Consider the following 71,921-nt stretch of genomic DNA (forward strand, 5'->3'; position numbering starts at 1 on the left):
GGAAATCTCTCATCTTGCACCCTTCGGATCCAATATGTTTCTTCTTGAGAAATGTCATCAGCTGTTAGTGGTCCGGCCTAAGAACTTTGATGCAATGATGCATCTGTTAGAAACCGTTGAATCCATGCGGTTATTCAAATAAAACTGTTGATATTGCTGTAGTTGTCCAAGTTCATCAACGATGCGTTCGTCGTTGTGCCTGTGGTGTGTGGTGCTGCCACGGGATTGGCTAGGATGGACTTATTTCGTTCAGCCATGTCTTCGTGTGCAACATTGGCACCTGAGAGTCGCGTTGGCCCGTTTCCATTAGATTGTGCCAGCCATTTTGGACCGGTCCACCACGTGCTCTTGTGCAATAGAGGAGGGGCCGATAGTCCTCTTGTCAATAAATCTGCAGGATTGTCTTCGCTTCTGGAGTAATCCCATGCACATTCCTTTGCGCGTTGCTGAATATCGGAAACTCTGTTTCTAACGAAGGGTTGCCATCTAGTTGCGCCACTACAAATTCAACTCAATGGAACCTTGGAATCTGTCCAGAAATATGAATGTAGATTATCGAAACCTGGAATGTCTTGAATAAAACTGAGATGTCTTACACCGATCAGATATGCGAGTGATTCTAGTCCTGGTAAGGTTACCGGTTTTACCGGTGCCACTCTATTCTTGGCGATTAGAAGGCGCGTTACGAATAAATCCAGTGACGAAGAGACTCTAATGTATACTGCTGCTCCATATGCTCGGGGACTTGCATTGGTGAATGCGTGTAGCTCCTCGCTGTAACTGCCCTGGGATTGCGCGGGTCGCACGCATCGAGAAGTTCGTAGTGATTAGAGATGGGTTAGACCTGTGCACCAGGAATTCCATTCAGTTTTCTCGTTTCTATTGTGGTCTTCATTCCAGAGTCGTTGTTGTATTCGCAAAGTTTGAAAACACAATCTTGCGCGAATTGAGAACGGTGCCAAGTACCCGGGGAGATCATACAACCACGATAATGCATGACGTACCGAGCGCTTCGTCGTTAGTGTTGTTGTCAGAAAAATATAAACGTTTTGCGTACTCATAATTACATCATCTGTTGCCGTGTACCATGAGACATCTACTTTTACTGTGCTGCTTTTTGGTTCAATGCTTTCGTAAGAGACTTCGTTTTGCCGGAATTGATCCGTGAGAGATTCTGAGTTAATATTTCATTTTCGGAGCTCCATGCTGCCATTGACAGGATTGTCTTTGCTTCGTGATACGCAATTAACGCATCGAATTCAGTCGGGTTCTCAAGAATGAGATCGTTGACGTTGAATGAATCTTGGAGATGAAAAGATGCTCTGAAAGGTACTCCAGTCATTCGCCAATCAACAAAGGCTGGAATTGGTTGATTCTCTGTTGGAAGGTGATCTAGCCACAGGAAACGAGGCGCGTCCCGGTCTTGTTGGCGAATGCTGATTTAAAGGTACGCCTTCTGCATGTACTGCTGTGGTGATGCCCGGAGGACTTCGAAACGCTAGAAGCATACGAAGTATATCTGTATCGATTTTGGAGCCCTTGTCGAGAATACTATTTAACAAGAACTTCCCAGTGGCAATCGAAGATGCATCGAACACGACGCGGACCTTTGCGCCAGCTGCTTCTCGTCGAACTATGGCATGATGTGGTAGATAATATAGGTTTTCTGACATCGAGTGTAATGGGCAAACACGTTCTGCGTGACCGTCCTGAATATACTGCCTGATTGCGTTGTCGTACTCTAGAAGTGTTTCTGGGTGTTGACTAAATCGGCGTAATTGTGCTCGAAGGCGTGATTCTACCATAGTGCAGTTATTGATTCTACCATGGTGCAGTAACCAATCCAGGTGACTTTATCATGAGGGAAACTCCGTAACGGTTGTTCCCCTTAACGATGTTACTCTCAAATTCAAAAAGCGTCGAACACTCTTCAGCATGTACCGTTGGTGAGTCGGGGATTACAATGGAATCGAGGCGCCACATTTCGGACGGATCAAAATGGTTCTGGCAGTTTTCAAGTGGTCCACATGCCAGAAAGAAGGTCACTATCGTCCTTGACGATTCAAAAATTGACGATGTGTTTGTGCCTTACAGCATCCATCCAAAGATGGTGTTCACGCCTGTATGTTCCTCGTCGGCGCGGAGAATTTCACCTTTTACAATCTTTCAATAATTATCCGAACCAACGAGAACGCCGATTTCGCTTCGCTCATTGGCCTTTGCAGGGACGTCGGCAGCTTCAAGCCCGAGAATCCGCAGCTTGTTTAGAAGCTCACTGCTGATGAGAGGGGAACTCATGATGCATAGCTCCGGAATATCCTAAGCTTCCAGTGTGATCCGTGTGTCGTTATCCTGGCATAACATGGTTACCAGGACTCGTCGGCAATAGTGCCGCTTTGGAATGCGAGTGTTCCCAAATTTGAATATGGTGATGTCCTCGTTGCCGAGTACTGAGCATCCTAAATATTCCGACACGTCACGTCGTATGAATGTTCTTTGGCTGCCATTGCCCTTAGAATCCTGACCAGGAATTTGTTCGAGTGCCCAATGACCCAGGCTTTAGCGGTTTGTCGAAGTACTGTTGCCGAATTGAACTTGCTCGTGTGTGCCTGTCGTTTCATGGAGTTATTTGGCATGGAATGACACGTGAATGTTCCGCTGGTTGTTTCGGCAGAAGTTGGATTTCCCTGCCAGACATCGCAAAAGATAGTCAGGTGGCGGCCATTGCAGCGAGCGCAGGCAAGATCTCTTGGCATGCGGCATTCCCTGGCGAGATGGGTCATCTTGCCACGGCGAAAACAGTGCCTTGCTATCTTGAGACGATTGCGCTTGTTTTCAGCTGCCAGTATCGCTTGACAACCCTGCAGATCGTGTTCCGTCATGCTGTAGAATGGACACGACGAAGTAAATGTTGACGATGACCCCGCTGGTAGCATGTACGCTGATCGAAATCTTTGTTGCTCATTTGACTAGTAGTTCCCATGTTCTGGTGGTGCGTTGTTCCTTAGGCTTGTCGTTGTGTGAGGTCCGTGAGATTCCTTTCGACTTTCCACCTGAATACGTAGAAAGTTCATCATGGTCGTTACTTGCATGCTCCGGTCTTGAGGTAGTGAGGTGGTACATATCAGGAATTCCCAATTTCCCTTGCCCCGATTCTTTCATCTTTTGCCTATTTAAAATGGCAAGATCTTGTGGGAGAGCTCGCATGAGCACTCGTTGAGTACAACCGCGTACTGAGCGGGAGGATTCATAAATTCTCAAAGGAGCTTACTCGGAAGATCACGTTGTCATACATTTGCCGCAACTGGGAAACGTTGTCGGAACTTTTGATGGTTGGTAAGGCCAGAAGCTGGTCAACATGGTCATTTACTAGAATATCGTGTTGTCCGAAGCGCCCGGTTAGTACCTCGACTGCAGTGTCGTATTGTTCTTTGATAGCCGAATACATTAAACTGCGCGATTGGCTTGGCCGGTGAGGTATGATAGAAGATACTTTAACTTTTCGATTCTTGGCAGATCCTTGTTGATTTGTATTGTCGTGTGGGAGTGATTTCAGAAACCCTGCCGATCTCTGAGGGTTTCCTCGAAACTTGGTATTTAGAGTTTTGGTAGGGCTACGGTTCAAGGATGTTGCCGTCGAATGGACGTCCATGCTTGGGTGGTAGGTTCCGCATTCAGAAGGCGACGGGTTCTTGACATAATAATGCTGACGTCCATTTCGTACTCGATCTGACTGGCGATTTCGTTTTTGAGTCCCTCCTCGTCGATTAGAGCGGCGATTCTCCTATCTAGATCTTTCAAATTTGCTTGCCTTTGTTCAAGATAATCTGCGTGGTTCTGCACTAGACCGATCTCACTAGGCGTTCGGCGCATTCGTGCCCCCGCCATAACTTTAGTTCACAGGAGGCAGACGTCAGTGCATGCTAGAGCTCGAGTCGTCTCGTGCTCCGCACGCGCAGAGCTCCAGCGGGGTTGTCGCACGTGCAGAAAGGCTAAAGTTCCCTCCATGCATTGCGGCAGCGGTGGCGTAAGTCAAACTGGCTGGTGAGATCGGTCTATTACCCAAGCATCAAGGAGAATGCAGGGGTTGGTGCTCCACGCGCCCCACACACGCACGCCTTCTCCGTATAAAAAATTCGCAGTAAATAACTAAAATAAAGCGTTGACGAACGCGCGTGCAAGTTGCAATTTGTTTTAGGCATTTGCTTTAGCAAAGTTTCTACTGCTGAGGCCAGCACGTGTGGCGCGTGGAACACAAATCCTGCATTCTCCTTGATGCTTGGGCACGGTGTAAGATAATACTTTTCAGGTGAGGACAGCGCGCTCCTCGCGCAGTGCAGATAAAGTTCGCTTTTCACTCTCTCTCTTTCTCTCTCTCACTATGGTTTCAAGCGGCGCCAGAAGATGACTCGTCGACTCGTGGGCACTGCAAAGACGGCTCGTGCCGCCTCATGCTCCTCACGCGCAGAGCTCCAGAGAGGTTGTCGCTCGTGCAGAAAGACTGCGGTGTACCGGGGTGTCATGGCAACGAGATAATGTTTTTCGCTCTCACACAGTTTCGCCGTTTGTCCGCCGGCGACACTGTCAGCGGCGGGCACGGTGGCCGCGGAATAATGCTGCCTTTCGGATGCCCGTCGAACGAACACTATCTGATTCCTCGCGCCCCGCGTTCAACCCCGCCGTGTCGACACCTAAAGAGAGTATCTTACACCCTGTGCTTGGGTAATTTAGCAACAGGTCTATTCGTTTTTGGCTGGATCGGAGCTGATATGAATCTCCTCCATTTGCGAAATTGTCCGGGTGACTACTGCTGGAGCGACGACGCGGGTTCTCTTGGCTCTTTCCATCGTAGAACGTTACGGAGTCAGGTCTTGTCGCGGGTTTCGGCATCAGTATGTTGAAGATAAAACTGGGAGAACCGTTCCGCACGAGCCCTTTTATTTGTCTGCCCTCATCGTCCCGTGTCCCGCGCGCTTCTTCTTGTTTTTTCTCCAACACAGGCGTGGGCCACCTTTTGCTGCTGCGGGCCAAATCGCCGCAAAGTGGAGACAGAGCAGGCCCGACCGAGAAACGAAGAAAAAGAAGAAAAAAAAAGGGGGGGGGGGGGGGACAAGTTTATAAAAGTAAAATATAAAAATATCTTACATACTCAAAGTGCTATGCAAAGATGTTTTCTACAAACAAGAACAGGTAAAGTAAGATTACTCAAAAACGAAAGAATAAAAACATTAAAGACGTACACGGACGACCACACCCTTTCAAATAGCAACGAAATTTAATTCTGGTGACAAATATTTACACTCTACTAGAACTTTTAACCAAGATAAGGGGGTCGACGCCACGGAGGCCTCGTTACCTCGTCAGTGACAGCGCCGTCCGCAACACAAAGTAGTTCTAGGTTTATTTTTCTTTTAATACAAAATAAACTCGCGCAACTCCATCTATATCGATAATGTATCAGAAATAAGAAATAAAACATTGACGAATTCATGAGTTTCAATTAAATAAACCAAAAAGGCGAATCCACAACCGTATCTGCCCCCTGTATTTTTCGCTTGTAGCGCCGTGGAGGTTGGCGTTCGCGGCCGTCTAATCAACCGCTTCCACTGAAAACGTCGCCCAGGCAATTAGCACCCGCCACAGATACGAGAGTAAATTGAGCGCATACTTGACTCATGAACTGTTCCCGAAGAGCTCGTTACTCTAGAGGACGGTAATGCTGCGGCGGTGAACATTCATCCGGAAGTCGGTTGGTTTCACAGCAGACGACTCCTGGCCAGCAGACGACAGCCGGTTCCTAAGCGCCTTGACGCACACGCTCCCGTGACATGTCACGTGCCTCGCTCCGACGCTCTTATAGAGCCCCGAGGGCCGTGGCCTCCACAGTTTGCGAAGTTATCGTGAAGCAGAGTATAGGAGGCGCGAGAGCCGCTATCTTTCTCTCCCGATGACCCTTTATCCCCAATATGACCTATGTCAAATCCTGCTAGATAACAAAGCCTAAGTGCTGAATTTTCCTGCGTCCCTAAAGAAGACCACCGAAGGCCAGAGATTGGACCCGAGTATTGCGTCAGCGTTCGGCTGGAGCTCGTGTCCAATCAGTGACAGCACGACTCCTAGACGAATGCTGAGGCCGAAGTCGCTCTAATATTTGGCCTGCGGTGGCCTTCTTTAGTGACGCAAGGACATTCAGCACTTAGGCTTCGTTATCTAGGAGCTGTTGCCTACTTTTGGTCGGCGGAGCCCTTAAATGAAGGCACCGCCTCTCTAACGTCCGGATCTTGCGGCTCTTGGGAATAAAGTCGAGGCGCAGCCCCCCAGCCGATCCGACCAAGAGCAGGCGTAGCCAGCATGTTCCATGTAGGAAGTAGCAAACGCCAGCGCACTGGCGCTCGTGAGGTATGTTACCACTAACAAACTTCAAGAGATCAGTCCTTGTTTTTTCTATGGCGCTGACTTTCGGTAGCTTTCCCGACAAAACAACCCGCGAGGTTTGGCTCTCCCCGTCGGGTCACCCTCCTACAATTTTCTCTCGTAACAGCACTGTAGACTTTTGTGAGTTGTAAAATATTGTTGCTGACAAAGACAGTCATTCAGACACCCCACTTTATTTGTTTGAGTCTTATTATACACTCGCACTAGTGCGGACTGATGATCGCGCCGAACACCTTACTGGCCACCTTTTTTTCATGTTTTCAAGGGATAAGTGCACTCCTCCGTCTTCCAGACCATTTAGAACGGGACGCTTCATCCGGGTACGCCCTCCGCATCTGTCAATCAGCCCAGAGCCTCCGGTTCCAAGATTGCCGGCGCCCGTTGAGATCCACCGGCGGCACAGCCGAGCCGGCGCCCCTCGAAGCAGACTACCATCTCGCTGTCAAAACATTCCAGCAGCACAGGTATTATTACATTCGCAAGGAAAACTGTTGTCGTAGAAAAAAATTCCCCGCAGTTATTTCCGCTTATAGAGCCTTCGTTTCAGAGAGGAAGCAACTGGAGGCGTGGAGAGTGTTCGCAATTTAATGGCGGACTCCTGGGGCAGATCGCTCGCAAGTGCGCGTGCATTGCGCTGTCGCGTGGTGGGGAGCAGACGCTTGTAGACGACCGACGCTTTCGTCGCCCCCTCGCAGTTTGTGATGTAAACGCGAGGCAACATTCTCCCTTCGAAGGCCACGCTCACGTGCGCTGCTTGGCATCGGTTGCTTGACGTTTGGCGGCGTGAAAACAGTCCTTGTTTTACAACGAAAAAAAGTTTCCCTTTTGAGGGTGATAAAGGCAGTGGAAACGCAGAATGTGATGTGTTACTGCGGAGAAACTTTGTACACATGTGGAGACTGGATGGCGCGAATGGTAGCTAAGTGCCACCTTCAGCGGTTGTAATTTCAACACGACTTTCTTAAAGTCTGTTGGAGTGTGAGAAGCGGTATATATACTGATCGTGCAGGAAGTAGAACAATTCAAAAGCGGAAGCGCTGAGAACTAACTCTGCTCTTCCGCTTTACCTTCATTCCTTCATTTTGTTCATACGTACAAAATTTGCTATTTCCCTGGAACCTTCGGTTCACCCGGGCACAATGTGTCCGGGAGAAAAACTTGCACTTACATTTCGTACGCAGTTGTCGTTCAGGGAAGCTCCCGTCTTGTGGATCATTCTGTCTGTCAAAAAGTGATACAATTTAGCAGCACCATAGTTTCAAAAATATGTATTCGGTGTACAAGTCCATCTTTAACGACAAAACAATTCACATTTTGCACAGGGACACACTCGACTGCTCGCAACAAAACACCCCAATGTCGAAGCCTCAGGCTTTGACGTTCGTAGTGTGCCCAAACATTGGCTTCAACAACAGACGTCAAAAGTTAATTTAACAAACAAAAACACAAATCTGAACACACAGAAACACGAGTATATGTCAATGAATGTGGGAACAAAATGCATAATGATATGCCAAGAAACATGAGCGCGACAAATGACATTTCAGGCAGCATTACGGAAGATGGGCATCGTTCGGCTCTCCTACCCTCTTTCCTGTCTGTATGGACGGCTATGAAACGTTGTTCCCCTGCGAATAAACTCAGCTGTGTTTTATATTTTGCGCCGCCTTTTGTGCTATCTTACGTCTTGTCTCAATGTTTAGATTATGGTGTTTCCTAATGTCCGAGTCCCACTAGAGCTACAAACAGAAACAAACCGACACCGACGAGTCTCAAACACTCGCAGCGGACACGCTATACGGTACCTTCGGCAGGCTTGCCGTCTCAAGGTGCTTGTGAGCTAAGCAAGAGTGATTGCAAGCCTGCCAAAGATACCTTCCCGTGCGTGCTGTTGCGCGGACGTGAGGCCTGTGGGTGTCGGTTGTTTCTCCTGTGTCGCTCTAGGGGGACTTCGGCATAAGCCAGCACGCCGGCACGCTTTCGCTCCTCTCAAAACGTCAGTCGGGCAAATGTCAAAAAAGGCAATCGGTGAACCAGCTCCCACATCTTCAAAGCTCATTTTTCGCTTGCTGAAAGGACATTAGGCTAAATGACATTAGAATTCCCGGGGAAAAAACAGAGACATTTCTTGTAAACATTTTACGTTCACAGCACGAAACAACATTGAGGGAGTCTACATCCGACGGCAAATCAAGTGTAGAACGAACGCAGTAGCAGCCACTCCTACAGCGCGCGCAGTATCACCAGGAGAGAGGTTGGCGTATAACGCACCTTAATAATTGGTTCATCGCTAAAAGAAATTCCAGACTTCCTTTCTTTTCAACACTTCTATCTCTCTCCCTCTCATCGCTAAAAGCAGGCAAAATAAATTTTCCCCCAAAAAGAAAGAAAAACTGGTTTGAGGGTAAAAATTGATATCAATAAAGTTGTCATATTTCTTATTGCAGTAACAAAACATATGATACTATCGGTTCGTGCATGTTATAAACACCATGCGCAAAGCCTTCAAAACGAAAAAAAAAAACGTAACGTAACTTTTAATTTGAGTTTGGAAGTGAAATATTTGTGTACACGAAAGCCTCTTCCTGTACGTCTGCTTTTCTCTTCCGCGGGTTGTGTTTCCATACTCGCGACGTTTCATCAACACACGTTTGCAGTCACAAGTACTATGAATCATAAATGCCCACATTTCGGGAAAGAATAAGCTAAAATCTATTCCCAAATTTCTGGCGGTGGAAACGCACCTTTACGAAAACGATGTGTGATGAGTTGATCCTATATTACTAAACTCAGCCTAACGTTCGCGAAATTTATAAATTTCAGCTTATGGTTTGCCTAATTCTTCCTTATCATGTCCTCTGTGCACGTGATCGACACCTGAAAGTTCAGCACTCTCAAATAAATGACCCAAACGCGCCTCCGCCTAAGCCGATGCGTGTTCGTTCCAAACAAGCTTATTTATTCCGCTTAAGTTTTACGCACCTCCCCTCAGTGGTAATCATACTAGTGTTTAACGTGGAAGCGCGTGGCTTTATCAGGCAAGCACTAGAGTTTTGACCACCATGTTTGAGTCCGCTGTTCAGAGCTCGCATTCTCAGAACGAACTCCAATTAATAGGCTGCGAATACCGTCAACCTTGATGGTGTGGAATGCACATTGCCAAAGAACTGTGCAAGCTCGCCATGAGCAAGAGCTCAACTGTCACGTACACAGCAATGGCCGCCAGTGAACACTCCCTACATAGGCGTGCACCTGACGTCATCGCATTCTGCTGGTGCTCATTCCCACTTGTTTTTGCCTTGAAAAAAAAAATTCGACTGCGCAAAATGCCTGCTGCAGAATGTACAAAGTCACCATAATGGCCGCTGATGCGACGTCAGTGCAACCCATGTATCGGCAAGCGTGATTACCACTGTTACCTAAGAGTGAGAGGCATCATTCAACTTCTTGCTAAAAATGACTTCGCGAAAGGCGGCTCGAAAATCTTTCGCTTTCCAGCCGTAAATGACGGGGTTTAGCGCCGACTTGCCAAAGTAGAGACAGATCACGTACGGTTTCACGTCGAGCGTGATCGTGGTGCTATCCTGCATCATGAACGGCAGACTCACGATCACAAAATACGGCACGTATCCGAGTATACAGACGGTCAGCACTAGGGCCATGGTACACGCCGTCCTCGCCTCCTGCCTGACGCGATGATGCACGTCGCCAGCCGCCGCGATGGCCTTAAGCTGCTTCCAGGCGGCCCTAAAGACGAAGAAGTACAGGCTAAGAGTGACCAGGGTGCAGGACCAGAACACTCCGCCCAAGATGAGGATGAACTCCTGCGAGTACACATAGGCGAGATCGCACACAACAACCTTGAACTCGAACGGATAATTGGCGTTGGCCCCGAAACCCATGCAAGGAAGCAGAGCGAAGAAGAGCAAGAACAGCCACATGGACACTATGTAACCCACGGCCAGCCTGTAGCGCATCAGCCGGTAGTAGGACATGCCATGGACGATGGACACGTAGCGGTCCACGGCGACACCCACGAGGCTGAAGGCGGAGCACGATGACGCGTAGTTGGCGAAGAGGTAGCGGAGGAGGCACAGGTTTCTGTGGCACGCCATGTCGCTCAAGAAGTAGAAGGAGTCGTAGAAGGGAACGTTCAGGGCCACGAGGAGGTCTGCCGCCGCGAGGCTCACCACGAAGTAGTTGGTGACCGTTCGGAGGCGCGCGAACTTCCATACGGATATGATGACTAGGGAGTTTCCGACGAGAGCGATGAAGGCGCAGATGCACTGGATGCTGGAGACCCAGACGATGCTGTCGCTGAAGGATGCCGGGTTGCAGGTCCGGTTCTCCATCATCAGGTCGGTGGTTATCCAGCTCCGCTCGGAGACGGTGCCACCCCGCTCCTTGCTGGAGACGGCTCTGTCATTTCGGGCGGCGGATCAGTGAAATGTTGTTGTTCGCCTGCAAATTTAAAAAAAAAGGAACAAAGAAAACAGTTGTTGACTTAGAAACACACTTTGAGAAATAAGTGATTACTTTGTCGGTCTGACAGAGTTTCTCGAGTAATTTTTCAACTGAGAGAAACGGCTTTTGAGCTTACATTGGTAGTTTGGAAAGAGACAGAAAAAAACATATATATATTATATGAAAAAAAAAAATTCTTCCAAGACTTTCTCGGAGACTTGGTCGACATTAATGGTCGATATGTTGGAAGACAACAATGTTGTTCCCACCGCCTCCGCTAGTCCTCTATAAGTTCCGAAACAGAGGTCCGAGTATCCGTGCTAGAAGTGGTAAAAACAAAATTTTAATTTAGGTGACTCCGGTCTGGTTTCGAATTTAACTCTGAGATATTATTTTTGTACCCGCCATTTTTAATGCTAGATGTCAAGGCAATTCTTTGTTCATTTCTCCCACTTCACGTCCGTATGTACTTTTTATGTGGAGGAACTTTAGTGGAAGGCGTTTTCTGGATTCTCGTTAGTATCGGAGCAAAGCAACTTATCGAACAACCGTGCAACTAAAAGCAAGTGACTTGAAACAGTTTTATATTTCGAGATGTATCAAATATCAGCCTTATGCTTTGTTTACTGAACAGCCCGAATGCTCGGAAAGAGCTATTCATTTACGGTTTTTGATGTCACTCGTTCAGAAAATAAAATACACTTATAATACACCAGTACTCTCTAAAACAACCCAGCATTATAAGTTTTTCACGCGGGAAGTTACGAATATAATACTAAAAATAGTTTAAGGGCTTCCGTATGATTAACGCTCCTTCCCTTCGCTTTACTTTGTAGGTGGCGGATGTGCTCAGCAGCCTGAGCTGAAAGTGATACACTGTTTCGCTATTAATCTCAATATCTACATGCTTTTTTTTATTTTTTTTTTATTTTGTGAGAGCCTAACCAAATTAGCTCAACCTACTGCCCTTTTGGTTGAAAACTCTACGCACAGAAATTCATTTTTAAGCACTTTTTATAAGTGACATATTTTGGTAAAATCCTTCATGTTTTAAATATGCTTGTAGTGTATTGTAAAACATTACTTCAACTTTTTCAAAGGTGCACAAAATTAGTCAGAATAGCTACAGCACTCGTTTTAATCACTTTATTTTCTATTTTTACAATCTTATTTCTAACTTTGCGGAAAGTTGTTGTGTCACTTACACTAAGCTCCTGGGTGGAAGTAACCATTCAACGCCTACAAAAATTCACCAAATTATTAAAACATACTTAAGGCTAAAAGACTAGTTCTCATCAATTCATCTTATTTCCTTACGTGTTTTTATTAGTAGCGTTGCGAGATGTTATTACGCGGAGGTAGTCGGAGATGATGTGGATGCTATTTTTTATTGTCTTTTACCCGAAAACCTTTATATTAATGCAATATTCTTTCACTGTATGGATTACTTGAGATTAACACCGCCATTCAGTAGCAAAAGTTCCAAACAAGCTTTTCTTCTTCTTCTTCTTCTTTTTTTTCTTTTTTGTGCCTGCAGCGAAAGCTGCCTATACTCCACGTCAATCCGGCTCTGCTGCAACCAGAAGCGCCGTTCATGACAGCCAGTTCCCGCCGGTAAAAGGCACGTCACGGCACGTCGAGTCGAAGCTATTCTTGGACTCGGGGCGATACGAAGAACAGTCTTTCCGACCTGACACGAGCGGGGAAGCACAATCAAGATCTCGGAAAGATGCAACTTAGAAGCATCAAGTGCAACCGGCGCTGCCCGCCACAGATTGAACTCGGCAAGGCATTACGAAAGACCGCGGCAGACCGACGTTAGTTTGAAGCCGCGAAGATGGCCACAGCAGAGTCCCCCTATGGTGGCACTGCTTGCTCTTGGAAGAGTGTGAGAGACAATAATACCTCGTACAAAGTTTTACAAAAGATGTATCATCAAAACATCACTCTTACGAAAGTACTAGTATTCCCTACTTCCTTTTTTTTTTTAGATGAGACAACGGTTTTAACAAAGGGTTCATCGAAACATTCATCAGCTCCATGGCAAAGTATTTCTACATCTGGCAATAGGGAGTGAGGAGAGGATCTAAGAAAACTCTCTACTAATAAAATGAAATGATTTGCCTTATTACGTGGTTACAACTAGCATTGTGAACATAAATAGGGGATTAGTAAGTAAATATTTGTAAAGCCCGTACGCCGCAAGTCTCAAATGTTAGTGAGTCGATAATGTCTTCGTTTCTTCCTTCTTATATACTGTTCTTGATGTGTTCTTCTTGATTGCATGATATATTTTGTTTACTCGTATTAGTTCTCATTAGCTCTCATCCTTTGTATGATGACGTGTCCTATAGATATCCGAGGTATTAAAACTGAATTAACAACTATGTTCGCAACGACGGCACGCGTTTCCACCTGTACATGAGCTATTGCATCGTCGCCGTCGTTCCTCTCCCCGCCATTCCGAAATTCCTCAACATGATCAGAGACCGAAGAGTCATTCACGAGGACTCTCAGCAACTTTTGAAATTTCCCTCAGTTCCTACCTTTCGAATAATTGAGACAAAAAAAAAAAAAGAAAATATAACGTTGGGCGCCATTCAAGATGCAAGAAGACTTGGCGTCAAATCTATAGGTGTAGCCTCTCAATCCTTCAGTGTGTAGACACGCCAAAAAAACGGGAATAAAGAACGCAGAGTCTCCATGGAAGCAAAGTCGTAAAAGTTTCATAACGCTGAGACAGCATGAGCTCGCTACTACAACTAAACGACTTTCAATGAGGAAACCAGACTTGAATGAGTCAAGTCTCAGCAGTGCGCCGGTTTTTTGGTAACCTGCAGTAGCCTTCTTTAGACGTGTACTCTAAAGCCGCAGACAGTTTGCACGTATACATCATACAAAAAGACGCTGCACACATCTTGACGAAAACTCATCTGCAGACACCTCGCGCGCATTCAAAGCATATTTGCTTGCTTTACATAGCGTTCCAAACTGTCCGTAGACGGCTTTTGTATCATTAATGTGACACGATCGTCATTCCAGTATAGATACACGCCTCAAACATCCCGCAGACACTGCGTGGTGTATTTCTGCGTATGGTAAACTATAGTAGTACGCATCACCTTTCCTAAAGTCGCAATCACGTTGGCCGTACACCGGCCAAAAGACACGGCCTTCGGTGCACGCATTTTGACAGGGGCATTGGTGGTCGAGTGGGCTAGCGGGCACTGAAGTAACTGGATCGTGGGAAAGTAGCGCCAAGCTCCCCGTACGGTCGCCATTTTGGCTTACGAAATGAGCCGTTTGTCCTTGACCACGGTGTAAGATACACTTTTTAGGTGAGGACACGGCGGGGCTGAACGCGCGGCGCGAGGAATCAGATAGTGTTCGTTCGACGGGCATCCGAAAGGCTGCATCATTCCGCGGCCACCGTGCCCGCGGCTGGCAGTGTCGCCGGCGGCCAAATGGCAAAACTCTATGAGAGCGAAAAAAATTATCTCGTTGCCATGACACCCCGGTTCACTGTGGTCTTTCTGCGACAACCTCGCATGGAGCTCTGCGCGTGTAGAGCACGAGGCGGCACGAGCCGTCATTGCTATGCCCACGGGTCGACGAGTCATCTGCCGGCGCCACTTGAAACCATAGTGAGAGAGAGTGAAAAGCGAACTTTATCTGCAATGCGCGAGGAGCGCGCTGTCCTCACCTGAAGAGTATTATATTACACCGTGTCCTTGGCCTATCCATTCGTGGTGAGCCGATCTAAATTCGCCGCTGATGGGTAGCTTTACAGAGTACAGACACGTTTCTTGTATACTACCAAGATCTTACTATCCTTTCACCGGCGAAACGAGCGTGCATCTTCGTACCACCACCATACCGCCACCACATGTGGTAACAATGCTTAAAAGCATTGCAAAAAAAAATTAATACGCGAGAAGAACATTATAATTGTAAGAGATCCGTGGAGATTGGCATTATTGATAAGTTGATGGCATACGCAGTGCCAAAGACGTTTATGTTTGGCGAGGAGTGCCTTCAGTACGACGATGCTCCATGGTGGTTTTGGTGCGACTGGATTAGAACGATCCCCCTCGAAAATTCGATGATTCGAAGGGGCCGAAATATGCGATTGCCATAGTAACGGAGACCCAATCGCCTTGCGAGGTTAGGGTCGTCTGTACGCAAGTATTTGTTTGTGTTCGGCTAGCTGGCGGGGAGAGCAATGGCGCTACTTGTCCAGGATTCAGGGACTTTTTGCGCACACCTTGCTCAGAGCACGTGGAGCGAAAGCTCGCGCTGCAGAACCCACGAGGATCTTAGGTTCGATCCCCACTTGTGCCCGTTTCGATCTGGATGAGCATCGTATACACTGGCGTGCCGGTCGTGTATCACTACTGCACGACGCACGTTAGAGACCCCCAAGCTAGCGGTTGTACTGCACTGGCTAAATTTCACATCTACAGCTGAGGGGCAAGGCGCTCGTTGAAGGCAGACTATACAGAATATTAGGACGCAGAGGTGCCTCACGCATCTTCGAAGCACGTTCGCTTCCTACATGTATGTATGCGCTGCCGACGTATCTGCAGGTAGTTTTTCCATGACCAACGTGAAAGATCCGTCATCCAAGAAAAAACACACGCCTCAGACACTAGGGAGTTTTCGGGAACCGTTTTTGCACACCCCATACGGTACGATGGGCCCTCCAGTACGCACTGTGCATCCGCTACTCGCATATGCGCTCTTCGTACCGGAGGGCGCGTCGTACCATATGGGATGTGCAAAAACGGTTCCCGAAAACTCCCTAGTGTCTTCAGACAGTCTAATGTACGACGTATTAGCTGCGCGACTGCGGCTAACGAAACCGGAAGCACCTATACCTTCCCGCGGAGCACTTGGGACAGCCATTCGTCACAATCGGATTACGGGCCGAAATTATGTTTGGAATTCAAAATTGAAAGACGTTTACAATTTTCTGTAATGCGAAATTAGAGCGCAGCTCTTTAGGACGAGGAGGGGAGGGCATGCCCCTCCTCCCCCTCCGTACCTTCCCCTCCTCCTCCGCCGCTCGCGTTTAACGGGAAATTTTCGTTATATTTACCGCTTAATTTAGTAAGTATTTCCCCGCTGAATTTAGCGGGTTAAGTTTCTCCTAAATTTAGCGGGGAAATTCATGTCGCGTGACCTCAACGCCAATTAAGTTTCCCGGCTGAATTTAGCGGGGAAACTGTGACGTCCCATAATGCAACGCGCACGATTACACCGACGCCGACGATGCTCAACCCGGAAACGGGCGCCCGAAGAGCTGCGTCCTAAAAAACACCATTTACACTGTGCCAATGACCGTGGTGAAAGCTAAGTAAAACGACGCAGACTGTTTTGTTTTATATATATATATATATATATATATATATATATATATATATATACATATACAGGGTGTTTCAGAGAACGCAGGCCAAATCGCTCCTGCAAGAACTACTTATCACAACTAAAAAAGGCTTGTGGCATTTTGGTCCTGGGCCAGTGGCCAATTTAAGAAAATTAACAAAGTCCCGGATAATTAACATGTTAATAGACCCTTTCCGAAATTCAGTGCCATCTGGTGGTTCGTAAAGCAGTTTAGGTTTTGCCATACCAATGGCGGAAATGAACTAGTATCGGCACCGTCACTTTCGCAAGTCAACGGCACGCGAGGAATTCTTCAGTGCGAGTTCTTTCTCGATCACTTTCAGTTCGATGGTGACCAAGAACCTGCATTCAGAACAAAGCTCCAACCCACTCGGATGCCTCGAAAAAATTATATACGCCGAAGTGCTTTAAAGCCGATTGTGTGCCGCCCACAGATTGATTGAATCTGAGTTATTAGAAATTAACGCTTACGTAGCTCTTGTGTTTCATTCCTACGTCGCGTCGTACTGACCTCCCGAAAGTAGAGGCCTCGCACCATCCGCTTAGGAGCATCTTCAACGTCTTCCTTTATCAGTGACTAGTAGGCCGCCATTGGTATGGCACTGATGCTGTTCCACAGATGATGATAGTGATCAAAGTGGCCAGACTGAATTTCGGAAAGGGTCTATTACTTTTGCGTAATTAATTTTTTTAATATTGTGTTTAAGGGCATGGTTTAAATTAGAAAATTGCTCAGCATCATCGAAAACCACTAAACCAACAAATTGCAGAACGATAGAAAGCACGCGAAGCATTTTACGGCTTTCTGAAAAACCGCACAAATTCGACGGGTTTTTAAGTTTCGGTTTGTTATCGGAGAGCATCTCGGCCCCGGCAGCAGCGCGCCCCGTGGAGAGATAGCGCAACCAGACTCTGCTGCGTCGCGCGATGACAGCACAGCAGAGGTTGGTTGCACTATCTCGTCGCGGGGCGCGGTGCAGTCGGGGCCGGTGACTATGCGGAGAGCACGTCGCCTGCTTCTTGCGCGGGAGTTACGGTGATGTCAGAACGACGCCGAGCTTTGATTGGTTTTGACTGAAAGGAGAGTGGGTAGACCTCAATGTCAAGTGCCTTGAGGTCTACCCACTATTTTGTTTTCTAGTCAGCCATTAAGAGTTGGGTGTTCTCACATCATCACAATCCGTGTGCAAACAGCAGACGAACTTGCGCTCCGAATGGTGTGTGCGTCGCGCAGTCCTTTACATCATCGAGGTCATATCGGTAAAACGATTAATGATTAGAACCAACGAGGATAAGATGCGGTCAAAAGAAGCCAACGGACGTTTCGAAAATGGTACGACCCTTAATTTGAGGCAAGCAAACCGCGGTCACGGTCAGCATCGCCATTGTGAGCGGACATTTAGGATTGGGGGGGGGGGGGGGGGGGGGGGGTGTTGTCAACGACCGTGCCAGACAAGGTCGTACATGTCTGGATGAAACGATGTACTCCCGGTGTAGCGAGAGTAGAGAAAAGAAACAAGGAACGCTTGACAGGCTCCAGCAGAGACATCGAGGGCAACCTACAGACCTAGAACGAAGGACGAGCACGAGGACGCCTTATCGAATTTATTACGCCCACTGGTTTTATGACAGCGCGCACGACAACGGGACGTATCTCATTCTCGTTGTACGAGGCTGTATGGCGTTCTCCTTTGTGTGAACAGCGTGCACTGGATCGCGAGTCTCGTCAAGCACAAAATTGGGGCCGAAGTTCGCGGAGCGTGCTGATTGGATTTTTGCGATGATGACCTCACGCGAGACGACATGCCAATCATTCGAGCTCTCTCGTTGCTCACATCTGACTGGAACATCCGTGTCTCGAAGGTCGAGTGGTAGTCTACTCCGAGTCTCATTCGAAGCACAGATGTCTCGATGTCTCGGTGGCTATCGACGGTAGCCAATGTAAACGTAGCATAAAGACCCCTACACACAGTTGCATTTGAGAGCGTTTTACTGCGTTGCAGCTGCGAGAAACCAGGACATCCTTGCACTCTAAAAAAGTCTGTGCGTCTACTTTCACGCACAATACTAAAAGAGCCAATCAGCGGAACTTACGGAGGCAACTCAGCGAATGACCATGCCGAAACATATGTTCAGACCAAAAAACACAATCTGAGTTGTGACATTAAGCAATGCAAAACGTCACGCTTGCATTGCTTAATGTCACAACTCAGTCTGCGTTTTTTGGTCTAAACAGGTGTTTCGGCATCGTCATTTGCTGAGCTGCCTCCGTAAGTTGCGGTGATTGGTTCTCCGAGTGTTGTGCGTGAAAGTAGACGCACAGACTTCTTTATTTTTAGAGTGAGGTTCTTATGTCGCATGCCGAGCTACTCCTTGAATCGGATTCCCCGCTTCATACGAATCATAGATGAGCCGGTGACTAGCTTTCGTCTCTCCATGCAACGGAGTCAAACGCACTCAAACGCTCTCATGCGCGACTGTACGTAGGGGCCTTAACGCAGCGTAAGAAAACAGGACTTTGTGAACCGGCCTTTGAAGTCAAGGCTGTCCTAGATTGTCACTATACCTGTTTTCACCTCAAGAACCGTAGTAAAAAAAGTCCGGCTCCTCGCGGAGCATTACTAATTTCCCTCTTTATCTTGATAATTATGATATATGTAGGTGAATTTTAGATTGCATGTATGCTATCTTACCAAGACGTAAGCGTTTCGAACGCTAAAAGCATCGCTTTTTCCCCTGACAACCAAATCTCGGAAGAACTACTCCGCGCCGCGTATGAACAATGCGCAAAACTTGCTTTTTTCTTGAGGTGAAAACGAGTATAGCTGGGTTATGAATACTCCGAACTTTCTCGTCGCTTGTGGAAGTTATCGCTGACGACAAAATGGTCTTTTACAACTTTGGGAGGGAGTTAATTGAGGTCTAAATCTTAGCTTCCGAACCAAAGCAAAGACTCGACTTTTTTTTTTTTTCTGATGACAGAGCCGTACCCGGTTTACGTGGCCTTTGAGCTCGCTAGCGGGTTCACTGAGAGACGGTGTGGTTAGTGGCGTCGAAAGTGCTGCGAGATCAGTGAGCGGGCGACTGGGGATGGCCAGGAAAAACCGGAGGGTGGGTGGGGGTGGGGAGGAGGGGGGGTAGTTTAGAAAGGGGCTATTCCTTCCCTCGAAATTTTTATTATAAATTCCCGAAATATTTCAGGGTCGGTTCAACTGCCCCTGCTCTTCCGAAGCCACATGGGGAGGGGGAGGATCGCCTCCTGCTTTTCTGCTTCGACGCCACTGCTGAGAGGTGTTCCAACTGAGCGAAAACAATAACCAGCGCACGGTGCAATCCACCCATTTTCAAAATAATGATTGAAAAGGTTTCGGAATGAAATCAGTTCGCGCTCTAAGAGCGGACGAGCGGCTATGACAGACCTCTAAGCTCGTGCCAGCGCTCGAAGTGCGAAGGAAACATCAAATGTTGCGTGCAAGCCAACTTATCAAATAACGTTGGTGCAAACGCGTTCGGTGGCACCCTCTTATTGGCGACGTGAGCGATCGTAAGTGTCGCTGCGGTCGGCCCACCACAATTAGTCGAATGCTGATTATGACGTCAGCAAAGGATCTCTCATCGACGGAAATAAGAGCAATGTAAAGGCGGGAACACATATGCGAAAAAACGAACCGAAAATCGGAGAGAAATCGGAGGCTGCGAAAATCGTAGCTTGCGATTTTCGGAAGACGAGCCACATGAGCTGGAATGCGCGGCGCGGAAATCGCAATGCACTGCGGTTTTCGTGCTCCGACTTCAGGAGGCTGTGCGGTAGTCTGGCGAACTGGCGTCCCATATTTCGCGCCTCTTAAAAACTTCAGCTATTAAAACCTCGTTGAATGCCACGCGAGCCTTTGTACCACCACCTTTTGATAAAGACAGAAGGGGTTTTCTACGAAGGTTGAGACGAGAACGCAGGGATGGCATACGATGTTGCCTGCGCTGCTTCCGAAGCTACGTGAGCCGCCATGTTGCGAGCCGATCGTATCTTTTCGTTCCGTCCTGTTCCGGGCTTTCGCTCATCGAGCTCCTCCGCCCCGAATTCGGAGGCGCCGTGCGAAAATATCTGGCGCTGGAGATCTCTCGAACCGCTCCCGATTTTCGGAAAAGGGGAGAAGCCTAGCTGCCGTGCGATTTTCGTGTGCGGTTTTCGCACAAAATTCGGCTTTTTTTCGCAAATGTGCTCCCGGCTTAAGAACTTCAATTTTGACGGTGTTGGCAGTGTTGCTTTGAGACCGCTATGATTTCAGGCTTCCAGAGTGCTCATTACAAACACCATCGAGTTTGTTGTTCACAAGGTGATTGACGTCACGAAAGGTAAACGAACGAGGGCGCCACCGAAACATCTCGCCGCTAATAGTTCCTACCCTTAACGTCGAGAACGACAAGTTTTATGGTGACAAGTTTGATGGTGCACGACGGAAGCTTGGACTCATCGCGCTGTTAAAAAAGCACCGTCAATCTTATCAGTTTGACATTAATACTATATAAAAAACTGAACACACCTACATGTTCGGCCGCCTACGACGTCGATATTCATTACTTGGAAAGAAATAGAGTAAAACAAACTTATCCCCCCCCCCCCCCCCCCAAACTCGATATTCACTACCTGAAAAAAAAAATACAGTAAGATGATTTTATCCCCCCCCAAGGGGGACAACACCTCGTAGGCGAAACCCGCCACAGTGCTCCTCGAGCTCAAAGGCCGAGATACAAACGCCTTTCACTAAATTCTGCGTTATCGGTCAAAATAAGAACACATCAGAGTGTCAACTTGGACTGCGTTGATTGAAAAACGCGATTTCTAGGAGTCTACGCCGCGCATTTCAGACGCCATAAAGTTTATGGGTAGCAACTATAGTAGCAAGTTACTGACGATCCAGGTCGTGACGTCACACTTATGAACCACAACAATCCTCTCTAGGCACGCTCTTCAATGCCGGACGCCAGCGTTCGGCATTCGAAGGCGTACGAATGGCCCGCGCTTCTCAAGCTGCCAATGACGATAGTCACGGACATTGCGAGGAAAGCAGGGCGTGTCTAATGTTCACGCTTCGCTTTTCTTAGCATGTTGAGTGGCAGGAACGCTGAACGCCCGAGGAGCCGTGTCACGCTCGCGCTTACTTTGAAACGGAACACACACAGTTTCAACATGAGGACTGCAGCAGGCGTGGTAAGCTAATAAGGCCCCAGTGAAATTGCTAGCCGAAGTCCGAAATGTCCCGTCCGACGGCGAAGAACCGATCCCATGGGTCGACGCTAATTTTCCCCTTCGAAGCGCGCTCCGCGCAATACAATCCTGTCTCAGGAAATTACTGCCAGTCGGGGAAAACATGACAATCGAAAACAGCGTCGCCGGGTAAACTGAGTCTCGGCACCTATGCGGCACCGAAGTGCGAAGCCAGTACCGGTGCGAGAACGTCTGCGTGCACGAGTGTCTGCGCGCGCGAACTCCGGTTGAAAGCATCCGTTTTCGGCGCTATGTACATGCTTAACACCCCGAGCCGCTCAATCTCCCGGGATTTGCTCTCAGCAGTTGCTAGGCGATGAAGTGGTCAACACGTCCGTCGCCCCGTGAGTCAACATTGGCTCTCGTCTCCCACGCAAGTCACCGCGCCCTGGACCGAAGATTGAGGCAAACGCGGGCCCGCAGGGTCGAGATTTCATTTAGCGTGCTGTCGAATCGACTTCTTTTTTTTTTCTTTTATCAATCATTGCACGGTCAATTTCCTCCTGTATTCTTTGTGAACAGACTCAGTGCATACATATTGACCGTTACGATTGTTTCAGAGCTTGTCGGCGTCTATTGCTCCAGTACCGCGTCGCGCTTGGTGTTATATCCTATAAGGCATGTTATATGTCCTGCGATGTCGTGGCGCAATACTATATTAACATCCCCGGTGAAAAGAAAGGTCATTCGACGTACAGAGATAATATGTGATAGTTCGTGGGTTTTGTCACGTCTAGATTTATTTTGGATATACAGTTATTCCGCTTTTGCAAAAGCAATTTTTTCTAGCCCTACATATTCTAAAAAAAAAACTATATTTAAAGTTGTTGCCCTTTCTATATTTTTATTTTTAATCTCTTCATGATTACCTGGTTATTTAGAGCGCACGAGTTCACGTGCGGATCTTGGCGCTATTTGGCCCTCGTGTTGCCCTTGCGTTATAAAACACCAACAAACAACAAACAAACAGTTCACGTGCGTTTTAGTTTTACCTCAAGTTGTATACGTCAATGTTGTTGTTGTTTGTGCTGCTTTATATGAATATTTTATTCAAAAAGCAAACAAACAGTATTTTGCAAGGATAGTTTTACAAGACAAGAGCTCGGTAAAATTTGGTCTCCATTGATTTGAATATTTAGCTCTGCAACATTTTATATATACAAGTGATAATACGTTGCTCTAAACATGTCACGCCCTGCGTGTTTTTGTTTTTGTGTGTTTTATGTTTAGGCCGTTTGAACGTTGCTTGGACGCGTGGCAACTCTGTGCGCTGCCATCTTTGTTGCGGTGAGATTCCTCTGCTGTTTGCCAATTTCGTAGTGTTGTCGGTAACAGTCGAGGCCTATACCGGTCACCGTCATCGACCCTCACCCACACCCGCACCTGCGAGCTAAGCGTTAGTATTGTTTTTACGCTCTTCTTGCGCATGTACGTGCTCGTCGCCCCACCGGTCGCCGCAACCAACATGGCGGACGTACGCTTCAGATCGAATTTTGACTTTGAGTTCCGGCAAAGGCACGGGCGCGGTCGCCTGGTTTTCGAAAGCGCTTTCTCTGCGCGAGTGATTGTGCGAGCGAAGGATCCTTCCGCACTATACGCTTTCGCGCCCTGGCCTTTCCCAGCGCCGAAGCCAACTGGTGAGACGGAGCCTGTTCTTCGGCTCCCCGCTAGATGGTGCTGTGCATTCCGCATATATGGTCGACTGAGCAATCCACCTGGAGGCCGTAATACCACAGCTGCGGGCTAGGTGGCTCAAGCTGCCGTCCGATACAAAGAGTAGAGTTACTTCCGATCGTCAATCGATGGATACCCACCCGCGGTCTACATAGGTCCAATCTCGTATGTTACCTGCGATCGGCCGCTCATACAAAACGGAAAACTCTGCCGCTGCGCCTGGCCCCAGTGTCTGCCTCATGTTGACAAGGTTACCTAGCACAACCTTGTCCTGCTGTTCAGCGTACTTCAACTTTAACTGAAAAACTCGATCATGCGCTATAAAGTGTACCTTGCTCTTTTTTTTTTTTTCTTTTTATGTAATCATGTAAAATCAGTTTTATGTCAAAAATACAGCTTGGGCGAGTTGGTTGAACACTGTTACCGACTTCGCAGCGCACAATTTGCAAACATACTGTAGTCCGTTGCAACTCAAGAAAGTAGGGAGAGGGAAAGGAAGGCCGGGGAGGAGGAAGCAGACGGAGCGCTGGAGAGGAGAGAGAAAGCCTCCTCCTCTTTTTCCCGTTCCGCCTGCCTCCTCCTCACCGACCTTCCCTTCCCTCGCCCTACTTTCTTGAATTGCAATGGACTATTCGCGAATCCAACCAACATACACACCTCAGAGCGGTATATTTGTTGTGTTTTGTCCGGAATACTGGAGTCCGTTGCAACCCAAGAAGGTAGGGCGAGGGAAAGGAAGACCAAGGAGGAGGAAGCAGACGTAACGCTGGAGAGAAGAGGGAGAAACCTGCTCCTTTTTCCAGCGTTCCGCCTGCTTCCTCCTCCCCGGCCTTCGTTTCCCTCGACCTACCTTCTTGAGTTGCAACAAACTATAGTGCGTTTGCTAATTGTACGATGTGAAGTCGGTAACTGCTTCATGTTTCACAACTTTCTCTTGTCGCATAAGCAATTTCTTCTTCAAAATCCGTGTAACTCGCACTACCCGTCCAGTTCCTTGAAACGTTCTGATTGCCAATTATAAAGCATCTCGTATTGCCTCTGACTGTGCCTTTCGTTATATAGGCTTTTGGATTTAGGAACTCCTTGCTCGTTCCCCGGTTTTTCACTTATTCTTCACCAATGGGCTCACCATCCGAACCATCCTACTTGGGCGTTGTTAAGGGCTGGGGGACGGACAAACTAGAGGCCAGGTTTCGGCTGTATTAGTGACGATGTTTTAATTATCATAGCGTTGAATGGTAAGTCCTAAATGTTTCTGCCGCGCGACTCCGCGGGTCCCCCGTACATAGCCGCGGTGACGTGGTGATTTTGCGTCACCGGCGGAATCCTGGTGGCATTGGAGGTGGCTGTCGGCATCGATGGAAATGAGTTCCAACAGCCCCTGCCATTGGCCCGGAGGTTTATGACTTCGCAGCAGCAGCTTTTCTCGATATCACAAAAAGCGGAAGACGAAGACCCACTGATGTTGTCACTTCGGCAGATGTTGGAAAGCTTTGGTTTCTGGTTTTCGAGAGGGTCTCTATCGAGCGATGTTGTTGCGGCCCGTTTCTATAAGTGTGCCATAGATGGACCACGGCCTCGCCGGTGTCTGGAAATAACAGCGTCAATCCATCGCCCGTCACCCATATTCTTATCGATTAATATTTCCTCCTTCTTCGTGTCTATTGTGTACGTCCAACAAGCGACTTATCCTTAAAGTAATTGTGACGAATGAACGAACGAACAGAGAAGCATACCCTGACATTTCATTATTAATCTTATAGACACCTTTCGAAGGTCACGTACTGGTAGTTAGGGGATCTGACCCCAATGCACAGTGGCCAATGGCGGAACAACCGAAATTGCAAAAATGTTCCAAAAGCCGGGATTCATGATTAAAAACAAATAACTCCGACTTGCATAACAATACCAAGACAAAACTCTAATAAATTGTCGGTATTGTTATGCAAGTCGGAGGTATTTGCTTTTAAACAACCGAAATTGCGGAAAATCCGAGTAAAGTTACATTAGATGGCAATAAAATAGAATTAGCGACATTTCTAGGATTCCAATTTTCGTGGCTTCTTTTTTCTAAAATAACATTTAGTTGTTGGCTGTTTGGGCGGGTAGAGCGCGCGCTTGATGACTCCGACAATAAATTTTATACAAGCAAAGAGTGCCGCAAAGCGCGATGACAAATATAAACATCAAACTTTGAAATCATGGGCATTCCCACTCTAATAAAGAAAGACGATATCATGTGTCTATGTTTGTCTAGGCTAATATTTCTGTAATAAATAATATGAAGACATCTAAGGCGGTGGAGTTTTCAACGTCCCTGCACGCCCACAGAGTACATCTGGTCATATTGTCGCCAGTGATGACATCATAAATGTCTCGCTAGTTTGGGGTAAAGGTAGGATAGTATTCACCGATGTTTGTTTGCAAACAAGCTCGCTACTGCCCACTGGCGGCGGACCATTCCATGAGCACTTCTGTTTTTTATTTTTTTTTTGTTTTGTTTTTTGCTTTTTGTCGTTATTTGTACTACTTCCTACTATGCGTACATGTTCTTACAAACGCACTACAGGTACTTCTCCGACGGAAAATCTAACACGATCACTATGCTTCACTGAAATACAAATAGATACACCACCAGATGTTTATTGGGGTACCAAATACTGTGGCTCCCTCGTGGTATCAACCCCCGAAGAATGCAGTAAATAAATAGCATTCGCGCCTAGTGCCCCACTAAAGAATGCACGTTTACACGTGCATTTGCATATCTGCTGATTGCCATTAGCCCATCTGGTGATTCTCCTTTTTTCGAATGGCGGACGAAGGTTAGAGCCAAAAATACTGTAACAAGACGAAAGGTTTGCTAAGAGCGCAATATCTCAGCGCTTGTTGCAACTTCCAACACACGAGGCAGCAGCAACGAAATCAAGGCCTTTTATGCTTTCATGGCATTACCCTCACGAGCGTAACCTCCGCCTAACGTCAAGAAGAGTGCACTTTCGCCGTCATAGAAAGCTACACTGAATACTTTTAACATGACATGAAGATTTTGCTTTGGCACCTTTGCTTTAACAGGACTTCAGTCATGCAGTTCGTTCTTTCCGGGACTTGGGAAATAAGTGGTTTTACAGTTTCAGCACTTCTTGATGCAGGGACTCTATAGGCGCAAAAATATATAATACAGCTAAAAAAAAAAGATTTGTAACAATTTTTTGACGTACGGAACGTTTGAAAAGCAGTTAAGATGAAGGAGTAATTCGTGTGAAATCTGGAATTTTGTACAGCGTGTCCCCCAATGAACTGTACAGTGTTTTTTTTGTTTTTTTTTTATCGCAAAAATTAACTACGCATCGCCCAACGCTCATTCAGCACTAGTGGTCCGAACCAGATGGCCAAGTTTCAGCAGGAGCAGTTATCTTATTCAAAGTTATACTTTTCTGAAAATTTCAAAGGGAAATCAGGCCTATCTTCACTTGTCTTCGGTAACCGGCGCCATATAAGCTTCGGCAACCACGGACTCAGAGGTGCCTGGCCGCCAGGTTACCGAGCACCAGCCTGGTTCCACGGTAGCTCTCTACTTGGATGTTGTCTGAACTTTACGAGCGAATGATAAGGAAGGCAAGATGAGAGGTGTTTTCTTTTCGTTTTTTTTTTTTTTTTGTCTGAAGATAGCCAAACCAGCATCAAGCAAGCCTTGTGTTATTTTTGTTTTGTTTAAACAATCCTTCTTTATGTCTTTTTCTGCCTTCCTCTACTCAGGACTCTCACTCTCTTCGTCCCCTTCAACTTGGACATTTATAAAACACGAAGGAATAAGGTGGGACCTTGCATGGTTAACACTGTTCCAGCAGTATCACGAACAAAACGAGAGTAACTGCGACTTTAGTTTACCAGGACGGAGTAATATGCATAGAAGGATGTTTGTGATTAAAACCGATAAGTCTGACAAAGCTAAATTAAGCAATCTCGTACATTTATTTGGCTGCTGCTGCTGAATCCAGAGCTTGACTTCTCATTACCATGTTGCACTGCAAAAGGGTTTATTTCAAACAAATATTTGCTGACGAAATCGCATTTCTAACTTCGCAATGTGTCTTTCCGGGAAGGGGAAGGGGGTCTTGTCGGGCCCCAGCTTTTGCCGGAAAATTGAAAATGTTCCGCTTATACACGGAACTTCGCCTCTCGATCGCGTCTGGTGGCGCCTTCGAATTCCGCCGCCCTGTTGCCGCCGTAAAACTACAACATATCGCCCAGGCACGTAGCCAGCCAGGGTGGGGCCACGGGCTTTCGGCTATCCCTCAAGGGGATAGCCGAAAGTTGCCAACCGCTCTGAGTCTCACAGGATTGTCGCATTTAACTTCTCCAAGTTTCGACCCCATCTGCATTTTGTTTAAACTTCATAGTTTGGTGCAAAGTAAAAGCAATAAAGAATTACTGTTAACAAGTGCCAGACATATAATTGTCGAATGAACACCCCTCAATACGGAGCAGGCAATCCCTCAGGAATAAAACGTATTCTCTGGAGGAGCAACTAAAAAAAAAGGGAGTGGAGAGGGGAGGGGGTAGTTTTAAAAGCATACTGTGTCGTAAAGGTTCCTCTGCCCCGCATTTTTTGGCGCAGACCAGAAAGCGTGGCCCGGAAACTATATAGTGACAGATGGGTGGTTGGTACAACTTTTTTTTTTGCAAAAAACACTCTTGCCAGAAAGCACGTTTTCGTCGTGCCATATACTCGCACCGTGCCTAACGACAATGCATCAAGAAGAATTTGTACCTCTCAAATACATAGCTTGCACTGAGCGCGAACCTTGTGCAGCGTGCAATTTGCCCCACCGGATTTGATTTTCTCAGCAAGAACAACTCGTAAGGACCACCAGCATATAGGGAGTATTCACTGGACGCCATATTTGTGGGTGCTGTTATGAGCGCATGCTCAGGACGAGCTCACATTAATAGCCCGCTAAGACTGGCAATCTTGATGGTGCGGAATGCACGTTGCAAAAAAACTGTGGAAGCTTGCCATCAGCACGCGCTCAGCAGTGGCGCACACAGCTATGGCTGCCAGTAAATACTCTCTATAGGGAGTATTCACTGGCGGCCATATCCACGTGCTCTGCTGCTGAGCGCGTGCTGACGGCGAGGTTCCGTAGTCCTTTTGGAGCGTGCATTTAGCACCATCAAGGTCGCCGGTCTTAGCGGGCTATTAATGTGAGCTCGTTCTGGGCATGCGCTCTAAATATTGCCCTCAAATATGGCGTCCAGTGAATACCTCCTATAGTGCGATAACGTCACGCGCAGACCATGTTAAACACTCCAGCTTTCTGGTGAAGTGCGACGTTCGCAACACTAGCAATAGACGTCCAAAGTGCAAAGTTGTGTAGTATTTATAGCAGCCTCGCGATGATATACGGCAGCCTAATGAAACGTTAGAGCACACGACTGATAAAGATCAGAGTTGCGAAGTGAGGTCTCAAAACAAGTGCACGTAAAACCGAATATAACATTAGCGCCCCGAGGCAGTATCTCGCGACGTTTCTACTTGAGGCTAGCTGATGCCCAAATCTGATTTATATTGGGATTCTAAGAATCTTCGTTTGCCCTGCGCGTGCAATTTATGTTCAATTGGTAATATCGTTTTATGCATTTCTATGCATCTCTTTATGCAGTAAAGCGTTGTGTAAGGGATTATCTTACCCAAAAAAATGAACTGTCATCTCCTTATTTCTGCAAATTTCGTGTATTAGCCTTCCGATATACCATGTGACCACAGCCTTTTTTGGCATAGCCTGCAACCCAGTATTTTACTCTGCAAAACAGCGAACAAAAACACGTCTCAGGAGACTCAACAGCTGGCGTATTTTCGAGTATCGTCCTTCCGTGTCGGTTTCAAGCGGTTATGTGAACTTCATAAAGTCAAATTTATCGATGATAATAAAAATACATTTCATTCCTGTCTGAAAATTCGACACCATAAATAGAAGATTCATAACCTCAAACACATGTTATAACTGAATGCACCTTGAAATTATCTGAAAGATGCTCTGCAAATAATTTTCGGCGCTTTTATCCTCGATAGCCACGTTTTAAGTGATTTGGGAAAGATTTAAAAAAAAATCTGATTTTGAAGCTATTTTAAATAACTACGTGTTTCTCAGACGTATATATATAATTATAGACTTGAGCGTGTTGGTAATCTACATTGACTTAAAACGAAAGAAACACACAAGAGGACGAAACATAAACTGTGTCGTCTGTTTCGTCCTCTTGTGTGTTTCTTTCGTTTTAAGTCTATATATATAACTTCTCAAATATATATATAAGTTTATTATCGCCTCTTTTATGTGGTTTTACGTTTACGCGTCTATGGGTCGGACAAAAACAAAATACACTGGGACGAGTGGCGGAACTATGACGATTACACACGCAAACTGTCAGAAGGTGTCCAATTATGTAGCTTACTAATCGAGTAGAGTATTGAATACCACGTTGTTTTAATAAAAAATCATCAATTAGCGAGGGTGATGCCTATTTGCAAATTAAATTGACCGGCATTTTGTCAAGAACAAACCTCAACATCCAGGCCATGCCAGTTTATCCAGTATGAGAAAATGTTCACTTGGGTAAGCACTGTTTTAGGCCAGATTCGATCTCAGTACGAAGGTGCTTATAGATTAGGGTGACCAATTCCAGTCACTCCTTTCTGCACGATTTGTTGTCCGCATCACAATGCTGAGTGTAAATAATCCTGGTTTAAAAAACAAGCATTGTGATTGTCGCTCAGTGTTTCTATAAAATGTAGACTGGAAAGGCTTGTCCTCTAACTTTCGTGACATTTTGAAAATTGTATTGCTTTTAGCTCGGTCGTGTCGTCATCATATATATATATGGCGAAATGTATTTCGTAAAGCACATTTCATGATAGATATGGCGACGAGGTGCCCATTTCATAATTTTATGCAGTGTAATTAATTCCTTAGATCAAGGGCAAAACCACGATTCAACTTCTAATACTGCGAGGCAAAGTGTCACGGGTGTTTTAGGCGGCCTCCCTCACTTCGCGAGAAAATTTCGATTAGGTACAATATATGTGACTTTGGTAAACAAAGGGATGGTTAGTCGTATAAACACGACGTTTTGTATGTTACTGTAGATTTTCTTTTCCTTTTGTGTAGAAATAAATAACAGAATTTTATAATTCTGGTACCTGAAAATAAGAATGGATTCAGAAAACGATAGAAAAAAAAACTATATACTGTAAATGAGTTATTTTTCCCGAGCTAAATATTCGCCGATTTAGGTCAAAACTGAAGTTTTGGAATATTTCGTGGGTTCTAATTTTCACGACGCGGTGGGATCTCAATATAAATTCTAATGTGTGTACACTTCACCGAAATTGTTCGTGGGACCTATTTTTCCCGAATTGTAGGCGATCCAGGAAATTCGCAAGAATTAGGTCCTCGCGAAAATTAAAGGAGCTATGCAACAATTTTTGTACTTTGCACAAATACCGCTTAAAACGGATCCCTAACGTTAAGGACCTATGAAACATGCGTTTGTTTTTCACCCCACGCCATAGAAGTCCCAGAAAAAAAATTTAAGAAACACGAGCAGCGTTCACCCCCTCAACTCGCAGCCAGAACAAGCGGCCACGTGATCTGGAGCCGATTGTATGCCGCCAGTGTTGATCATAGCCACGCGCTGGGGTTGGCAAAGCGCAGGACACGCGCTGAGTTCCAGACATTGTTATGGCTCGGCTGTTGTCGTCGTTGCAGCGATTGGACACGAGTCACAACCCGAATGCTTCTCGAGCTAGCAATTGTCACGAGCCCAAGTCGAGTGCCCACGCAATGCTCGGGTCCAATCTATGAACCGCATTCAAATATCGTCACTTGGGTGTACTGCGATCCCCGAGTTACGTCATCAAATTTTGCAAGGGAGAGATTGAATGAAAATGATCGCTTTTGTCCTTGAAATTACACCGCAACAAAGGCGTTTCTTGGCCAATGGCGTTGCGTGTGAGTATCCTTGAGTCCCAGGTGTGCCAGTAAGCTCGTGTAGAGAGAAAAACATTCCAATTGAATATCGTTGCACAGCTCCTTTAAGTCGTTTACAGTAGTTAGTTTCACGGCGTAAATAGTGCCTATTGACAGAACAACGCGGAAAATATATTCTCAATTTAGCGGTTCAAACCGGTTCGAACCGGTTTGGATCGTTATTTTTTCCGCCCCGGAACTGAACCAAAAGTCGTGAACCCGAAACCGAACCGATAAAAATATCGGTTCGACACTCTGCTTCCGACACCACAATAAAAGCCTTTCAGAAGCCCTCACAGTCGCCTGTTCGCCATCGCCTGTCCGCCATTGCTTACTCACCTACTCTGTGCAAGTATTGGACACGGGGATTGTATCAGAGTTCAGTGTGAACTCGGCTAAGCTCGTTCTAAAAACGAATGCTGCGTCAGCGTTCGGCGATGACTCGGATCCAACCACGTGCTTTGTGCCCCTGAAATGGCGACCATCAATGTTGCTCGATTGCTTTTCGAAAACGGTCTATTGTAAGCTGCCCGAGTTCTTTTTTCGCCTTTCTCTGCCCATTGATGGACAAGAGCGCCGCGATGATTGCCGTCGCCGAGGAAGTCTATTCCTACGTATTTCCTGCCCCCTGCAAGCTTGTTTTCTTTTTTTTTTTTTAGGGGCGAAGCTCTTGAGGGTCTAGCCATGTCCGTCCGGCGTCCGTGCTCACATCGATCTTGTTGGTGCTCGTGCTCGTAAACTCACGTGCTCACAAGCACGTGAGCACAGGTGCTCACGTGCTCGTGTAGGGCAAAAAAAAAAAAAACGATGAAAAAAAAATGTTTGCGCAGTCGACAGGATTCGAACCTGTGCGGGAAGAACCCAATGGATTTCTAGTCAATCGGGGGGCTCATAGATGTGGTAGTAACTTAAGAGCTGGGGTTTCTGTCATAGATGAAACGTTGCATGTAGCCGCTCAACGTCTATACAGGAGAGGGCGCTGCGGTCAAATGCGTATATAATCGCGTTAAACTTTGCATGCATTGGCTCAACGTTTTCTTGACGAGAGGGCCCTGCGGTCAAATGCTCAAATGCGTATATAACCAGGCTCGATACCACACATTCTCTTTGTGACATGGATGAAAACGACCGAAAGGCTCGGCATGCTGCTGCTCAGCGTCTACGCAGACAAGCACCACCAGAGCTTCGCCCCAATCAACGTTAGTAGGACCCTTAGTTGGGAAACTCACCGTCGAAACCTGGGCCGCTGGTGTCCACCGAGACCGAGCTAAATACGACAACAGCGCCACTCTTTATCATTTGTCTGTACTGTGGTCACCTTGAGCTTTTAGAAAGCATGTTTTAACGTAAAAACTAGCGGAAAAACCTCTTTGTGTAGTAACTTTTATTGGAGTATAGTACAAAATAAAGAGCGCGTGTTGTTTTCTAAAATCTTTCGTTTGCAAGGTTTTGCAGTGCAATTAATATTGTTTTTATACAACCGTGCCTCAGCGGGGCGAGCTAGGTGCATATTAACCTCAGTAGTAATCCGCGGCGCGTCCACTTGGGCGTTGGGAGTGGCACCCCTGAAGCCCCTTTCATAGTACCTGTTTTGACCCCAAAATGGTCGATTGAAGCCAAAACGAAAGTCATGTGCAGTTCCTCGAGTGGCCGCGGCGGGACAAATGGCGGCGTTGTGATCGCCATTAGCTCGGTTCTGGAGGACAGATCGGGGCCACTTTTTCAGAGCAGTCTCTATGGCAGTTCCCCAACTGAGTGTTTCTAGTAACGTTGGCCCCAATCAACATCATTCACCACGTGGAGATACGGTCAATTTTTCTTTCTATTTTTTCTTCGCCTGGACTGGAGTTTCCCAAAATGTCTCCCGAGTAATGTTTGCGAAGCGTTTGCAGTTCATTTTTTCCGTTGCTCTTAGAGTAACTGTATATACCTTTTAATCTCACTAGTTGCCTGACAGACGGATAGAGGGAACTGACACACTCGGCGCCATTAGATTGCTTCAGTTTGATCGGTTTCGGTTTCAACGTGCACGCGGCTGTGTTGCTGTTTTATGTAGTTCTTGCTTAATTTTGTGACGCAATTGTTTCCCTTGTAGCGCACAGCTAATGAGGCCGTGGTACTGAGCCACTTTCAGGACTACGAGGTGTTTTTTATCTTAAATTGCGGGCCTTTTTACTAACTCCTTTGATGTATCTGATTATGGTCGGTTGCGAAACGCCAGACTGATGCACAGGGAAGATTACCATCGTCTACGGCCGTACCCAATGTCACTAATTTCCAAGAAAACTAGAGTAATGAAGAGACTAGAAGGTGAATGGGAAGAAGCATACCGACAGCTTGATAAGCAATGTGCTGAATCGGGCAGAACAGATGATCCCGCGGGTATATACCATTCACTGTTTGGTTTCCGTGAAAACCCAACTTTTAGGGAACTTAGTAGACTAAAAAAGTCTCGTATAATGACGCAGATAATTCATATAAACAAGCAGTGTCGTCTCGGCCTGTTTTTGCTTATTTTAATTAAGTGCTCGAGCAATATTTCGACAATGCGATATAGGCCGTCTAGGAAATTTCTTAAATTATCAACCCCGTTAAAGTACTTAGGATCAGCATTTCATCTTATTTTATCTAAAAAATCTAGTTTAATTTCATATGGACATTTGCTTACCCAAGATATGCTCATATATGCTTACTTACTTTTGCTTACTTAAGATAAAAGTGACACACACGTCAAGTTAAGTCTGAAATTTGTCTTCGCGTAAAAGTACCTCGAAAAGTTTGGCTGAAGTCTAACGCTAGGCAACACTTCATGAACCTGTGTGAACAAATCTGTATTTGTTTGAACAGATTTGCTTTGTAAGTATCGGTGTCGCCAGCCACAAAAAGTAAACCTCTATTCTCCATCGACCACCCTGCACTCGGGTGATTGTTATTCAGACGGCTTTTTTTTTGTGCCAAATATTGCGGTTTGGCAACCGCAATATTTGGCATAAACTAACAAGAGTTAAATCAGCGTGTGCAAAAAAAATGTTGGGTGGGCAAAAAAAAAAAGAAGAAAATCGTCGTCATTATTGCGCATCACAAAACCCAAACCCCGTTTTGGATTGGCTACTAAAGACTACGTGTACGCTATTCTAAAACCCGCTACTCTTAAGCTCTCTGTGGCAGTTTCTTACGCGTGAAGTCTAAACCTTTGTGTTAAAATATGTTGAGTGTATTGAATTGGTTATCTAAACTAAATCAATAAATCAGTTGACAGACTACCGAAATGGGACCGAGCACAGTATACACTTTCTTAAACTTCATAAGTAAACCGACCAATTGAATGTTTACGACGCAAAAAAGATTGAGAACCTGATACACACGTATAAGTGTGACATGATGAACAAACAAGTCGCCTGATGTTGAAGTACCATTATTCCTAGCATCAGATAAAATACAAGTTCAACGTTCGTTGTCTATCTCCTTTACGAGTTTTCTCACATAATCAACAGGAACTGCTTTCGATCTATATGAATACAAAAAAACGACACTTTCATGAAACACAGATCCTAAATGCGGGATATAAATATACGCGATTGTTATTGTCAACGTTTCACCACTATTTGTAAACAAACCCCAGTTGTCATAATGAATTCACCTTTGAACCCTCGTGATGTCTCAGTCCTCTACATAATCAATGTGGCTCAGTGCTAACGCTGATTCCTGTGGCCCATCCTCACACACATTTGGTACGCCGACGGTGAAAATAGTCAAATCGTGCTACAAAATTAACAGCAGAAGTTGTGCACATTATGATGAAATGCAATTGGCTAGTAGAGGTAAGTACCAGACTACACCTTACAAAGTAAGGGAAGAAAGCGCGGTGAAACGCGACGAAAAGCACGAATACAACGCATTCGCCAAGTTTGCGGAGGGGGGAGCTGGATTACAAGTTAAAGCAACTTGATGTCGGCCGCGTTACGTTATTTCAAGATGGCAGCGCCCATACGACGGAGAATGAAAAGGTCGCGTTCCTTTTTTTTTGCGCCGCCAACTTTGTATTGGCGAAGAAGCGGTTATATGCGTCCAGCTGGATCGAAACTTCATGAGGAAAGCGAACTTGCAGGCATCGAATTTTGGGCGGAGCACATTCCTCGCTTTACGTATTCGGAATATACATTCTACGCTAAAATCAAACGAACGGGAAGGTTTTGATGTTTTCAAAAATGTTTTCTAAGTCTGGGAAGCAGAAGACACGGAGGACGAGGGTGTTGCTCTAGATGTTGCTCGCGACTGCGGTGCTCGCTGAGTGATAAGCCGGGGTCACACTGCACATCATACAAAAGACAGGCTGCAAACAGGAGTCACCGCAATATCCGTGGTTCGAATGCCACGTGCCCAGGTTTCTCCTTTAACTCATTGCCATGCGGCATTCGAAACACGGATCTCGCTCATTTGGGTGGAGAATAAATGCTCAGTGATGTATAGTTTATTTCTGCGGTAAATAAAACCCTGTATTTTTATTTTTTTTTTTTTTATAGGCAAAGATGGGGGATTTTTTATTTGCTATCCCGAGGAGCTCCCGGGGGATATGTCTGTGTGTGTGTGTTGTGGGGGGGAGGGGGGGCGGAACGCGGCATTTTCCGGGGGGTTCTCTGCACCGCCCGACTACGGGGGTGCTCTGAAGCCCCGTAGTCGGCGCCTATGGTTCCATGGTGCCTTTCAAACGCCATTTTCCCATTGAAAATTTCAGACCATTACCTATAACATTTGCATAAATTAACATTTATTGCTGAAACTTCGGCATCTCGTTCGGACCTCTAGCGCTACATTTGGACGGAAAATGAGCGTTCCACGATACGTAGCTTATATTTGCGGGTCGCGAGCCGCAGCGGACCCGCATGCAGCTCCTTGAGCGTACAAATGCGGCTCGCGACTCCCTAGCAAACCTACCCCCCCCCCCTTCCCCGCCTTCCTCTTGGTCACACGTGCCCTTCCCCAAAAAAAGAAATAGAACACGTTTCAAATTGAAAGTCAGGTTGCGGTTTGGTAGTCTTGTGCTAATACTGCTACTTTATGTTCAGTTGAACAGTTTTTGACTCGGATAGATCTAAAGCAGCGATTCCAGTTTCATTTATTGCTCAGGACAAAAGCCCTCCCCCCCCTTCTCACGTTTTCTGTCTTTCCTCTTCCAGGCGGCTCTTCGAAGTTTAATGGTTTTGTTTAAAGCTCTTAAGCTGGGTCTGCCTGGCCACCCCTGGCCTATGTCGTTGTCGAGTGATTTTTTTTTTTTTTGTCGTTTTTGAGTGTATTTGTTACATTTTTACGATCGCAATTTTCAGCAGCCCATCTCTTGGTGAGGCCTTCGAGGTAATATTAAATAAATGAATCATTTAATAAATAAATAAGTAAACGTGTGCGTTTTTTTGTCGTTTTTTTCTCGTCCCACGATGATCTTTGCAGGCAGTGACTATTTCGACGTCCGTCTTCAAAATATCTCAAAACGTATTTCGACCTCTGTGACGCCACTTCCGTAAAACGTCAAAATAGTGGTTTTATTATTTCAATGTCCTCCTTCAATGCACCAGCGGTAGCGCTTTTGTGCTTTCGTTCTGTTTAGTTTCTGATGGTGTTGTCGGTGTTGTGTTGGCGTTTGGACGGATAGTTTCGGTTCTAGTTGGCAGTGGAAATGTCTTATTCAGCGTGTGGGTGGGACTGGCTCGAAAGTTTATCCTTTCAGACGTGACACGCCAGGTGGCGATGTTCTGAGCTCGCATCTCGGCACGCGTCTCGCTTAAAATTTTGAATTTACAACAAAGGAGAGCTGGATATTCCTCTGTCTTCCTTGCTCGTAACAGAGGTAAGTGCATATACACGACGTAACACCGAGAAATTCGGCAAGCCTTTTGTGCCTTTATATCGTGCTTTGCATCTGGCTTCCGTTCTATTTTAACCAAATTTCGTGATTTCGTTGCTTCATGACACCACTGTTGTAAATAAAATTTTCCAACTAGTTTAGATGTTTGGTTTAATTTGTTTATAACGAGCGGGTTAACTACGAACCGATCGGGATGTTAAATAAAAGGTTAGGAATGCAACCATTTCCTCCCCGATGTTTCTTGGCCGGTGCGAACGAACAAAGGTTCTGGCGCGCTTGTACCAGATACACGCATTTTCTAAGCAACTGAAAATTTTATGACACGGCATTCAGCTCCTTTGTCCATATGGATCACGGGAAATAAATAATGAAAAGCAGCGTTGCCGCAGTTTGTAGTGTTTGACACAATCAAGCAAACGTTACTTTCGGCCTGATAGCTGGTGTATTTTTAGGTCGTTTTGCATTCCATATCACTTAAAAGGTCATAAACACAGCAGTCGAGTGCATAACATTTGTCTCCGGAAAATTTCTGTCGAACCGCGACGCTGCCTGCAAAATTATTTCTTTTTTATTTTACTTTTTTTTTTTTTTTGACCGCCATTTTTGATGGTTTTTAGTCCGGACTTTGACAAAGTTCTGTTTGAGACGTCGATCAAAATTATAACAAAACTATTTTGACGGGGACGTCAAACTGTTTTTGAATATAATTTCATGTCTCCAGGAAGAGGCGCCACGGACGTCATAATAATATTCAAAAATTATTTTCAAAGTGGACGTCAAAATAGTCACTGCCATTTCGGCATTTAAGACAGCGTTCAAAATAATAACAAACTAATCAAAACACTATATGAACGAAACCGCGAATTCGAGAAATAGCCGATCAATTCTGTCTCGTCCGCGACCTTTTTACTACTCACAAAGTGCACAACTGAAATCACATCGTGTTGTTACAACCGAGTTATCGCGCCCCTGGAACAAAGTCACCGTGACACACGAGCGCTGTCATCACTACAGTGGAGCCAAGGCTTACACGTACAGACATATTTAGAGCCGCTGTTACAAAGTCTGCGGACATGTTCAAAGCACACATCCGTGTGACGCAAGACACGCCTCGAAACATGCCCGAGGCATGTCTGTGGACAATGCTGTCGTCAAGTTCGCGCGAGAACACCGTGCCAGCGTGACAGCAGCTTAAGAGCCCTTTCACATAGATCGAGGAGTTCCTCGTGCCGATACAGACGTACGATCAATGCGTACGAAACCCGAGAGATCAGAACCCGACTCACCGGACCCAGTTGGCGCCGAGGCGACTTACGCCTCATCCTTCCTTCGCCGCCGTGTGTCCGAGCAAAGTAGATCTCTCCGATGCCTCGGCGAGATTTTGCCGCCGAGGTCGGGGCCGGAGAAGAGAAAAACGCGCGCCGTAAATCGACTCTTTCCACCTTCTCGGTTTTTCTCCTCTCCTTCCTCCTCCCCCTTTCCCTCTTGGCCAATGGGAGCGGCAATCTCCCTGTGACGTCACATTCGTGTCTGCGGAAGGGGGTGAGCTATACCGACGGCTATACACGGCAAGCTGCTCTCTGATAAAAACCGAGTTTCCCCTACACTCGGTGTCACCTTATAGTGGCCCGCAGCGGACCCTATACGAGCCAATCGAATGCTGTTTACATGTCACGTGACTGGGAGCCCGGCACTTCGCTGTTTTTCTGTCGAAGATCACGTGAAATTCGCGCGACAGTGGACTGGCTTCGATGGCTCGCAGGGTCCACTGCAATCCAACGTAGGGTGACGGGGAGTGTAGCCTTGGATCTCGCCGGCGGTCTTCAATATTCCTGGAGTAATATTGTCTCTCCTTCTTTTTTTATGACTCATCCTGGACGCGTGTCGGTGTCATTAACCAAATGAAAGCGGAGGAGGATGGAAACAAAGGGAGCGGACAACTTTCGGTGTTGGTCAAATATTAACTAACCCCTGCCTATGTACGCACAAAAACTCGGTTCTCGTTGGAGGGGAGTTGTTCCTCTTTGCTTCCCGGTCCATGTTATCGCATTGGCTCTATCATTTGACCGAGTGTGGTTGCTGAGTCTTTAAAGATATAAAAGTTTCGTCGAGAATTTATTAACGTTGAAAGGAATGTGAATAACAGTGTTGTCATTTCGGAAATATGCTTCCCTTCTTCAAATAAGGGAAGCCTCTCACCGAAACGTCCATGTTAATAAAGTATCCGTTGTTACCCACATTGCTCTCAACGAAAGTTCTTAGAGAGAATGCTATTAAAAGTGTAATTTTTCTCACTAACTTTATAATCAGAAAATGGTTGTGGCACTCAAAGGTTGCTACTTAGCCGGGACCCGTGCCGCACAGCTTTACCTGCGGATTGACGAACGTCAAACTACAACAATAGAAAGACTTAAGGACACGATAAAAACATCAATAAAGATTCAGCGACCTTCTCAATAAACTTCACGAGTAGCAAAAGTTTGCGGAAAATTACGTAACTTGGTTAAGTTACATACGATTCTCTGGTGCACGAGCAACAATAGTCCTTTTCAAGGTTACGCACCGGCGACAGTTGTTTTAAAGTATATATATATTGCGGAAGTGAGCGTATACAAGCACTACGCGATAATGGAGCAGTGCCGGAATAAATACCATCCTGACAGTGACGTGCAGTGTTCAGAATCGTGTTGGGCTATAAACGAGACAGTGTTTGTCCCGAAAGCTTCTTTAAACTTTGCTGTAAATTTTTTTCTTCTTTTTGGTTCTTGTGGGAGCGTGGACGGATGGAAAAGATCAGTAAAAACAAACGAACTTGAACTTTACATGAAATTACACTTTTAAATGAAGACTAAAGAAATAATTTCTGTTTAATTCCTTACTAAACATCTACGATATCAGAAGACTCACAGCAGAACTTCAACCGCAAATCCAGCGTGTGTTCTTGCAGTGTGTTCGTATTCGTAAAACCTGTTTGGTAAGATACTGCATGTCAAAAGTCCGATACAGCCTTTTCTTTTTCTTTTTTTTTCACTACGTTAAAGGGGTCACTTAATGTTTCAAAAATGTGTGCTCTTCTTTTTGTCGCAGTTTACATGTCCGTTAAGGAAGAATATTTTAGTCGAGTGTTTTCTAAAGGTAATGAGAGCTGGCGTTACCGGTACAACGAGTCGCGAACCAGGCAAGTGCCTCTGACAGCTCACTTGACCTTCAAGTAAATTGTTTATTTAAGATTAACGTGGACTTTTTCTAAACTGGTAGTCGAACGAAACTGGTAGAATACTAACCTCAGCCCCCGCGTCAATCAGGAAACGTAACACCCTGATACATATCGCTGACAAAAAAAAAAAAAACAGAAAAACAGGCAACTGGGTTGGAGGGCGCCACAACTATTAGCGGCGAGATGTTTTGGTGGCGCCCTCCTATGGTTCCCCCTTGTGACGTCATTACCTTGCAAACAACAAGTTCGATGGTGTTTGTAAATAACATGGTGGAAGCCTGAAATCATTGCGCTCTCAAGGGAACACTGCCAACACCGTCCAAATTAAAGTTCTTTCATTCCTCTTATCTCCGTCGATGATAAATCCCCTTTCCTACGTCATAGTCAGCGTTCGGCCAATCGTGGAAGGCCGACCACAGCGACGCTTTCGGTCGCGCACGGGGCTAATAAGATGCCTCTAGTGGTAGGCAAATTCGTTTCCCGAAGCCGAGAGAGGTTGCTCGTGTTGTCTTTAGATTTAAGTTTCGATATTTTAGCAAGCCGTTCTGTAAGCCAAAGGAAGGCAAGCGAATCCAGAGGGATCCATTCGACAACATTTAATGTAGGTGGGCACTTTGATAACGTTTTCTGCCAATGAGGCCAAATGTATATAGGCACCCCTAGGGGTGCTCATGTATCCTTGGCTTCGGTGTTCACTTCTTCTGAAATGAGAGAAAATGTGGTCCCCGAATATATGCAAATCAGGGATGTATCAATTCTGTCCGATGCTGTGAAGCCTTTTTAGAACACATTGCTGTTTAAAGGTATAGACGCTTTACACACGCGCCAAATTACAGCCGCCATTGCTGACCTTCTCTTGTCTCACCGAGATGCCGAGCAACTGAAACGGTAGTTGCCGATCCTCTACAAAGGCCGATGATTTAGAAAAGGACCCAGCTTTGAATATAATGTGGCAATAACCTGGCCTGCTATGGTAATGACGAAGTGAAATAAACGAAATAAGAGGAAACAAAAACTGAAGGTCAGTTATGGCGGCGCCCATGCACAGCTGCTGCAAAGCGTCTATACTGAGCCAAAGAATTTAGTGTCCATAATAAGTGGCGCACGTTTTTTCCACGAGCCAGCAGCCGCCGGTGTGCGCGAGCACACGCAACAAAAATGACGTCAAAGACCTTCATTCGCGCTTAAGAGGACAGTGAAATGCATGGGCTTCGGGCCAAAGGAGAACAAAGACAGGCTTTTCATCTCTACAATGGAAAGCTACGTGCTTGTTTGTTAGACCAATTAATCGCCTACTTTTTACACCAGACACCACTGTGTAGATGAAACACTTGTCTTTATGCTCCTTCGGCCCGAAGCCCATTCATTTCACTGTCGTCTTAACCGCGAATGGAAATCTTTGACGTCATTTTTGTTGCGTGTGGTCGCGCACACCGGCGGCTGCTGGCTCGTGGAAAGAACGCGTCACTTACTTAGGGACACTAAATTTCTTGGTTCAGTATCCCTTTAACTGCGCTCAGGGTCAACTTTTTGTGTACCGGTAATTTTAGAATCAGTGAAGAGTTCGCGTGCGCAACTTTCATCGGCTTTAAATTTAATTTTAATGGCGATTCTCGCGAACTCCACGGCACCTATAGAGGCTAGAGCAGAAAGCTGTGGGGCAGGTTCTCTCGGCAGCCTTCTCGAGCAAATCAGATATTCACAGCACTTGATGGTCTAAAGACGAAGCCGTTAAAGTAGATTGAAAAACGCGCGATGAAAATTGCCATTTGGTCGATAGGGTATCCTTGAAAGAAAACAAAACTCACGCGCAAGGTTTCATGCGCTCATCGTGCTTGCAGTTCGAAGCTCGATCACGGCTAAGCGCGCGTTTAGTTCACGTGCTCTCTCGTATTCGGTATTGACAATCCATGTCCTACTGCTTCAAATTGCTACATCTTGTCTCACGTAAGGTACTCGTTATTTCATAAACATCTACACGCTTCTCTCGTTTCTCCGTCCTTAACAATGTGGACGGACGGTACCGGTGATGAAATCATTGAGCTTTCCACGGAGAACTTGCAGCCCGCACAAGATATGTCGGCCGCCCAACGCCTCCTCAGCAGCAAGTCCTCTGTCGTCCTCCTCGCGTCCGTCGCGGTCCTCTTCTCTGGAGTCCTGCCCTTCATAGCGTTCAGAGCTGCGCTCATTAACAGCAGGGCCGCTCTGATGCCGACCATCATCAAGCCTGCCGAAGAAATCAGCGACGTGATTCACCACCAACTACACGCTCGTCCAACGTTCAATGAGTCAGTAAGGCATCCAAAGGATTCATCGAGACTAGTTCCAACGAAAACCACAGGAAGAGCGAGGGCAGCTCAACTCCACTGGAACACGATTGTGCAGCCTACTGTCAGGGTTGACAAAGAACCGCCCCAGTTAACTCAGGATTCAAAACCATGTAGTAGTGCAGCTTGCAAGAGGGAGGCGCTCAACCTGTCACGCCAGCTGGACGACTCTGTGTCTCCCTGCGACGATTTCTACCAATACGTTTGTGGGAAATGGTCTCGGGGTATAACCGTTCCCGAAGGGTCCGCGAAGGTGTCCGTGGACACGCTTACTCAAGACGTTGTCACCAAGCTCGTAGACGGAGCGTTCCGGCGTTACTTGGAAGACATCGAACACGTTGCAGATTTGTACAACGAGTGTCGCTATCACAGGTCCGGAGACGCTGAAAAGCAGCTCTTTGATCGGTTTGTTCGCCAGCTGGGGAACGTTAGCTGGTTCCTTAACATCAAGACGATGGTCAGCGGACTGCGAAAATCGGTCTGGCCTATGTTCGCGACCGTCGAAGACTCCAAGCTATCTTCTAGCATCGGCATCTTCTACAGGTTGATAAACGAACCAGCTTTGTTTTCCATCAGGCCGACCGTCGATGTCGACTTTCCTAACGAGACGCTCATTGCTATAGGACTCCCGAGACTGGTCATAGGTTCCTTCTTAGGGGACAACGATAAAGAAAATTACAGCTATGTGTCGCAAGCTATGAAGATAATTCTGCAAGATAGCAACTTAACGCAGGGACTGGAGGTCAACGTTCTCAACGTAGAACGTGGCCTCGCGCGAGCCATCGTGAACAGTCCACCCGAAGTGCCTCGCATTGTACAGGTTGAAGATCTTCCCAGCCCGGGCAAGCTCAGGTGGAACCTGCTGTTCAAAGCCATGCTGGCAGATGAAGAAACAGATTTTTCTTCCTTGTACGTCATGGTCGATTCCATGCGTTACCTCAATGCCCTCCAGTACGTACTCCAGGAGTTACAAGATGTTGAAATACTGTCGTACCTAGGATTCCGGACAAAGCTCGCGCTGGCACCGTTACTCCCCCGGAACCGGTCTCTTGACTTTCTCGGTGCCCTTTCGGTATCCAGGTAAGCTAAATTAATTCCCAGTGTTATTATATACTGACCTCCCCAACCCCCCTACCCCCCGCCCCCCCCCCCCCCCCCCCAAAAAAAAAAAAAAAAGAACTAGTGGACTTTTGAGTTATTTGTAATTTAAAAACACCTCTACCACTCGTTTTTTTGCGTTTAATTCCTTTCTTTACGCCACTTATCTTATATATTAGAGATAATTACATCTTAAGAGTTTCGCTATTTATTGCAGGAGGAACGCTAGCCACTGTGGAAAAAATGCGCTCCTCTTGCGCAAGTTTCTCTGTAAGCTAATCGTCTTCAACAAACAAGCTTGCGCACACACTATAAAAAAAATACCTGCGCGTCAACATACCCGCAAAACACTCGAAGAGCCAATTTCTGCGATCTATGAAATCAGCTCAGCGAATGATAAGGTGGAATATCTGTTTAGACCTCAAAATGAAGTCTGCGCTGTGGCATTATGCAATGCAAGCATGACGCTTTGCACTGCGTATAATGCCACAGCGCAGACTTCGCTTTTAGGTGTAAACGAATGTTCCGCCTCATCATTCGCTGAGCTGATTTCCTATACACGCTTTACCCACGCGCCAGATTGAGCCGCCATAGCCGCCCTTCTCTTGTCTTACCGAGATGCCGAGCCACTGAAGCGGGCGTTGACGGGTCTTCACAAGGGCCTATGCTGGGCACAAGAACACAGCAGCATGTAAAATGGCAATAGCCTGTTTTGCTGTGGTAATGATGAAGTGAAGCGAACGGAATAAGAGGGAACAAAAACTGAAGGTCAGTTATGGCGGCGCCCACGCACAGCTGCTGTAAAGCGTCTATATCGCAGAGATTGGATATTTTAGTGATTTAAGGGTACGTAGATGTGCAGGCATTTTTTAGAGTGCATGTGCCTATAATTGCATCCCTTCGTGAGAAGGTGTAGGATACATTAGGGAGTTTTAATAGACCGTTCCCGCAGCCCGCTAAGCACCCGGTTAGTGCCCCGTAATCCGCCACGAGACCTTGAACTATGCAGACAAGGCTGGCGGCGCGCACGCGCAGCTGCAGTGTTTTCTTCACGGGTAACGTAGCGGAGGAGAAAAACCGTCTACTACAATGCCCCTTTAACCTCACATTTCTGTCTCCGCGTTTAATTCCGCCTTATCATCTTTCTTCAGGTACCCCGAATGGCATCCGCCACTCCGCCAGGAACACTACTGCGTTCGCTTCTTCGAAAAGCTCGAACCGGTCATCTCTCTGTACTCCGCTCGAGACGACATCGCGGCAGCCCTGCGTCACCTCAACACAAAGCGGTTCGTGAGGATTGTCAAGCAGCAGCTTCTCAAACATATAGCCATAACATTCCCCAATCCATTCAAGGCTTACATCATCGGGGTCCTTAGACGCGCCAGATGGACGTCGCTGATACCGCAGTGGGTACTTCGCGAAACATCGCGAAGAAAGTACCTCGGCTACTACTACACGCAAAATCCGAGAGTTCCGGTTCACGAACAGTTTGCTCGGCTCATCAAACGGAAAAACTTTAACGAGTACGGACGCTACCTGACCGGGATCTTCGTCGACGCGCCCTGGATCGGCGGCCTCCTGAAGACTGTTGCCGCCGTCAATTCGGACAGAGTCGACGTCCCGCCGGCAGCCTTCGATTTTTTCCGAGCTGATGCGGATGACAGTACACTTCTGCCACTCCAGATGTCCCGAATTGCCCCGCGAATCGCTGCCAGCGTGTACGAGTTCGTCTACAAAGAGTCTCTGAACTTCCTGTACCACACCGGGCACAGGAGGTCTTGGCTTTTTCTGGACGAGGCCAGAACGTGCCTGACGAATCAGTTCCGGGACTTGCAAGACGAGCATGTCAACATGTCGCTTAGGTCGGGAGCGATGGGCGGGGACCTTCTCGCGCATGCGCTGTCGGTGGTTCCGGCATTCAAGGCCTTCATGTCTGGTCTCGAGGAGGGAGACGTCTATCTGCGAGGGATGGCAGCGTTCTCCTCGGAGAAAATGCATTTTGTGTACCACGCGCTGAATTACTGCGAACTGAACGACGACGTGTTTTTGGACAGACTTCTGCAATCCGGGGCCGAGGCCCCGGCTTGGCACAAGGTCAACGCAGCGCTGAGAAATTCCGATCTCTTCTCAGACGTGTTTAATTGTTCCGAAGGAACGTTTATGAACCCAATTGACAAGTGTTCCTTTACTTTTCAATAATTTAGCTTTTCATTTTTATTCTCCTTTTAAATATTTCTAATTTTCGACATATCGACAGCACCACTGCATCATATTTGTTTGTCTGAGTACTTTTAGTGTGTCAGGTTAAATATCCGTGTGACAAAAGTAAAGTTGGGAACACGTGACCGCAGAACAAACCGATAATAGGACGAATTCTTAACTTCTAAAAAATTTTCCACGCCATTTCTTTCTTTATTTTTTAAACGGAAGTTAGGTTTTTAACGCTGCTAGATTCCAAACACGCTTAAAAAAAAGCTACTCGTGATTTTCTTGTAGAAATTAACTTAATATTTGTTTCATCGATATATATATATATATATATATATATATATATAATTAACCCAAAAGAAATTAAAATATCAAGAACGAAGCCCTGAAACGTTTGAATTCTTTTTATTTTGAATTTTCATACATGTTTCACGTGGCGTTTCCATTTTTCCGATATATGATCCCTTATTAGAGAGTTTTAGTAAATCAGGTTCTTCCATTGTCTAGCCGTACCCACTTCGTCCTACATGAGCCTTAGTTGCACAACTTCGAAGGAACAAGAAAAACAGCCATTTGCCGAGGAGAGCGGCCTCCAAGCTACGCCGGAGTTCAAATATCATGATTTTCCATACGTCGGCTCTCAGACAACGGCCTATCGAACCGTGACCTCTTTGACTCCAGAGTAGTTTGCGATAGCGTCTGCCGCCGGCCGCAGACGCAATTTTCCTGATGACACCGTGTGCACAAAGCCGGCGAAAACAACCTTCTTCGGAAGCTTTCGAGATGACAAATAAAATAACAGACTGACTCAGCGTCGTGACCACGTGAAGTGCTCGGTGTTAGGACTACGTGATGGCACGCGCCTAGCGGTAATGTTTGCTTGTTTTTTTTTTTTTTTTTCTCGTCATATTACGAACAAAGTTTGTGTTAAAACAAATGATCAGACAGCCCCTGTTCAAACATATAGAGCATTTCGAGGTGCACCTAAAGATTTGAGATTTTTTAATTAAACTGTTCTCTACGTTTATGGTGAATTACTCATTACCCGTTGTTTACTCTAGTTGGGTGCACCCTGTCGAAAACATTTATTGACGAAAACATATTATATCGAAACAAAGCGATCAGCTAAAATAAAACTTGATTTTTTTTTTAATCTGGGTTTACATATTAGGAGTTTTTTTTTTATATGTTTTAAAATATCGTGACTTTTATGCCAGCCTACACGCGTTGAAACATATTTAAAAGAAAACTGAAATAAAACCTCCAAAGCTGTAGCTCGTGCCTTCAGCGTTTATCGCAGTGCCTAGTCCAACTCTGTCAAAACAGTCAGAAATACCTTGCTTTGTGCAATCTTGTTTTTGTTTTGTTGTTGTCTTCGTTGTTGTTGTTGTTGTTGTTTTTTGTTGTTGTTGTGTATATATGTGTGTGCGTGTGTGTGATTAATTTAATGGGGCAAATTTAGTGGTGCCAGCTAAGCGAATTAGTGCAGCGTCAACGAGCCGGGTGACACATGCCTCTGTGAAGCGGCCTAATAATAGTAGCCGACTTCGCTCACTAGTGGAGCTGCTCAGAATGAAATAGCCACAGGCCAGCAGCAGCTGACTTCAGATCGATACCGCTCAACATGTCGGTAAACAAAAGGGAGGGACGGATTTCCCCTTCTGGGAAACCCGTCGACACAATGATGGACTCCGATGAGAAATTTTCATTTCCTCTTTGTCAGCGCATTTATTTTTCCTAGACGATTAACCCACCGCCCCGCGAGATCTTTCGCAAAGTGACGTCTCGCGGCCTTGGCGTCTTAAGACAAAAGACAAAAACACCACAATAAAAAAGAAAAAAAAAAAAAAAAGAAAAGCCGGGAGTTGTTGCGGTCGCCCTCCAACCGCCCTTCCATCGATTCGCCAATCCCCGGTGATGCCTTCCTTCCTCCGCTCCAGAGGCTTGTCCCGTCGTAAAAGAACTCGGCTATCCTTCCGGCATTTTTTTTAGTTTTGTTTTTATCGTTTAGGCTGCTTCTCGGCGAGCAATGACTGCGTTTGAAACGACTATACACCAACACACTGTTTACAAACAAGCCCGCTTTTTGTCCACTCCAGGTGTGGGCACCGTGCGCGCACAGAAACGAAATTCGGGAGGAGTGCAGCGTCTGCGCATGCGCAGTGCCAACGGCAGCGCCACCACAGTGGCGTGACTATAGATGTTTTCAAGTATAGAGCCCCTGGGCGCCGCCATATTGCTGCCGGTGTGGGTAGATCGTCTGATAGTCATACGTTGCTGTGGGGTATCCACGGCTTCCAGACTGGCGCCCAATCAAAGCGCTTTCCATCCATGGTGTCCAGACTCGCTCTCCAAGCGCGGCTGCTTACAAACATCGATAGTTACAGACAGTTTAAGAAATGGAGGGCGTGACCTATAATGATCGCATTTCTTGCTTTCGGTTTGGTTCTTCGGCGTTCCTAACGGCTGATGGCGCAATCCTATTGAATGCGGAGCGATAATGAGATGTTCGGAGCTCGCCACGACCCTGCGTTTATTGAGCTCTCAGTTACTATACGGGTAGAAACTGAGGGAGAGGAGGAGACGAGAGCGGGCTGGGGACGTCAGAACATCGAGCTCTGGTTGGAATGATTAGTGGGTAGACGCAAAGCCTTTGTCTCCAGATCTCTTCGAATGCGCTCGAACGCCAACCGCCGGCGTTCGTCGTTCGGCGTTCAAACTCGTTCGTACAGTGAGTAGAGACCAAGGCAAACAGCTTCGCCTCTACCCACTAATCATTCCGACCACAGCGCGGCACTTTGGCGTCCCCGCGCGCCCTCGTCTCCTCCTATTCCTTGGTTCGGCTAACCTTCGAACCTTTAGTAAAGTTCGACGTAGTTCGACTTATTGCACAGTGTTGTCCGACTGTGATGGTATACAAAAAAAAAAGAAGGGGTCTCGGGCTTCCGGAACGGTTGTTGCAAGTGAGAAAGTTGTATTTATAGATTAGCGAGCACAAGACAAATGACAATCACTATATATAGTCAATAGTCAAGTTGGATCATGAAGGTATCGCTCACAAGTTCTCGCACTGTTTGCGATGACACCTCAGTGGCAAGGGATGGCGGGCGCGCAGATCCTCGAAAGAAAGGGCTCGGTGTAGGTGGCGGGATCCACGGCAACTTGGTTGGTGCCCCCCATGGGACTTCAGGCGTCCGGCCGGCGCATTACTCGGCTGCCGGGAGCAGCGGTGTTAAGCTGTTCTTGTCATCGAGACACCTTCTGTCTCATCTCTCGAGGAACACCGACTTCAACGCAAGAGTTTCAAAACGTGAAAAAAAAATTCATAAAGAAGCTTATTTTATAGTTTGAGAAATAGGTATCAATGTGTACGTAACAAAAAAATAAATGGATGTACATTTAATACTTCAGTTAGTATGTTAATGCGAAGAAAAAAAAAGAATCATACACCCAATAAATATTGCACATTTCCTCTTTCAAGTGGCGTTTGCTAGCTCTCAATGTTTGCTATCTGCTGCGTTCCAGAGGTCGGGAACAAAAGCAATCTGGTTCAGGCGGCCTTAATCCTTTTCAACGTCAAGCTAAAGGTTTTAGGGGGGAAGATCCGTGCAAGGTGTCCTGACTTGAGCACGGAACTGGCTGGTTAAAACACCATGGACAACGACGGAATACACTACGGACAGAAGCGGTGCCCACTCAGTGTCCCATCAAGTAGCACAAGTGGCAAGACATTTTTTTTATTTGTTTTTTAGAAGGAGATGAAGACAAAAGTGCTGGCGGAATAAACAAGCAGTCGTGGAAATCACCGAAGAAGCTGGAGTGTCAAGACTGCTGGATACCCGGACGGAAGAAAATGGACGACTCCCAGATGCAGCGATCCTTACCCAAAAGGACACCGGCGGACTGCTTGCCGTCTGATCGAGCCATCACTTTTTTATTTCTTTTTTTCAATTGCACATATACGAAAGAGCAGAAATCGACAAAGGGAAAACCAGTACTGCTGCCGAATGTGCAGCGCATAAAAGCAGGTCTTGTGGGCACATCTTTTCCACACACCAGAGAGGCGGAGCAGAGACGACCAATGAGCAGCCCCACTACAATGACCCACACGCCAACGCGTGTACTGGGTCAGCAAGCTCGTTATGTAGACACAGAAACACAAGTAGCTGGGACGAATGGAGTTTCAAGATTATTCCCATTGATGTCCACACGCGGTATGTGCCAAACAATTAGGTAATCATAGGATGGAATCCACAGACGGGCCCATTCAGCTCTCAACACAAGTTCCTATCAAATGGAGGGATGCCGGTCCACTCTCCACGGTCTTGGATACTACCGGTGCCCGCACGAGTCGCCCAGATATGCCCGCCGGGCCAACCTGCTCTACATAATTTGCACGCGATTGTGACAGAGATTGTGAGCCAGCACCTGGGCCGCCAGAACCAGTGGCGCAGGAACTAACGAGGGCTTCAGGGAGTGGAGTCAGGAACAGGGGCTGAAGGTTAGAGGTAGTGGTGGCAAATTGATGAAACGGAGACGGAGGAGGCGTAGGCATAGCGGGAGAAAGAAGCATAAATGGAAAATGTCCAATCAACCGGAGTCTGTGGTGAAATGGAATGCCGAGGCTGATATACACGATGACACTGCCACCACCGACGCCAACATCGGCCTATGCGCACTGCCGCGATCACAACTGGTAACCTTCCAAAGCCAGAGCATGGGCAGGAACAGGACGACGGGCCAAGGACACGGGCGAGGCAAACGGACGGAGACCTGACCGAGAGGACCGAAATAATCATCTATAATCAAGCGCCGCAGACACCGATGCAACGCAGTATTCGTTGGAAACGTCGGCGAGGTAAGCGGAGAACGCCCATCCAGGTGGCGTTGGGTTTCCTCAACATTAAGGAAGCACGGCGACAGGCGAAATGGGAAGAACTGTAGGAGATGCTCGATATTGCTGTTCGCAGTGGCGAAGACGTATCCACGGGGATCGCAGGAGCCTCCGCTACACTCTAGATGGTGCTGGGCCAGTGGTAATCGGGACGGCGAAACACAAAAAAAAAGGGGGGGGGGGGGGGGGGGGGGGGATTTTGCGGCGAGTTGATTTTGCACGGTAGCCAATACAGGCAAAACATCATGCAGAGACCATCTCTGGATTGCCGGGGAGCTTGTGCATGTGCCATTGAATGTCTGCGTGGTCTACATGGTTGTAGATAAAGGGAACTAGACATAAGAAAAATTAGGTGACTGGTTGAATGCATACACGCTGGTGTAAAACGCATGACAAGGAGAATCGTGGTACTCCTAATGGGAGACTTTGATGGGCATTTAGAGAAATTTGACGGGAAAGACGGCGGCAATAGATATTTGCTATATTACCTACGAATCTGTAGGATGTAAGCAGATATAGTCAATACATGTTTTGCTTTTTTGTGAATGCGATGTAAACTGACCCATACGTGTCTCTTGCAAATTAACTACTTTGAAATGCAAGTCATCGGCGTGCAGTCAAGAGGGTAGACAGCGGAGAAATGGAAAAGGCCTGGAAGCTGTACCTTACCTATAAACAAAGCTAGAAGGCCTAATCCAAATCAAGATGACAGAGGCCGACCAGCGCAAAATTAAAGAATTTAGGGATAGCGGTAAAGTGGCAGCTGAGAAATTCTGGCGATATGTCAAAACAATGGTCTGAGATGGCCCTATACCAACAGTTAGGGACGATCATAGAGGGAGGGTTATGCAGAACTTGGCGGAACATTTATCGGAACACCTGACCATGCTCTTCGGGTCAAGAAATTCAAACGAACCAGCAGACGACCCATCACAAGTGGTATCACCAAGACAGCTGACCACCTCACCAAACCAGAAGTGACGGAATCAACAGGAGAGTCGAACTACCCGAAGCTGAGAGGTAGTGAAAACCTCACTACATTTCCCATATTAAGAAAAACACAGCACAAAGAGAAGATGGCATCTCCGCGGTCCTACTGAAGTGCATGGGCCAGTATACCAGAAACCAGCTGTCAAATATTCTCACTGACGTCATTTCGGGAAGCCCGATGCCCAAATGTTGGATGCACAGCAGAGTCGCACTGCTGCCAAAACGAGGAGGCAACAAAAAAAAAAAAAAACGGCTTCATGGCTGCCGCCCACTCACCGTCACAAGCGTCATCTACAGGGTATTTGCACATGTAATCAAGGAATGGATCTGTGCTTGAGCAGAAGGGACCCGCAAACTGACTGAGCTTCAGAATGGGTTTCGAAGAGACCGCAACTTGAGGATAACAAGTTTGTCTTAACGCAGGTCAGAGAGGTCGCCAGGAAAGAAGACAGGGATCTGATATGCTGTTTCTTGGACGTAGCCAAGGCTTATGGCAGTGTGCCACACGCGTGCAGCTGCTTTGCAAAGTGAAACACCAATGCTCTTTCTTTGTTTATCTTTGTCCCAGAATAGCAAAATATTGCTCCCTTCTTCGTAGGCCCTCATCCTTTCGGTGGTGGGCTATCTGGCCCCTACAGTCGCACGAGTTTAAAACCCCTGGTTTACATAATTTAGAGAAAAAGAATCCAATCAGTTTCAGATACACTCAACGACATTTTTTGCACAGACAAGTCATCGGTGGTTTTCTTTTTATTCCTCGTAGCGTCGAAGGACTGTCGCTCAGTTGGTCTTGTAAGTTACTAACCTAAATGGTGAATATTGTTGCCTGACGGTACCCTTTCTAAACGAAAATGCGAAAAAGCATTAATGTCATGTTCGCGCTAACAGTATCGCGTAGCGTGCGTATTGCAATCTCACAATATGCACAGTGCTCAACGACACTAAGGTATACATTGAAACGAAATGGACGAGCAAAACTCATCGCGAAATTTGCATTGTAAGCAGGAGAGAAAAAGACACGTTTTAAATTTAGAGTAAGCTTCTTCGTTGTATTATTATCACCAGTATTCCACGTAGGCTTATAAAATCCAAGCACATTCGGTCAGTTCATGTATAGTACAAAGATCCTGGAGTTTAAGAAAACAAATATTGAAGATGGTCCTCACGAATCAGAAATGGCGTACCCAGGGATACTTTTTTGTGGCATTTCTGAATAAAGGAGTGCGCGTGCACAGCTTAATTTGTGGTCAAAGTGCGAAACGCTGTATAAACACTTTTCGTAATATATATCGCCGTGGGTCACTCAAGTGTCTATCTCCTGAATGGCCACGACACCTTGTATACCAACTTATCCAGGTACCAAGGACTATGCTTCAAGCGTTGGCAGATGCGCTGCCTGTACCGACCTTATCTGTACGAGAGATGTAAAGTAAATGACTGAAATATAGCGATGACGAATGCACACGCGAAGTGTTACTTGTTTTAAATCTTTGCTTTATTAAGCTTACTGTTCGAAACGAGAGGACGTGCAGAGCGTGCAACTGCACTAGCAGCGTGTTCTTTGACGCTTGGGTAATTTTGCGAGAGTCCTTCGGGTATGGTGACTGCGGTCTGATTTCGGTCAAGGTATAAGAGCGAGGGCTCTCGGCTTCTGTTTGAGCGTGGCGCCACAGCCTCTTGCTGGACGCGCGTCGACCAACGATTAGTTTGTTACCCGTTCGCAAGTCCACGATCGGGCAGTATTTTGGTAAGAACTTCTCACCAACACACAAATGGGGAGAGAAGTTTTATCTCAGATGTGATTGTCCCGAGCCTCTCTTTGTTCCCCGGTGAGTTTCAGCCTCTGTACGGCAGCAGAACAACTTGAGAATTTGCAAAGGAAGCACGAGTCGTCGATCGCTTCAAACGTGAAATAGACGATCATAATTGCAACCCGAGTCCCACCTCGCTTCGCCGCGGCACTCGGTTTGTAGCAGAGACGATCAACTTTTGTTTTGTTTTTGCTACGGTAGCGAAAATACATGCAATGTATTCTTGTTTTATTCACGTCTGCGTACCACGCTTCACAGCAGACAAACCCAGTGATTCCCTTGCGCGGGCAGACGAACCGTCTGTGAGCGATATTCGAGCTCGCTCCGTGAGACGCTGTCGCCCTCCAGGTGACCAAAATTAGCACCCAAGAGCGCGTCTCCGACTGGTGTGTTTAAGCGTCCTATACTGCTCACACATCAAAAGTGTTCCCGAATCGGCGATAAGTGACGTCACAGAAGCAGGAGTGTCATGCTGTCTGATATCGCGATCCTGGCGGTTGGGCGTAGAAATGCTGAAGAAAAGCATGAGCGAACGCGAGTGTCGCTGTGGTCATGGCGTCCCAACTTCTGGCTGCGGAGGCTTCCGTGCACTGCCACACTGGAGAGCAATCTGCAGCAGAACAGGCGTCTGCCACACCCACCATAGCTACTGGGACGCCGACAGGATCGCGACCGGCGGCAACATAGCACGTTAATGACGTCATCGGGTTTAAATATTAGGACCATTTTTTTGGGTGCGGTAAATACACCAGTCAGAAACGAGTTCCAGGCACCATAGCCAGACTTTTGACGGAAACCAAAGCAGATACAAGATGAAAATCTGCGACGACAGCGATCATTGCGTGCGCAGGTCTTTTTCGCCAGCATTTCAACAACCAACCGCTAGGTTCGCGGCATTCGGCAGAATGTCCCGCCGTCTGATGTGACGTAATTTGCTCTTAGAAACAGTTTTCTAAGCATGGGCGGGATAGCAAGGTAAACGTATCAGTCGAAGGCGCGCATCGTACTTGCAAAAAACATGGAAAAAAAAATCAACGACACTAGCGACGTTTTCGCGAGCTTACGGAAGATGTCGCTAGTTGTCCAAGCGCGGTCTCCTAGCAACGCCAGCAGACGACTTTTCAGCACGCGGCCGATTTCCATAGTCTGTCAAACGGACACAGAGCGTCTCAACGAAACATTCGAGCGAAGCGTGTCGCCAACTCCGTGATTTATCGGGCGGCACTCGACGTTCTGACCTGGACACGAAACGTGCTAATCCAACAGCTTTGTGCGACGCTGACCGGTAAGTAGGTCTCTATCGATTCCCTCGGGTTGAATGACTCGTTGATTTATGCCTTGAAACCCGTCTTCGTCGCTATTCCGCGGAATCGAGGCAAAAAGAAACGCGCTGTCGAAAACGGAGTGGATGGGCGCTTGAGCATATACCTTGATTAATGTGTTTATCTGGTTAACCGTTTGAGCAGTGATTGATTAAAAAGCGCTCTGTATACTTCGATTAGAAATCAGTCAATAAAGGCCCAAGTTGTGTGTGCGTTTCCTGCGGAAATTTGTTGACGGACTCTAATATAAAATGCGCGCAATCTTCTGTGGATGAATCGGTGGGATGGTATATTCGTAAATTAGATAATTAGATAACAAAAGCTCTCAATCGCAGTATAAATCGCTGCATATATATATACATATATCAGTGTGTCGAACCGAAAAAAATACGGGTTCGGTTACGGTTCAGGTTCAGGTAAATTTATTTTGTTCCGGTTCAGCTCCGGTTCGATTAATTCGATCCGCGAACCGGTTCGCGAACCGGTTCGGGGCGCTGAACCGGTTTGCGAACCGGTTCGGAAATTATAAATGACAAATTGCAACATCAAAATAAATTACAAATGAAACATCTGAAATCAGCACATACGAAACGGGATACATCGTAGTGTAAGGCTCAGGGATTTCTACCAGGAATGGTTTCTTTATGTGCACTCAAAGGTTACCTCACCGACGTTTACGCATTCGGACTTCATCTAATTGGGTCCGACGCAGTAGCTGTAAAATCCGCGACCTCTTTGCAAACCCACTGACAAGTAGAACTCGCTAACTATCCCGCCACCTCGGCGTGTAAGCAATTGAAGGAACAGTGGGGAGAAAATACAGCTTTCTTTATTTGAACTAGCCTTCGGTAACTCAAATTAAACCCTTAAAGAAGTTTAAAAAAATCCCGTGACGCGATTTTTTTTTTTTTTTTTGTACAGCCTTTTAATTCTCTTTCTTCCGTGCAAGCCGCGACCAGCGCAATACTGGTTCCTACGTCAAGATTCATGGATGCAGCGTTTGTCAAGATTCATGGATGCAGCGTTTATATTCCTAAGACTGAGTGGAGAAGAAAAATATGTAAGCAAGGTGTGTGTTAGTTGACGGCACTTAAAAAACAAATGGCATTGATAGCACATTCATTGTCAACAGCGCGTGGCCGAATCGTTTTGACATGAGCCGGTAACCGTTATTTTTTTCCGGTTCAGTTCTGGTTCGGGTTCATCGCGATAACAATATAACGGTTCGGGTTCGGGTTCAGTTCCGGAAAAAATACCGGTTCGGTTCCGGTTTTCGGTTCGGTTCGGTTCCGGTTCGACACCCTGATATATATATATATATATATATATATTTTTTTTTTTTTTTTTTTTTTTTTTTATGCTGAAGAGAAATGACAAAATTTTCATTCCAGAGCGCAAAGTAACCGAATGCGCAGCTAAGGCGGCAGCCAATATCGTTTTCTTTTTTCATTTTTATTATTCTGCTTATACCAACTAAACTACCTGCAAAACGCTTGCATTTCTTCAGCCGTTGAAGAATGTCGGTTCTTTAGCCAGAGCAACTTGGCGACGAAGGTGTAGACAGAACTATAGCATGTCGCCAGCATTGTCATCTTAAAACTCTGTCATTTTTTTTTTTTTTTTTTAATGAAAGAGGCGTTGACATTTTTTTTATTTTGACGGTTTGAGCAGAGTCAAAGCCGTCGGGAGAAATTCGTCGCTTACTCGCACCATATTCACTCCATGGAGCAGTGGCGTAGCTAAAGCTGCCCCCCCCCCCCCCCCCCCCCCCCCCCCCTCTCCCGCTTAATCTTTTTTTTTTTTTTTTTTGGCTACGACATTGTTATGGAGTGCAGCCTTTATTCTGTAAGTTGTCCCGGGACTTCGTCATTATAGCTGAGAATATGCCATGTCTATAAATAATATTTACTCTTAATAAAGCCCTCATGCCATGGTGTCCTTTGATAAAGGGATAAACAAGCGAACTGGCACCTTACGTTTTAGCCATTTTTTCCCCTTGCTTTCGAGTAACCAGATCTGAAGCATTGCAACATTTGTCTTGCCAAATCATCATCATGCTGATTCTTAAAGAGACGAATAGCTTAGGTAGTTACTGTTTTATTTACAACCTGCGTGACTAGAACGAGTAGCCAGCTCAAAAGCATTGCAACATTTCTCCAGCCGAATCCTCATTATGCTGATTCTTAAGAAACGAATAGCTTAGGTAGTGACTGTTTTATTAATGGCAGAATTTGCGTGACTAGAAGCAGTAGCCATTCTAAACAAAATATAGTAACTGAAGCTCATATAAAAAGACATGTACTTGTTAGTGGTCGAGTACTGACTTTGCGAAGACCGGTCAGGAGCAATAAACCTAGGCCGCAAGAACAAAACAGTAAAAACAATGATACAATCATTTACCCATTTTAATTAAAGACACTCGTTGCTCTTTTACTAACCTTCAAAATTTGCCTTTTAGTTGTTTTACTACGTTTGCTTACCCTCTAATTATTCCTCTTTTGTCGAAAAAAGTCGTACATCGACCGAACGAAAGTTCCCAATACTTTCTTGACGATCTGCTATCCATACACAGTACAAGTTTACCGGAAATACGTAACCGATAGCGCTCGTTTGCTCGGCGTCTTAACTGAAAATGGTACCCTCATCTATGAAGTGAAGCGTGGCTATATTTCCGTTCTTCCAACGGAAAACAAAACTTTTTTTTTAATTATTATTATAATTTCTCTTTCAGGCTTTATGAACAAGTTGCTTGGCATATATACTCTCTCCTGCGTTCCGTTTTATTTTTAAGAAAGTACCGTCCGTATCTACAGGTATGGTCGTCCAGCTCGCAGCGATCTATCCGCCAACGCCAGCCGTCATATGAATACAGTGGCTCTTCGATTACTGATTCGCTCTCATTCTCGAGTTCGATCGCATTTATATGTACATATGTCGAGATATTTATACACATGTTTGTGTACACGAAATGCACGCTCGTGTTTCAGGTCGATAGTTGAAGCGGATGCGGGTTGATAGCAAACACCAGAACACTGTGCAACCGCACTCGGTATAGGCTCCTTGCACTGACGTCACATCGCACACTTTTGAACACCAAGTAAGAGGAGAAGAGGGAAGCTGCTTTTGTAACAATTTTGAGCGACAGGGTAAGCTTCTATAATCTTCTGGGGGGAGAATAGCGACGCCTGTACAAATCCGGGAGGTACAAAGGAGGGTCCTGATAAGAGGGGAGCTCCTTCTTCCCCTCTTCTTTGGAGGGCAACGGAAATGACGTCCTGTGCAAGGAGCCTATAGGTGGGCTCCTTGCACAGGGCGTCATTTCCGTTGCCCTCCAGAGAAGAGGGGAAGAAGGAGCTCCCCTCTTATCAGGATCCTCCTTTGTGCCTCTCGGATTTGCACAGGCGTCGCCATTCTCCTCCTAGAAGATTATAGAAGATTAACCTGTCACTCAAAATTCTTACAAAAGCAGCTTCCCTCTCCTCCTTTTACTTGGTGTTCAAATGTGTGCGATATGACGTCAGTGCAAGAAGCCTATGCTCCTTGCACTGACGTCACATCGCACACATTTGAACACCAAGTAAAAGGAGGAGAGAGAAGCTGCTTTTGTAAGAATTTTGAGTGACAGGTTAATCTATAATCTTTTGGGAGGAGAATGGCGACGCCTGTGCAAATCCGGGAGGCACAAAGGAGAATCCTGATAAGCGGGGAGCTCCTTCTTCCCCTCTTCTCTGGAGGGCAACGGAAATGACGTCCTGTGCAAGCCACGTATACATGAACTCAACTCTGTTACGTCATGACGTGGTGGTGGCGCATCGAGCGCACTTCCGGTCTGGGGCTGTGGGCGGAAGTCACCATGTGGGACATGCATTTCTGCGTTGTTTTGAAGGGAACCAGACAAAATTCTGCCTTCTCGTCAAGACGCTAGGGCTGGGGATGTACAAAAAGGGTCGAGAAAAGTTAGAATGTCAGTGTTCATGTGCTCGATTCGTCCGAAAACGTGGATATGTGCCGTGAAAGTGGAAAACCAGACGCCGTCGGACCACGATTGCTTGGGCGGGAAGCACTTTGGGTTGAATTCACGGATACTTGTGGTCATCAGATTTATTTGTTTTGTTCCAACATGAACGCGGGAAAACTGTCAAGTTGTACGGACCACTTCCGGACTACGTTCAGTGTGTCTTCAAGTCAAACGGTCGTGTTTTTTTTTTTTTTTTTTTTTTTGTAAACATGAGTTGGTCTATATATATATATATATATATACATATACACATAACGTGCACTTTGTATCCATTCGCGTCCAGGGAGTATCGGTTGTCCGATAGAAAAGGAAACCGTGTTTGTTTCTAGCAGCAAAAGTAGACGACGCGTAGCCGACCGCCCTGTCTCCACCCGAATGCAGCGCTAAGGGCCGGGACCCGCTGAAAGAGTTTCAAAGCGTACCGCCATCTGATTCGGAAGTTATATTACGGCGCCCGGAACGGTTTTCCGACCGGTGGGTCGAGGGTCCTCCCACATATCGAGGATGGCTCCGAAAGTGGAAACAAATGACGCCACGAAAGCCGGAGTGTCACGCTGTCGGCGATCCTGGCGGTTGGTCGTAGAAATGCTGGCGAAAAGCGCGAGAAGACGCGAGTGTCGCTGTCGTCGCGGCGTCCCAACTTCTGGCTACCAAAGCTAAAAAATTGGCTTGCTCTTTATGTTTATACAGCCTTGATGGAGATGCGCCTCAACGGGTAATCGGTCTCTTAGCTGTAGATGAGAAATTTAGCCACTGCAGCACAACCGCTAACCTGGGGTTTTTCACGTGCATCACGCAGTAGTGATCACACGAACGCGTGCCGGTACGAAACTCATCCAGATCGAAACGGGCGGGGGCGGCGGGGATCGAACCCAGGAGGTTCCCAGCGCAAGCTTTCGCTCCACGCTCCGAGCTGAGACGCGTTAGCCCACTCGGCCACTTCCTCCCCTGCTACCAAAGCTTCCGTGGAGTGGCGAGCTAAAGAGCGGCCTGCAGCGGAACAGGCATCTGCCGCTTCCAACGCCGTTGCTGTGATGCCGCCAGGATCGCGGCCGGCGGCAGCATGACGCCGCTATGATGTCATCAGGCGAAAATTGAGGGACCACTTTTTTCGACGCGGTGCGTTCCTTGTAACAGACGTCACTCGTCTCCCTGTGTTTGCGGGGCTTCGATGGCAGTGATTTTCCTTTCGTCAATTTTCGAAAATTGTTTAGAACTTTTTTAATGGGATAACGGTAAGTTCTATAACAGTGTAGTCTGGCCCTAACTACTTTAACGCCACAATTGGACTGAGACTGGGCATCCAGCGGTGCATAGCCTTTTTACGCAGCGAGAAAAACACGGTTTTCTTTCATCCCCATCATCCGGTAGGATCGTAGGTAGACAATTCTAGTTCTTGCGCATTTTAATAGATTTTACTGCCATATGTTTTCTTACTACCCAACATCGCTAAAGATCGAATGTTTCAAGTTAAGAAGAAACAAATTTCGTTAGGACCGCATGCGCACTCTTCAATATTTTGCTCGGTTTTCGTGTAGCCTGAATTGAAAATATCTATGGAATTGGATATATGTATATATATGTGTGGGTCTGTGTATGTGTGTGTGTATATATTAAGTTCTTGTTTTTATTTTACTTGTATATTAGTTTAATTTTTCCGATGCTAAACGCCAGCAAATATTAATAGCGACCACCTAAACAAATGCCCGTTTTATTGTTAGGCTGACGCGACCAGATTATACAGCGTCCAAAATATCAAAACCTTGCCTCAATATTGTCATAAGTAACAAATTATGACAAGTGAATAAGCGCCCATCCTCGAAATAATATCATCAAATTATACCATGACAAAGTAGGAACTTGAAGCACAAGAAAACTAGAAAGAAATATCGGAACACAGAGGAAAACATTGGTTCTGTAAATGAGGTTACTACAAATATCTTCAGTGAGGATGGCCCGGAAGATGGCTGAAGAGCACATTTATTTTCCTTGAAACTATTTATATATTTTGGGCTGCGAGTTTACTTAAAATCGAATACCAAAAAGCCATAAACGCGAAAAATTAACGTAGCTACGAATACTTCCACATGTGGCAAGGGTCTGCCATACATAATTTCATCATCATAGTTCATAATGCGTTCCATGTTCATCGTGCGACTTAGTGTTTCTAGTCTCTGAATCCTAATAAACGGTGCTGACCTCTAAGCTTTAAAGATGGCGGTAGGCAAGCAATGTCCAGCCCGCATTATAACGTTGGGGGGGGGGGGGGGGGGGGGGGGGGGGTCGGGTCGCTATGCCATCTGATCGTACGTCGTATTTTTTTTTAATACCCCGTAGAATTACACGCACGACTGTGACCCGCAATAAAGCGACATTGGCGTTCTTGCTCCTAAAAATGACTTTACCGCTGCATAGCCACTTTTCCCTTCATAGCGACTTTTGGAAGTTCTCTATATCTGCTATAATTGCGCCCGATGATGTCAATCTCGAATCGTCGTACAGTCACGCGAACCTGCGCCTAATGGGACGGGCTCGGTCGTCGAAACAAAGCCATCGCCGGTTGTGATGTTTTTTGTTTCGACCTACGAAAAACTCGAGCTCCAGAAGGACGTCGATATACGCATTCTGAGAGCTAAATTTAGCATTTAAAAATGAACGATCAATACTTCAATATTGGTGATTTCACAAAATGGCCACACCGGTCTTCTTACTTCTTATATATATCTTAATTATTGCATTAAATAGAGGAGAGAAAAACGTATTCGTTGATAACAGGTAGCATGAAATCGTTGATTATAATAACAGCCGTTGACATGGTTCGATTCTATTAGGTAGAAATTAATCATTAAACCTCGTTATCACATTTTGGGACACCAAATTTACTCAGAAAAATGCAAGGTTCGCGTCCGTGTTCAGTCGATCTGACAGCAGCTTACTCGCGAGAGAGCCCCCTGATTTACGTGTCATTAAATCAGGTGTATGAATGGTTCGCGGTTCTGATAAGGTTCCTTCCAACATTCGGGAGTAATAATAGAGTGTTCTACCTACCGATAACCCTACGCGCGGCCGCGCGTGGCGCTAACCGCATGCGTTATCGGCTCCCTTGGGTGAACGAGGATAATTTCGGGATATCGGGACTTTTGGGAATATCGAGCGACCATTGATTGTCTTTGTCTTGAATAGACTGATTACAAATGAGATTAAGCGCATATATACCTTTTCCTTTTTTTTCCTTTTTTATATATTCGTTTTTGTTTTTTTTTTTAGAGTGGGCGTTTTACGGCAGTGTCTTATCATACAATAGTTGCCTTACCTTCCGAAAAATTATTTCATATAACTTTTTTTATTATTTGCTGAAATTTTAAACGCCATCAGTGGGAATTGCTGGAACCTACCACATCGCCGAAACCGGCCTAGCTGAATTCTGATGTACCGCCTACATTCACCCTTATGCTGACAGCGCGGTGGCAGCTACGTGCTCGTTGAACCACTCATACATACATCGCTTTGCCAAGGTGATCATGCACTTGCCCAGGCACTTCGGTGGCTCCGAGGCGAGAGCGCTGGCCTACGGATCCCATGTGGCGGGTTCGAATCCCGGCCGAGGTGCCCGCAATCTGACGGAGGCTTATTGCGGAAAAGGCGCCGTGTAACCGAGCTTTGGTTGTACCTCAAAAGATCCCTAGGTGGTCCAAATTAATCCTCAGTCCTCCGCTGGGGCGTGCCAGATGCCCGTCGTTGGTTTTGCACGTAAAAATCCCAAATTTGATGCACTCGCCCCCATACACAACACGCAGAGAGAGAGAAAGAGAGAGAGGAGTCACGTGACGAAAGGAAGGCCGTTGATTGGTCCAGCGAGCCAGTAGCTCGCTCCTTATACTGTCAGCTTGAGGGTGAACGAAGTATATAAAAGTGTATTTTGAGTCGATACCCTTACCTTACCGTTATCGGGTATCGTAAGGGTATTGTAAAAAACGGTCAAAGTCCCCTACCCCCCCCCCCCCCCCCTTTTATCTGACAAGTTAGGTTCAGTGTCATTGCCGTCTACAGAGCGAAAAAGTGCTATATTAAGCCGAAGGGTCACATTGTTCATACGCCATACAAACGGTCCTTTCACATGACACGCCATACAAACGATTCTGCTGACGCTGTCCGAGACATGTTTCTTGTATGACGGTCCTTTTACATTGGTGATCCAGACACTGTCTGCAGAGATGGTCTAATCACACATATGCATGAAGCGAACGTGATTGCAACATGTCTGGAGCGCGCATGTGCAGAAAGTTTATACATGCCTGCAGCGACACAGTGACTCTTGTATTATGAGCAGTGTTACCAAGGCGCTGCTATTCTTGCGCGATAACGTTTCCTGTTTCCGCTCCCCTCACCAGTGTCGCCCTTTTGCCATTCGATTGCAGAGTAGCTGCATGTACTACGCTTGCGGAACATCTATTTACTTACTCTGGTCGATGGGAGCGGAGCATGTACAGTGACTCTAGTCGATGGCAGCGCTATATACTCTTTCATGAAATCTGAGAGTTGACTTTCCCGCAGAACACGTGGACAGCGAATCGCAGCTAGCAAAAGAGGGATCGCAGCAAATGACGATGGTGGAAAGAGGATTAAAGGGGCCATGAAACGAATTTTTGGCCGGGATAAATTATTTTAAAGTGGGATTTTATTAATCGTACATTGTTTAGTGGGTCAAAAGAAAAAGGGTAGAAACTCAAATGCCAGCTTTTCGGTACGAGCATTTGAAAATATAGCGGACTATTTTGTATCTCATCTCCTTCGAAAGCTCTCCGCCTTTTCACTATGATACATCCTCGGTTCCCAAAACACGTCAGCGGTGCCAAAACGACGGCAGCCGGCCCCAGCCCACGCACTGGACACGAGGACTGCGTCACTCGGACGTATGCGCTCGTCAACAATCAGTCCGTTGACGAATATTTGGATTCGTGTTCGTGGCCAATGAGTGCCCTGACGCTGACGGAACGTATCGCCCCTTCCGAATGACAAGTTTAACCTGAAGTGGGTCGCCTTGTGCTGGTCCTCCCGGCGGCAGCTCCTCAGCAGTACGAGCAGCAGCCTCACCCTCAGCTGCAGTAAACCCTGCTGCTGGTGGCGACAGCTCACACGATTCTCTTGTGACAGGCTGAATGGGCACCACTGCTGGTGGTGTCGCACCAAAGGAACGTCTCTGGATGTGATCCGCGTGTCTGCAGATTTCTCCAACAGTCGTTTCAATCAGCCAATATCGAAGCCCTGGCTACTTGCGTAGAGTTCCTTCTAGTCACCTTCCCGCGAATTAAAGGCGAAGGCCGGTTATCCTTCAACAAAATTGCGTGAGGACGTCGCTTGTTGCCCCTGTTCCTCTCCTTTAATTCCACTCCGTTTTACCAGTCGGAAACGTAACCGTGGCGTGCTGCTTGTAGAGCAACCTTATCGGTCTTACCAGCAAGCTACCGACCTTGGATTTTCGCAGCGCTCGTTTGAGTTCGCAGACCATGCGCTCGGCCTGATCATTGGTCGCTGAGTGGTAGGGTGCTCTTGTCACCGTCGTCATTTCGTTGGTAAAGGTTTAGTACTTTCCTTGGCACAAAAACATTTCCATTATCCGATACAACCTTCCGCTGCAGTCCAGAAGTTGCGAAGATAGCCCTAAGTCCCTATATAACAGCCCTGGAGGTTGCTGATGTTATGACTCTCAGTTCAAGCCATTTCGTATGCGCGTCGACACCCACGAGGAACATGTGTCCATCAATTGAACCTACAAAATCGACGTGAACGGTGTGTTACTGCTGAGATTCATGCTCCCAGATAGGCACTTTCAACGGAACAGGTCTGGATTCTTGGCAGACCATGCAGGCTCCGACTTCACGCTCAATGTCTTTGTCGATTACAGGCCACCATAAATAACGCCTGGCTGACATTTTCATTCATAAGATGCACTTCTGTGCAGCATGGAGCAGTTCTCTGGTTTCAGGGCGTACTAATGACGGGACGACCACTTTTGACTCCCAAATGACGCATCCTCGTTGGGTTGAAAGCTCTGCATTTTTTCTCGTATGAAAAAAAACAAGTCCCCTTTGAGGCGATTCAGATTTCTCTGCTGCAAAGATTTGAAGATTTGAGAGTTTTGCAGTGCCACACCTGTAATTCGTTAAGCCGTGATAGCTGACGCCGGTAGTGCCTCGATCATCTGCATGTCCCCGGAAGGACACGGTTTGCCCTCACTGTCATGTAATGTGAGCCGACTCAGAACGTCGGCATTCTGGTGTTGTTGTTGTTATTTTTCTTCTACCAGGGTGATACACCAGTTTATAATCATAGGTAGCCAGCTTCACGCACCACCGCATCATACGCGGAGACAAAACATTTGCGGTACTGGCTTGAGCGCACCCAGAAGGCCGAGCAGCAGCGAACTCGCAGACCTTTCTTCGAGGGTATGGGATTCTGATCGACGGTGTCGATGCGCTGTTTACCGTATCATCTCATGACTGCTTCAATAAAACGGGCGTCACATAGTTCACTCCAGGTTGCCTTCGTAAAAAATAAAAGAAGTTTGGCTCCTCGAAGAGTCTATGCACACTGTGCGCGCCAGTGTGCCTTCATTTTGCTTTTGATTGCGTTTTTTTTTTTTTTTTTTTCTTTTTTTGAAGGGACCGCGGGGGGGGGGGGGGGGGGGGGGGGGGGGGGGACGTAAGTAGTAATTTCAAACCGTTAGTAGAACGTTCGAAATTCGCTACGGAGGCCTTGAAGACATTTTTAACTCTCGATTTTGTATAGCCTATTGCCTAATCAATAGAATAAACGTAACTAAAAATATTATCGTAGAGAAAAAAAATCGAGACAAGCATATTATAGAACAGTGAAGAGGTGCGTACTCGCATTTACGTGCCCTGTTGGAGTGGTCACGCTCGATGAAAAATAACACCGAAGCAAAAAAAAAAATGTCTACGAAGATTTAAAAAAATACTCATCTTCGATTTTCTTTATCTTGTGCCGCTTATTATGAACAATATGGGTGTCTAGCCTCATTGAACACATGTTGTATTATGTGATTGCTGAAGTGGACGCAGCCCTACAAGGGAGCCCCTTTTTTTAGTTTGCACGGGTCAGTGCTCTACACGAAAATCGATTTCAACTTCCACCTTTATCAAATTCATACGTGTATTTGTTTTATTTCATTTTTGCTTTTAGGACGCCGTTGATGGCTAAAGAAAGCGTTCATAGATTAAGAGTGGGAGTATGGTATACAGGACAATCTATAGTACACAGCGTTCAAAACGGTTGCATTACAGAACAGTGAACTAGAATAAAATTGTGCATCTATATCCGCTTTCTCCTAAAGAAAAAAGCAAGTTTTGCACATTGTTCATACGCGCCGAGAAGTAGTTCTTACGAGATTAGCTTATCGGAGGAAAAAGTGAAGGTCTTGGCGTTTGGAATGGGTACGTCTTAATAAGATAATATATATCTAATCTATAATTCACCTACGTATATCTTAATTCTCAACATAAAGAAGGAAATCAGTAATGCCTCACTAGAAGCCGGACTCCTTTTACTACGGTTCTTAAAGTTTGAAACTGGCATAGTGGTCATGCTTGATACCGACGCCGACGCCGCTCAACCTGAAAACGGTCGCCTAAGAGCTGCACTCAAAAACGAATAACATAATACATGCTTACTTCGAGCAAATTATTATTTGAGATCTGAGCTTAGGTGGCATATTACGTATAAGGGGGCATGGTACAAAACAAGCCAAATAAATCAGCGCCTGCTCGCAGGGACCTAAATATTATCATGAAAGTACTATTTTAGTGCTCAATTTTATCTTATGAAGCTTACAGGCATAGCTTCGTTCCCGCGAAAAATTATAACACCTTTGACATTTCATATGCCGGGCTTTGATGAAGACGACCGTATCGCCTGAGGGTCGTACTTGTGGAGCTATCTCCCGATAGGCGCAGCAAGCGCTCGTAACTGCGTCGTGTGCCTTCGACCAAGTACTCGCTGCTTTCATCGCTAGATGGCGCTACAAAAAAAACTCTCGTAAAGGTCCTTTATCCTAGGAAAAGTGGCGCCATTCTTGAACAGCCAGTCGTCCCGTGACATTCTGCTTTCGGTTTTGGACTTCCGGTCGCCATTACTTTCCCAAGCTGTTGCTACTCCGCAGCTGACGGGCTGCCGCGCCCATGGGAAAGTCGGCCGAAGAGCCTTTCAGTGTTCCTTCTGGAACGGAAATTGTACCTCGGAGGAAGATTTTTGCTTCACCGAATCGCTCGGAAAGATTTCAACCCAACGGGATGCGCAAAGTTATGCGATGCAGGTGCTCTGTATAAAGCTCACCAGAATGCAAAAAGACAGCTGTTTAGAGGGAGCGATGTTAGAGTGATCACAACACTGCCGACTTGGCAGGCACGGACGCCCGTGGAAGAAGCGTCGTTCAAAACTGCCTGCTCTTGCTCGTGCTTGGAGCATCGGTGTCGCTCCCAATTACGGGTGCGTGCGGAGGTGCGGAGGACGCTCGCTCGTCAAGTGTGGATGTGCTCGCGTACCATGCTTTTTTTATTTATTTATACACACTGCCGGCTGCTATTTGGCAGCCAAGGCAGGAGAGGGCACACAGGGCAACACACAAGAAGAAAACCGCATTACACGCTAGTGAAAAAGAAAAAAAAAAAAGCATCTAGAACTGCATATCTAAGAAATAACGCTGTAATGATGAGGCAAATTCCTGAACGGACGAGACATTGGTAATGTTGTCAACGTAGTTTTTTAAACATTGGATTCTGCTGTAAGGTTACCACAATTATGTTGGACTGCTTGTGTCGTGTGTGACGGTATATGTTATATTGCATAAATCTGTCGAATGAAAGGCGAGATGAGTCATGTACAATGGTATACAAAAGCTTTAGACGATTAATTTCGCGCCGGGTTGAAAGAAGCTCAATTTTCGACGCATTGTGCAAGTTAGTGATAGAGCTCATTCTTCTGTATTCGTTGTAAATGAAGCGCAGTACTTTCTTCTGTACCCCCTTGAGTCGATCAATATTAAGTTTAGTCGCAGGGTCCCAAACAACATCTGCGTATTCTAAAACAGGTCGTATTGCTGTCGTGTAGATTGCAAGCTTAGTTGCAGGGGTACAGTGCTTCAGCTGCCTCTTCAATAACCATAGCTTTGCTGATGCCTTCTGAGCAGTCCAGGATATGTGGCTATTCCAACTGAGGTTCGAGAAGATAATGACAGCTAAGTATTTTAATTCGTACACAACTTGTAAAGGGGAGTTTTGCATAATAAAGTTAAATTCCAAGGGTGACCTTTTGCGCGTTACTCTCATTTGTACACTTTTCGAGCTGTTTAGCAGCATTTGCCATTCGTTACACCATTGAGAAATTAAACACAGGCCCTTGTTTAAATTAAGTTGGTCATTGCTTCATGATATTTCAGTAAAAAGCACATAGTCATCTGCAAAAAACCGGCAGTGTATACGTTCATCAACCGTCAAATCGTTTAGAAAAACAAGAAAGAGCAGTGGGCCCAACACTTTGTTTCGCATAGAGTTCATAAGCTTGCAACGCTCTCGCGGCTGAGGACGCGAGCACGTGGATGTATCTATACCCCGATTAAACAAAAGTGCGAGTGAAGTCAGTGCGACGAGCACGAGTATGCTTTATCTCCACTCATTAAAAATGAGTAGTGAATCATCTGAAAAACTGGAGAACATAATTGCAATTTAGCGGTTTGATATGATGATTAAGAACGATATGGGATTCCTGTGTGAAGCCGAAGGGTGAACAGACTTTCACGAGACACTGACAAATAATGCAACTCGCTAGGGACGATTGGAGCGATTATCCGAAGCACTTTTGGGATCCACGGTTGGAGGAACAAATCTAGAGCGGCTTCAGAGTGGTCGGATGCGAGTGCGGGCTCTAAATGAGGTCATTGCCACACTTATATGACGAAAAAAGTCCACACGATCGGCATCGCACCGCTCCAGACCGAGACGTCGAGACGCTTGGGAACATCCAGAGGGCGCCTCCGTTGCAAACCGGAAGTTAGAGGTAGGGTAAAGAGGGGTTTTTGGAGGAGGAGGGAAGAGAATGCGCCAATTTTCCCAGATACGGGGGCTTTAAAATCTCGGTCGCCTCGGCTTTCTACGTCGGAGTTCACTGACGTTGTCAGGGACCTAGTAGCAATTTTTCACAGGAAGGAAGATGCGTGTTGAAATTTCACAAAATAAAATTCATCACTAAAATGCTACTTTTGTAAAAGGTGTCTAGCTCTGTGTGCAGACTTAAATGTTTTCCGGCTCGTTTTACGGTCAGACCCTCTATTTCCCCAACCTTAAAACATTTTAGGTTGGATTTAGTATTTGCTACTATGCATATAGTTGAATCCGTCAATTATTATTTTGCAATCACACACATATTCCCATACTATGCATAAAGTTTATTCTGTCAGTTATTGTTTTTCACTCACACAAATATTCCCATCCCAACAAAGATGGGCATGTGCACGCTATCACACAGATAGCAATGACAAAATCAGTATGTTGTTCCTTCACGAACACATGTCAACTCCCTCTCTTACAGGACCACCGCTCTTCCCCAAACATGGGCACCGGTCAAAGCGCTGCGCACGTCACCAGTTCGTCAGTGAGCACCCGCTACCCCTCGGCGACCTACCTCAACCTCGAGCCCCGCAGTCAGTCCGAGCTACTGTGGCCGGTAGAACCACGTCCCGTAGCGTCCCCGCCTCCGCGACCAGCGAGCCGGGACGTCCCGTCGCCACCTTCGCCTTCTAAGGCCACCCGTGTGCCTCTCGTGCAGACCGTGCACGTACAGGAAGGCCACGCGCAAGACAGCAACGGTCAACGCCACCACTCTGTGAGAGCCGACAGCCCCATGCCAAAAACCCAGCTCGACCAGCCCATGCTCCGGTGGGACGAAGAGAGAGGTCCAGTCCTGGACCTGGACATGGCCTCTGGACACTCGGCACATCGGGAGGACCTGGACAGCCAGATACGTGAAATCGAAGAGAACACGGACGGTATCCTCGAAGACATCGAAGACGAGTGCTTCGACAGTCAGGTCGAAGAGCAGACGACGACGACAACTACGACCGTCAGTCTTCTGGGAGTTCCTGCGGTCAATGGAAGAGGTGCCGTGCCAGCTTCCAACTTTTTGCCACGGGGGGATAATAAGTTTGACAAGAAGGTGTTTGTGGACAAGGAAGGGTTCTTGCCTTTGGGAAGGCCTCAGCTTCCTCCGACGAGGTCGACACATACCAGGAGAGCCTCCGTGCCCAGAGAAAACGCGCTGAGGAACAAGCACCGCAAGTTTCTCAGTCGAACCACGGTGCCGGACGCACGAGGCCCTCAGCAACCGGGTGCTACCACCGTTGTGAACAGGATTCGAGAACAAGCGCAGAGGCGACTGAACACCACCCAGCTGTCCATGATGACGCATCAGTCCAGGAGACAAGATGCCGAGCTGTGGTCACCTGATCCCGTGAGATCATTGGTTTTCTTTAAGCTTTACTTTGAACATGCATATGCATATAGCTTCGGCATCAGACACTAATCGAGATGTCAACCCTTGTCGAGAAATATAAAAAAAAATAAAAAAAGACAGAGAGAGAGAGAGGGATAAAGTAAACATAAATAATTTCTTGATGCACCGACGTGGTGCCTATATTACCTGTGCAAATGATCACAGTTATTCAGATATAACACTTCTGGTCACGTCGATGCGTAGCCACAAGCATCAGCATCTGTGTCGAAATCAATACAACACCGACGATGACCTTGCCTTGAAGAACAAATGCAAGGAAGGTTCCGGGCCGCTCCCCGTTTATCACAGACACCAGTGATTTGCTGTTGTTTGCCCTGTCGGCGCCTCCCCCTAGTGTAAGCCCTGTAGAAGGACTTTACCCTCGCTAAAATCTCTCTACAGCTACATTTAGAGTGTCGGCATCCCTTTCCCATCTGTCTAACGCCCTCATGGCGGTCATTTGTTCGTTCGAGTCAAGTGACGAGTATATACGCGCCACTGGCTCATGGGCGCCCGCCATTTTGTTGGAAACAAAATTGCGAACTTTGTAAGTTCTTGCACATCTTTCATGTCATGCTTAGTTTTTTTCCGATAAGGCAATGATGACCTTATGTTATTTTTTATGCTATAAACCAGTGGTTCTCAACCCTTGATGTTTCGCGGACCTCTTGTGGATTGGTGGAGATAATGGAGGACCCCGTTCGTGGTGAGGGGAAAGGAAATATATAGGTTAATTATGATAGCGATTTAATAAATGAATATAACTAAGGGCTAGTGTGAAAAAGATTTCTCTTATTTACATATACACAATAAAACCCACCCGAAAATTGCAACGTTTTTTCTCAATCTGAAAAAAGACAATTTTTATTGCCGGGCTTGACTGATGGGGCTGGGCTTCGTGGACCCCTAGAACGCCTTCGCGGACCCCAAAGGGTCCGCGGACCCCCATTTGAGAACCATTGCTATGAACCATTATTATTAGGCATATATAGGCGATGCGCTGTCCTAAAGCTGCGGCTTTTTTGCAGGAATTTGAAGGCAGCTTGGATTTCGAAAAATATCGCCGAGCGAACTCAAGGATGTCGGTAAGTTTTGATTTCCCCACCTTGTTCACATTTGTTGTAACCTCTATGCTCCTTTTATTTGTTGCTCATCTATTTGTTATGTCCGACTTTATTTCAGCAGGAACATGTAGCTACGGAATCTCACTGTAAGCAATCTTATTTTATTATAAAGACAGGCATGCAGCCGAGAACTCGAGATGTTGCCAAAGACTTAAGGCACAAACAAAATGAACATTACTTTGCAGTTCTTGGGATCACATGTTTAAACCATC

General features: G+C 46.4%; 3 protein-coding genes across 5 annotated transcripts in view; 2 read left to right on the forward strand and 1 right to left on the reverse strand.

The window, feature by feature from the left end:
* Positions 1–7,687: 7,687 nt before the first annotated feature.
* Positions 7,688–38,568, reverse strand: LOC8035951 (adenosine receptor A2a). Its single transcript, XM_029980689.4, has 2 exons — positions 38,425–38,568; positions 7,688–10,896 (listed from the first exon to the last, which is right to left on the reverse strand). Exon 2 carries the CDS (start codon positions 10,788–10,790, stop codon positions 9,855–9,857), a length of 936 nt encoding a protein of 311 aa, XP_029836549.2. The 5' UTR covers positions 10,791–10,896; positions 38,425–38,568; the 3' UTR covers positions 7,688–9,854.
* Positions 38,569–42,362: 3,794 nt separating this feature from the next.
* LOC8031793 (neprilysin-1-like) lies at positions 42,363–45,979 on the forward strand. Its single transcript, XM_002407299.3, has 2 exons — positions 42,363–43,762; positions 44,932–45,979. The coding sequence occupies exons 1-2, from the start codon at positions 42,363–42,365 to the stop codon at positions 45,977–45,979; spliced, it is 2,448 nt and encodes an 815-aa protein (XP_002407343.3).
* An 8,839-nt stretch (positions 45,980–54,818) lies between these two features.
* LOC8031794 overlaps positions 54,819–71,921 on the forward strand; it is an 18,928-nt gene continuing 1,825 nt past the window's right edge. Inside the window, exons 1-4 of one of the 3 annotated variants that reach the window (XM_002407298.4) lie at positions 54,819–54,968; positions 69,626–70,543; positions 71,614–71,670; positions 71,768–71,795. In XM_002407298.4, the coding sequence (XP_002407342.3) occupies positions 69,647–70,543; positions 71,614–71,670; positions 71,768–71,795 (982 nt within the window). In that variant the 5' untranslated portion in view covers positions 54,819–54,968; positions 69,626–69,646. The remainder of the gene's footprint in view (positions 54,969–69,625; positions 70,544–71,613; positions 71,671–71,767; positions 71,796–71,921) is intronic. The other 2 variants (XM_029980688.2, XM_042291760.1) reach the window with 2 other exon arrangements.

The sequence above is a fragment of the Ixodes scapularis genome, unplaced genomic scaffold, assembly GCF_016920785.2.
Source record: "Ixodes scapularis isolate PalLabHiFi unplaced genomic scaffold, ASM1692078v2 PGA_scaffold2__306_contigs__length_199485367, whole genome shotgun sequence".
Taxonomy (NCBI): domain Eukaryota; kingdom Metazoa; phylum Arthropoda; class Arachnida; order Ixodida; family Ixodidae; genus Ixodes; species Ixodes scapularis.

Excerpts from the sequence above, each read along its gene's own strand:
- LOC8035951 (XM_029980689.4), bottom strand. The coding sequence starts at position 10,790 with ATGATGGAGAACCGGACCTGCAACCCGGCATCCTTCAGCGACAGCATC.
- LOC8031793 (XM_002407299.3), top strand. The coding sequence starts at position 42,363 with ATGTGGACGGACGGTACCGGTGATGAAATCATTGAGCTTTCCACGGAG. Across the intron at positions 43,763-44,931 it reads GGTGCCCTTTCGGTATCCAG|GTACCCCGAATGGCATCCGC; the intron begins GTAAGCTAAATT and ends ATCTTTCTTCAG.